The sequence below is a fragment of the Podarcis pityusensis genome, assembly GCF_964106645.2.
Source record: "Podarcis pityusensis genome assembly, chromosome: 2".
Lineage (NCBI taxonomy): Eukaryota > Metazoa > Chordata > Lepidosauria > Squamata > Lacertidae > Podarcis > Podarcis pityusensis.
In genome coordinates, this window is record NC_138029.1 from 63,204,175 (window position 1) to 63,276,263 (window position 72,089).

Consider the following 72,089-nt stretch of genomic DNA (forward strand, 5'->3'; position numbering starts at 1 on the left):
TAGCAAAGTCCTACTCCTGGTGCTACCCCAACGATGTAGTCTAGCTGCCAAGATGGCCTCTGTTTGAAGCATCCCTGACCTGCTTGAGGTCAGTCTGAAGGCTGAGTGGAGAAAATAACCAGTCTGTATTTCCTGCCTATTTCCCCCCACCCTCTGCATGACAAACATTCTAGAAATATATAAAAGGGGCAGATACTGACAGAACAGCAATCAAAAGTACCTGATGCGGAAAAAAGATTGACTGGACACAGGAACAATGTGTGTTAAATAATTGTGTGGATGGCAACTGTATCTGCATTGGTAGCATGCCCGGGCCTCGGCATCTGAAAGAAAGCTTTGCAAACAGCTCAGGAACTCCTGTAGAGGCCGGAATCGCGACTGATAGACTGATATGGCTTGTGATATTCTGCCACAGGAATCAATTTTTCCCTGATGCAAGAAATCGCAATATTAACTGACAGCTGATCTAATCTACTGCAGCTCAGGACCAGCCCATCTAGAGCTTCCAACTTTAACCTTTTAAAGTCTGATTCTCTGTTCTTTACTTGGTGCTTTGTGATTTGCAGTTATGGAAGAGACTCTTATCTTCCACACCTGATTCTTTCCCCTTTTCACAGCTGCAGGAAAAATCTTATTCTTTTATCTGCTCTGTATGCTGGTTTTGACTGTTGACACTTGAGTGCTGCCACACATTCTAGCAAAAGTATCTTCTATGTATAGATCCCTCTAGTTATGAAACTGTGCAGGAATAAGTTTAATAAGACACTGGCAAAGGGATTTATAAATTCTGGTCTTGAGTGGTTGTATGGGTGTTGTCATAGGACTGAGAGGGATGCTGGAACAGCTAATTTAATCTATTTTCTTATGGCAGGGCAATTTATAGTACCTTAGACATTCCCTGTTGATATCTGTCCAATTTTATTTTATCTTTTTAAAAAAAGATGTTATAACCTCACCAGGTAACACATTCTATTGCAGTATTTTCTCACAGTTATGAAATAGCAGTACAGAATGGTAGGCAGCCCACTCAATTATCTGAAGCACTGCTTCCTCTGTTACCTGCTATCTCATTAGTAGTGGCTTATATGCTGGCATGGGTGAAGATCCATTGCTCTCAGAGCTGTCTTAGCCATATGCGGCGCCGGGGTGCAAAGATCTGCCCGCCCATCCCAGGTTGCCCAGTCCCAGGCGCGCAGGAGGGTGGAGCCAGCCAGCCGCCTCAGTGTCTCGCTGGCTCGGTTGTCCCTGAACTTATGGCGCAGAGCCACCTGCAGCAGAAGAGCCCGTCGCAGCACTCCAACTGACAGGCGGGCTCTTCCCCAGTCTCAACTCTCAGGCCCCGGACTCTCAGCCTGGCATCCCTGAGAGCCCTGCACCTGGGTGCCACGCACCCCTAGCGCCTATGGGTAAGACGGCCCTGATTGCTCTCCCAGCTTCCTAAAAAGAGGCGCAGGGAAGTCAGCATGGTGTGGCATGCGGTGGCAGGAACATCCTATGCTTTTAGGATGTGAAAGAGACCTTGCTCATAGTTCTGTTGGCATCTGTAGCTCATGGTGCGACAATGTGGTACAGGGCCTTCTCTTTTGTGGCACCTCAGATGTGAAACTCCCTCCCCAAAGAGATCCAGCTGTTCACTATGCTAGTGGTTTTTAGGTGTCAGATTAAGACACATCTCCTTACATTGGAGTAAACTGGCAAAAATGTATAAATCAAAATCAAGTGTTGGAAATGTAAAAAGAAAGAAGGTTCTTTTTATCATATGTGGTGGTCTTGTAGTAAGGTTAAAGCTTACTGGGAAATGATATATAATGAATTGGAAAAGATGTTTACAATAACATTTGTAAAAAACAACAACACCACACCCAGAAGCGTTTCTTTTGGGAATTATAGGGACAGTACGACCCAAACTGTATAGAAATTTATTCATGTATGCAACTACAGCTGCAAGAATGTTATTTGCCCAAAAATGGAAATAAGAAGAAGTCCTGATGAAAGAAGAATGGATACAAAAACTTATGGAATACACAAAAATGGCAAAACTTACTGGAAAAATAAGAAATCAAGATAACAAACTTTTTATAAAAGAATGGAAAAAGGTTTATTGAATATTTACAAACAAACTCTAAACAGGTAAGAACATCGGCAGGATTACTGTAAAAACCTGCAGTTTTATAAGAGTATACATTTAAAGTAGATGAATAAATGCTTAAGTTAAGTTAATTTGGAATATGCAGAAAGTATAAAAAACTAATTTAAGGAATTGCAGAAATAGGGGGAAGGAAGTCAAGTTTTGAAATGTTAAAATGATTGCAAAATTATTGAAATGTATAAAATTGAAAATCATAAATAAAAATTAAAAAGAAAAAGACACACCTCTTACATTGACACCTGAGATGTATATTCTTAGGACACATGCTGTTTTGTGATTGTAAGCTGTTTTTAATGTTCTGTTTTAAATTGGGACTTTAGGGTGATGGGTAGGTAATACATTAAAATAATAATAATACTTATCCAGGTATATTGATTTGGCTGATGTATGGGACAGATTGCTGTGGGCTAATCTGAATTTCTGATGTCTTGATCTTTTGATACTTTGGATCTGATAACTCTTTTATGATTGCTGCCATTCTTATAATAGTTTTACTAAGATTTTGCATGTGAGCTTTTTTGTACGTCTTTTTTCTAGTTGTTAAATTGGAGGAAGGATGGAGCACCCACCCACCCCCAGAGGTGCACTCCATTGTCTCTCGAGACAGATGGATACCAGCAATATCACCAAGGTCAGAGAGCTGAGGGGTCCGCCATTGACAGCGATTGAAAGCAGAATGTTCGGAAATATCAGATCAGAGGGTTTGCAGGCAAGGAAGCTAACAAAGAAACAGACAAGCAATACAGATGATGAAGGACAGTTAAGGCAAGCAAGGTCAGAGTTACCTGTCTCCTAGAGACCTGATCAGGAAACATGTACATCCAGGCCAGGAAGATGCTGTTTGGGGTGGTTGCCACTGAGGTGGCAGCAGTCGTTGCGCTCACTCTGAATTAGGTCTGTTTGTTTTCAGTGACATTGTTATGAGACCGTATTTGTTCAGCTATGTGACAATGGCACTGTTACTAGGATGAACAATTCTGACTTTAGGAGAAAATAATACGTGAAATCAGCCCTGAGTGCTCAGTGGAAGCTGAGGCTCCAATACTTTGGCCACCTCATGAGAAGAGAAGACTCCAGGGAGTCTTCCCTGGAAAAGACCCTGATGTTGGGAAAGATGGAGGGCACAAGGAGAAGGGGACGACAGAGGATGAGATGGTTGGACAGTATTCTCGAAGCTACGAACATGAGTTTGACCAAGTTGCAGGAGGCAGTGGAAGACAGGAGTGCCTGGTGTGCTCTGGTCCATGGGGTCATGAAGAGTTGGACACGACTAAACGACTAAACAACAACAATACGTGAAAACTGCAAGCAATAGGGTTCTACCCTCTGAACATCTCTTGAAGAGAGGAGGGCCTTGTGAAGTTTAGCTCAGAGTGAAGGTCTGGCAGGCTTCCAACGCGCATCTCTGCTCCTTCGGACCACAGGCCTCAGGTGTTGATCATGTGGGATTTATGAGGGGAAAGACTGTCCTTAAGTTACTGGGGTCCTTAAGGTATTGGAATAATAAAAAAAAGGAGTTTGTATCTTGGTTCTCGCACAAATATAAGATAGCAGTATAGCTCAAACTGCAAACTTTATTAATGAACAACTCCATCAACTCCTTTCTTTTCCTTTCTCTTTCTCCATCATCCCTCATGGCTTCACCTCCTCTTCCTACTGGATCCTTTTGGGGACTAGGGTTGCCCGACCTCAAGAGTCTCCAGCTTTGCTTGGCTTCTTCCAGGTGGCAAGTGGGGGGGGGGGGGGGCTTGAATCTCCAGGGGGACAAGAGCCCCTTTTTAAAAAATAAGAAGACAGTGCATGTGATTTGCAAGTGTCATTAAAAGCAGTTCACAAGAGCAGTTCAGAGCAAGCACAGGAACAACTCCTTTAGTTGAGGTTTCTACCTTAATTTCCAACCTGTGACATATTTGCTCCTTTGTTAGACTGTGTGTGTTTTATTTGAATGACGTGCTCTCAGTGAATGAAAAGCACCCTTGTTTCACCTTCTTCCTATCATAACCATCCTAATTTCCTTTTTAAAGAAAGTTTTAGTTTTTTATAATATTTATCAGCAACCTCTCTGGCATAGGAAGTCATCAGTGCTGGTAGGCTCTAGCAAGACAATGTGGGCACAGTGCCTTATGATGCTGGCTGTTGATGCAGGGTCTGAAAGTGATGAATGTTAGAATATCATTGGAGGGGGATATCAATGTAGAACGTAATGATAGTCTGTGAATCCTAAGCCATATGTTAGAATTGAAAGCTCTTAAGACCAATTTATTCTTTTTTTTTTTAATGATATTTATTAAAGTTTCAAAGAATACAAGAATTACACAAAAACAAAAAGTAAAAATACAAGAAAATACAAAATACAGAAAAAAGAATAAAGTTTTTAAGATATAACAAAGAAATGAAAAATAAAAAGAAACATACAAAATAAAAACAGTTAAAAACACGTTGATATTCCATAACATATCTTCCTTACACTTATTTCCCCGGACCTCCTCGTACCTCCCTTTTTTGTATTCCAGTTCAGTTTGTTAGTTCAGCAAATCCTTACCATTTGTAAGGATTTTACCCATTTGTAAGCTTTTACCCATTTGTAAACCTTTTTTCGTATCTCTTAAAGCATTACAGCTGGAAACCACTTAGTTTCTATCCAAAATCCTTCTAAGATTCCTTAATTTTACAATATTTCTGTAAATAGTCTTTAAATTTCTTCCAGTCTTCTTTCACCGACTCTTCTCCCTGGTCTCGGATTCTGCCAGTCATTTCTGCCAATTCCATGTAGTCAATCACCTTCATCTGCCATTCTTCCAGAGTGGGTAGATCTTGTGTCTTCCAATACTTTGCAATGAGTATTCTTGCTGCTGTTGTAGCATACATAAAAAAAAGTTCTGTCCTTCTTTGGCACCAATTGGCCGACAATGCCCAGAAGAAAGGCCTCTGGTTTCTTCAGAAAGGTATATTTAAATACCTTTTTTATTTCATTATAAATCATCTCCCAGAAAGCCTTAATCCTTGGGCACGTCCACCAAAAGTGAAAGAATGTACCTTCAGTTTCTTTACATTTCCAACATTTATTATCGGGCAAATGATAGATTTTTGCAAGCTTGACTGGGGTCATGTACCACCTGTATATCATTTTCATAATATTTTCTCTTAAGGCATTACATGCCGTAAACTTCATACCTGTGGTCCATAACTGTTCCCAGTCAGCAAACATAATATTATGTCCAACATCTTGTGCCCATTTAATCATAGCAGATTTCACCGTTTCATCCTGAGTATTCCATTTCAACAGCAAGTTATACATTCTTGACAAATTCTTAGTTTTGGGTTCTAACAGTTCTGTTTCTAATTTTGATTTTTCCACCTGGAAGCCAATTTTCTTATCCAAATTATATGCCTCCATTATCTGATAATAATGAAGCCAATCTCTCACTTTGTTTTTTAGTTTCTCGAAACTCTGCAATTTCAATTTGTCTCCTTCTTGTTCCAAAATTTCCCAATATTTCGGCCATTTGGCCTCCATATTGAGCCTTTTCAGAGCTTTCGCTTCCATCGGTGACAACCACCTTGGGGTTTTATTTTCCAATAAATCCTTGTATCTTATCCAAACATTAAACAGTGCTTTCCTGAAAATATGATTTTTAAATGCTTTATGTGCTTTGACCTTATCATACCATAAATATGCATGCCATCCAAATACGTTGTTAAAACCTAAATCCAAAATGTCTGTGTTTTCAAGAAGTAGCCATTCTTTCAACCAGCAAAAAGCTGCTGATTCATAATAAAGTTTAAAGTCTGGCAGGGCAAATCCACCTCTTTCCTTTGCATCAGTTAATATCTTAAATTTTATTCTGGGCTTCTTGCCCTGCCAGACAAATCTAGAAATATCTCTCTGCCACTTCTTGAAACAGTCCATCTTGTCCACAATTTGCAATGTCTGAAACAAAAACAACATTCTAGGCAATACATTCATTTTTATCGCAGCAATACGGCCCAGCAGTGAAAGCTTCAAATTTGACCAGATTTCTAAATCTTTTTTCACTTCCGTCCAACATTTTTCATAATTATCTTTGAATAAGTTCCCATTTTTGGCTGTCATATTAATCCCCAAGTATTTCACTTTCTTTACCACAGTCAATCCTGTCTCATTCTGAAACCTATCTCTTTCAATCGGTGTTAATTTTTTCTCTAAAACCTTCGTTTTTAGCTTGTTCAATTTAAAACCTGCCACTTGACCAAATTCTTGAATTAATTCTAAAACTCTTTTAGTGCTAGATTCTGGCTCCTGTAACGTCAATACTAAGTCATCTGCAAATGCTCTCAGTTTGTACTGTTTGGCTCCGACCTGTATACCTTTAACCAACCGGTCCTTTCTAATCATGTTTAGCAAGACCTCCAGGACCGATAAGACCAATTTATTCTATGCTACATATAATCAGTTACTGTGTATTTTTTCCCTTTGCTTTCTAATCTCCATTTCATTCCCATTGTGCTCCTTTCTCTCTCACACACACTTTTCTTGATATTCCTTCGTGAATGGTGATACCTGGAACTGAACACAGGGTTCTCCATGGAGCTTTTCCAGGGGTGCTATTGTTATTTCTTTAAACTCTGATATAATTTTCATACTACCTCTTTTGCCACTGCATCACATCATTGGCTCATTTATCGTTTGATAGCACAATATTCTGCCACATTTCATTCTGTCAACATAGCCCCTTATTGCATCTGTGGGCAATTTTCTTAAGAGCGCTCAGAAACAGCTGAATTAATTGCATTTAGGCATTATTGTGTTCAAAAGGGAAAATTTCTTCAGTTATGTGACGCAATTTCTGCCTATCTGGAGTAAGTCTATGAAGAGCTTGAATGAATATGATAAACACTTGTTGTGATAACATGCACCCACAGAATTAAACAGATGGAGAGGATGCTTTAGAAATATTTGCCAGTCTTACATAACTGAAAACTAGCTTTGTGAAGAAGTACTGAACTCAAAAATCTTGCTTAGAAGAGCTGTGTGACGCTTTTCTCACAGAGTCAAAATACAGTCACAAGTTTCACCACACAGAATCAAGATTAGCCTCATACTTCTGCTGGCTCAACTTTCACCATATTGTGCTTGAGGCAGCTAGTCGTTCTATGGAAAATTGTATTAGAACCAAGGACCAGGTACAAAGGGGTGCACAACATGCGGTCCTCCAGATGTTGTTTGACTAAACCTCCCCTCATCCCTGATCACTGGCTATGCTGGCAGGGGCTGATAGAAGCTGTAGTGCAGAAACATTTGGAGGGCTGCAGGTTGTGCACCCCTGGTCTAATGTGTCCTTATTGCAGATCACATTGGCTTTAAGCCCCCCCTACCCAAGAATCCTTGGGCCTTTGGTTGTCTGGGTCAGTGTTCAAATGCTGGAAGTAAAGGTAGGGAGTCTACAGTAAAGCCAAAAATCTCCACACCCTGACTGTGTCCAATCTTAGCTGAATCATGCTCCTCCAAAACTTCCCCGAAAAAAGCAATGGAAGACAACACAAAAGATAAAGGGGAAGCTTCCTCCTCAGCCCTCCTCTTCTACTTTAAGTCCTGGTCTCAATAAATACCTCTCCACTTACATCCATCATGAAACATAGCAGAGATTCAGATCAAAAGAAAGGGCACATTATCCTGAAAAACTGACTTGTTTTTCAAACCCAATTAAAAAGACCTTACAAGCTCAAGCAAACGACACAACAAACAACTAGATAGACATACAGATGAAAATTTCTCCAAGTTCTTCAAGTTGAAGAAGAGTGGGAAGGATAGAGAGGAATCACAATGGGAAGGAGAAATAAGCAAGTTAGCTAATAATAACAAGATAGGATGATGGTGTCCCATTCACCTCACTTCTGGGGTGACCTCTGTGTTGAGGGCGTGGCATTTTGTGAGATGCAGTTGAAGGTGGTTCTTCTCAGTGACAAACCCTAGATGCCAGCTACTTTCCCCATCAGCACAGGTAACTGGGGAAGAGACAGAAATGACAGCCATTTCAGATAGTCATTTTTAAAAATACATCACACGATTTCTATACCGCTTGATTGTGATAACAGCTCAAAGCAGTTTACAAAAAGGAATAAAACAATAAGTAAGTAAGTAAGTAAATATTTTAAACCTTCAAAAAAGTTAAAAATGAACAATAAGCGGAAAAGGAGATTAGACTAGATGAGCCTTGTACTCCCTTCCAATTCTATGATTCTATGTCCTGATAAGCTTGCTTAAGCAAAAATATTTTTAGCATGCGTGAAAAAGATCACAGTGGAAGCACCTGCCTGATGTCAATAGGCAGGGATTTCCAAAGTGTGGGTGATGCCACACTAAAAGGTTGATTTCTTGCAAGTGCGGAATGAGTACTACGTGGTATCTGTAACAGTGCTAGTTCTGCAGATCGAAGTAGTTGAGTGGGCATATATAACTCTATAACAAGATAACATTAGTTCCTCTTCTCCCTATAAAGATAAACTAATCACCCATATAATAAAAAACCCAAATCAGAATGATTTAAAAAAGAAACTCCTCCAAGCACCAGACAGTCATAGCCTCCACTCTGCAAAATAATTATCCTTTCCTTGACCTAATTGTCTTATATATATTCCCAATTCCACATACACATCTAGGGCAAGAAATGTCAGCAGTGTATACAGTTCCTTCTTCTAATACCTGAGCCATGGTCACAAGTATTACAAAGCATGTCTCTGGTCTTGCCCATTCTGTCTACAGTCTCTCTATTTCAAAGCCTGTAAAAAGGTAAAGGTAAAGGACCCCTGACAGTGAAGTCCAGTCATGCATGACTCTGGGGTTGCGGCACTCATCTTGCTTTACTGGCCAAGGGAGCTGGCGTTTGTCCGCAGACAGCTTCCGGGTCATGTACCTAAGCCGCTTCGGGTGAACCAGAGCAGCGCACGGAAACGCCGCTTACCTTCCCACTGGAGCGGTACCTATTTATCTACTTGTACTTTGACATGCTTTCGAACTGCTAGGTGGGCAGGAGCTGGAACTGAACAATGCAAGCTCACTCCGTCGTGGGGATTCAAATCACTGACCTTCTGATCGGCAAGCCCTAGGCTCTATGGTTTAGACCACAGCAAAGCCTGTCTGACATATAAATAAACTGAATCCAGCTTTGTGGATTAAGGCTGCTTCCAGGCGATCTGTTCATTGACGCATCACCCTGATTTGTTTGCCCAGAATTGCTAACTTCAAAAATTAAATGAACAAAATGAAAATGAAAAGCACAAAACCTGAAACTGCTAAATTTATTCTAAATGGCAAGAATAAATAATACAACAATCCTTGATTATCAAGAAGCAAATCATTTTGAATAATCTTGTGAATTGTGATGTTAAAATTTAAGTCTCTTAATTTTTGTCATCAATTCCTTCAGGTCAAGTGCTGATGCTTGGCATGTTCAGTTGATACAGCTGTCAAGCCAACTAGTCTCTTTTGCAACAATGCTGAGTGTATGTAAATTTTTATAAGTTTGAACTTTGAGAAACTGTTCACCACTTACCGCTGACACTGGAAGTGTAAGAAGGATCCTTTAGAGCAACAGAAACATTAGGCACATTATCCAAGAGTTTTTGCTGTAGGATGAAGAGAAGTACTCCTTGTGGCAGATGGACTTTGGATGTCTTTGAGCTTTCATTATAAGTTCACAGCACAGATCTTCAGCATCAATATCTTGCTTTCCATTGTGCACCACAGAACTTCCAAATGCTTGCAGGCCTTAAGTACATCTTCAGTAGATTTTTTTGTTGATACTGTATGATATACTGTATACAGGAAGATAAATAGGGAATTATATTATTGTAGCTTTCAGAATCTCTCTTTGACTGTGCCCAGGGGGAGGAAAGGGAAGGGAAGTTCCATTGCACTTCCAGGCACACACTGATTTAGTTGGCTATAACCCTGTCTCTAAGTTAGAGCAAGACTCTATAGCATTTTGCATTAACTCCTAGTATTGACTGCATTTAGAGACAACAGGATACCAGGCTTGATTTATGACAAGAATGCTGATAAGAGCACATTCTGTGCTGAAGGGCTTATATCAGTGTCAGAATTCTGCAGAATTAAGAGAGTTGTGGTGAGGAGAGGTAAGAGAAGGAGTGGCAATAAGCTTTATGATGCAGCTAGGCCTTGAGCCCATCTGCACCAGCCCGTAAGTTGCTTTCCAGACCTGTTAGAAGTAAGGATATTTATTACAAATCATTCCCTAATTGATCATGGAGGAAAGCTATAGCTAGCTGGCTGGCTTTCTCACAGTACAGACTTTCCTGGGGTTCATATAACTAATTAAAAGCACAGGATGTGACTGGTGCTCTCAGCATGATGTTGAAGGAACAGAAATTCAATCATAATTACTTTACAGTACAAAGAAGATTAAAGATGCTTGTATGCATCCCGACCCCACAGTGAAGTAAGGAAGCAAAGATCTGTAGACAGCGTCATTGCAGAAACATTTGGTTAGTCTGAATGATTGATTGATTGTGCTTTTAGACTGCATTTTCATTCCAAAGAATCACATGGTGGTGGTGGGGAAGATATATATATTAACACACACACACACACAGAGAGAGAGAGAGAGAGAGAGAGAGAGAGAGAGAGACAGACACCATTGTGCCAGGTTTAGGGATGTGGGGTTGAAGAAAGGTATTATCCATCAGAATGACTTGCTACATGGCTTAGGAATCCTGGGCTCCCTCATCCCCTTCTAAAGCAAGACTTTGTGGGACACGATTTCTCCACAAGATGGAATGTTTGGTGGAAAAGTGATAATAACCAGGTGAAATATGAATTTAGATTTTATACTGAGTCAGACAACAGTTTTTCAGAGGCCTGCAGGCAGTTTTTTCGGTGCCCATATTTGCTTGCTTTCTGTTCTCTGGCCAAATTTGGGTTTTCAGTGCTGGCTGCACCCTTGGAAAGCTGAAACAAAGAAGAATGGTCACTATTTCTGCAGCAGTAGATGTGATTACATTTTGGAATGTCATCTAGTAGAGCTTTTCTGAGAGGTGAATGGTCTGGTCAATGCTTGAATTATGGGGGAAAGATTTCTTAATGGAAAACTTGCCTTTAATTCTCTTCCCAGTGTAATTATTGATGATGAAAGTTACTACCCAGGTCTTCAATCAAACAATTTCCAGGGTGGTTTTTGCTAGTTAAACACATAACAATAAGATTGGTCTAAAATTGATAACAGCGATAGTACCACAACAGCCTCAGCTTAAAACTATAAAAACCACCAGATTTAAGAACTCACTAGTTCACAGAGTGCTGGGCAAAAATAATAATAAAAGAATAAAAATCACCTGGTGCTGAAAAGACATCAAACTCGGTGCCAGGCAAGCTGGTATTGGGGTGCCACAACTGGGGATAGAAGAGAAATGCAATTCAATATGCATTTAAAGCCAAATCCATCTAATTCAGACCTTCTGAAACAATATGCAAACTGAAACACAGCTAACATACAGTGGTACCTCGGGTTACATATGCTTCATGTTACAGACTCCGCTAACCCAGAAATATTACCTCGGGTTAAGAACTTTGCTTCAGGATGAGAACAGAAATCATGCAGCGGCGGCACAGCGGCAGCAGGAGGTCCCATTAGCTAAAGTGGTGCTTCAGGTTAAGAACAGTTTCAGGTTAAGAATAGACCTCCAGAACAAATTAAGTTCTTAACCCAAGGTACCACTGTATATTACAGAGAGCTCCAGTATGTTTGGTGTTGCAGAATTAGGTGACATCCATGTAGATATGCCCATACAGAGTGCTTGGCACACAGTTAGAATGTCTTCAATTACACCTGCCCATTCATCCCTCCCCCCATCCTCCCATACCATCATTTGACTCAAGGCTGTACAGAGATTTCTAAAAGAAATCCAGGTCAGGATAATTATCTGTAACCTACAATCACAGCAGTGTTGAGCACCACAATGGCAAATCAATGCGTTGGCAAAGGTTTATGACCTGTGGCGCGGCTTGCAGCGGATTTCTATATTACGCAGATCAAGAGGAAATTAAGCTTGACCAGGTTTATTATCCTCCAGCAATAATGAGAAGTGCTCCTCGGTGATAAGGTTTTGTTTTTATTCTTCATCTATTTCATTTGCTGGTGTAATGGTCTATGGCCTTGTGCACATAAAACAACAAGGTCGTTGGTTCAACACTGTTGAGAAGCTTCTCACTGTCCCCTTCTTTGCAGCCTTTTTTGGATGGGCCAAAGCTGTGACCAGGAATGGCTTCTGTGTTCCATCAGTGCTCCATGGTGATTTCTCAATATCCCAGGCCCCTTGACCCTGTGTAGCTGTGGGAGAGGTGGAAACTCAGACTTCCCCTCTGATTAAGCAACTCGGAGTCTGCAACAAAATATGACTTGTTTATTGGCCAGAAAATTCAGGATTAGCCCCCCTCCCCCCAGTATCTAATCTTTGGTTGATAAACCCTCCACTGGGACCCGATTTAGCTGTGGGAGAAGAGAAGGGATTGATTTAAAGGACATATGTAGTCTGGCAGAAGTTTCTGCATTAATATTGCTGGCATCCAAGCTGTCAAGATTCTGTATTGCACCACCGCCGCCACATTCCCCAAATTAATAAGAGTCCTTCTTGCTTAATTCTCCCTACCCCAGACTGCTCTTGTGACTGAATGAAGAAATGTCATTCCAATTAAGGGGGAATAAGTCCAACAAATGGCTTTGGGTATGGATAATTTTTTTGTCACTGAAATGAGCAGAAGGCAAACCTATTATTCAATTTTAGGACTCTGCGCCTAAATAAATATGTGAAGTGATGCAAGTTGCAATCAGCATGTCAAATTTGGAAAAGAAACTTGCAGGTTCCTTCTCCTTTCGGTTACTTACAAGTACTTTGCATTTGGAGCAGATTTTGAGGGGGTGAGAGAGGAAAATGAGGATGGGTAAACCCAGTCACACAAGGGTAAATCTGTTACTTGAGTTGAACAGCTACTTTGCATAAAACCCTTCACTTCTCATGAAGAACCCCAAAACTGTGCTCATTGATCAAAATAAAATAATACAGAAATTAAGCAATATTCACTGTACTTTACTTACTATGTATAATTTATTCTGCTCCTAATGATTTTAATTTCCAAGGACACTGAATGCACTGAGGCAATAGGAAAAGGGAAAGATGAGGAAATGAAGGATAAGTGTAGGTAGGGAAAGCTATTTACTGGAATCCTATGCTGGAATTTCTGCTCTCCTTTTGAGTTTTGGCTGGACATGGCCCAACATTCTCAGCCTTTTCCTGTGGCCACAAAGACTGGGAACTCGTTTCTTCAAAACCAGAATTTGGATTCTGAGGAGGCTGAATACCATGCCAGGCCAGAATCTGATCCTATTGATGTAGTCAACCTCAGGATCCACAAATTACACACACTTCATCAGATTCTCAGGCATATGTACAAAATTCCAGTAGGGTTCAATTGTTTGTTTGTTTGTTTGTTTGTTTGTTTGTTTGTTAAAAAAACACTTTACAGCATAGTATGGTGCAGTGGTTAGAGTACCAGACTTGGACCTGGGAGCCCAGAGTTCAAATCCTGTATCCCATGAAGCTCACTGGGTGACTCTGGGCCAGTCACTGCCTCTCAACCTAACCTACCTCACAAGGTTGTTGTGGGGTTGAATGCATGCCACCTTGAGCATATTGGACAAAAAGGTGGGATTTAATGCAGTAAATTAAATAAATAGAATAGAATAGAACAGAATAGAAAATAGAATAGAATAAAGGCATGTAATTATATACATTCCTCCTCAGAAGGAAGTCCTATTGAGCTCAGTGGGGCTTACTCCCTCGCAAGTGAGAATAACAGATTGCAGCCTCAGTGTTTCACTTCTTCTCTGCACCATTTATTACTGTAGAGAGCAATTTACAAAATCTTCCGAAATCAAAATCTTGCCGTCAAACTAAAGTATCCAAATTAAGTAATGTATGCAAATTTGCTTTAAAATGCCTGAATTATTTTTAGTTCCTCCCAACATCAGGATGGAATGCTATGTGTGCTTTTTCCTGGTACAGAGTTGTTGCCTTCCCCCCTCCAAATGTATCTGGCAAAGTTCGGAGCCTTCAGAGAGGCTGCCCGCTTCCTACGCCTCTCCTATGTAGCATATCTACTATCTGCAATACGGTGGGGGACGCACGACCAGCTTTCTAGAGGCGAGTTCTTCAGGCACACATTTGAATGGCTGCTAAATGGTATGTGGCAGACCTGATGGTGAAAAGACCTGTGTATATTTGTTTTCTCACACAACCTTGTCGGACCATTAAACTTTGGATCATTAAACTTCATTGTCTTTAGATTACCTCAACTGAGCACTCATGCTCAAATGCCTTCTCTCAAGGGGCCAAAGACTGACATTCAGTTATCTTCTGCACAATGCTTACAATATCCAAGCAGCCTGCCAGGTGGATGGAGACAGAACGCCGATTCTGTACTGCATAGTCTAGCTGTTGCCAGATGGAAGGTACGGCTGCTTGGGTCTGACAGAGCATATGGTTAGGGTGCTTGGAAGTCTGCTGTGACATATTCACTCCTTGCTCCTGGCTATTCCTACAGAGCATCACAGACTTGGGCAATCTCTAGGCGATCTTTATTAGGGGTACATATGGTCCCATTTGTTGTTAAAGCACTCATCAGAGACTTCTGAGTAATGCTTGCCTTGTAAATTAACAAGTATGGTTACGCTTATATTTGCTGCATATGCTCATTTACTGAATGGCTGGAGGCCGCAGGTGACTTGAAAAGAGATGCTAATGTGCTAAAGGGAAGGATAATTGCATTTTGAACATGTTTGCTGCTTTCCTTTGTCTGTTGCACCATCTGGCTCCTCTCCCGACAAAGAACCCCTTGCCAGGTTTCCAACAACGATCTTCTTGGAGCCAGACGCTTGTTATGCCTAGCTTTGCCTCTTTGGCAAGGGCTTGCAGCTTGAGATGCACCTGAGTGCATCTTGAAGCTATATTGGCTCATGTTTCTTGAAAGCAGATGAAAGCTCTTCATTCTTGGGTTCTACGTTGCATATTTATCAGGGCTTTTTTCAGCTGGAACTCACCAGAACTCAGTTCTTGGTGGGCGCCCTTGCCATGATAAGAGAACAACAGCATTATAAGAGAACAAGGCGTTCATGGTGAGTTCTGGCACCTCTTTTTCTAGAAAAATAGCACTGATATTTATCCTCTCAATACTAGGCTGGGGAAGGGCTGTATCTTCACTATGTCTCCAGGCAGGGCCAGCAAAGATTCCTGTCCAAAGTCCTAAAGAGCTGCTGTCAGTCAGTCAGCAGTAGTTGGTGGGACAGTGCAGGCAGGACAGCACTGCACACCTCACTTCCCAATCACTGCCACATACTGGGGGAGAGACAGGGCAAGACCAGGGCCGGATTTAGGTTTAATGAGGCCCTAAGCTACTGAGGCCCTTTATTTGTCCAGCTGTCCTTTGTCAACAACAAATTGTCACTGTTATAGACTTCCGGAATGGATTAATTTTGAAAACCAAGGTACCACTGTATATAGAAATGAGCTGGCCTCAACCAGGGCCAAGGCCTGGTGGAACGCTCTGCCACAAGAGATCAGGGCCCTGCAGGATTTGACATCTTTCCACAGGGCCTGCAAGACGGTGTTGTTCCGCCAGGTCTTTGGTCAGGGCTCAGCCCTTTTTGTATAAGAACTAGTACGAAAGGGGCCTCGCCTCGCAGCATTCTCACAGGCCCATATAAGATCAGTGTACACAGTTGGGCCTGATGAGTATTTACTGTTCCCAACCCAAATCCTGCGGAAAGCCATCTAATTCAGATTTTAATTCTATCCTGGTTTGTTTTTAAGAGGTGGTTTAATTATTGTTTGATTTTATATCAATGCTTATATTTGATGTTAGCTGCCCTGAGCCTGAACAATAAAAGTTGTTGTTGTTGTTGTTGTTGTTAGAGCCTACACAACACAAAACACTGTTGCTGTATGTAGGTTTTATTTTATTTGTTTTTTATCTTATATTTTGGAAATGTACATCCAGGGTTTTTTTCCTTTAAATTTTTTTGGGTCCCCCAAGAGAGTGGGGCCCTAAGCTATAGCTTGTTTAGCTTATACGTAACTGCAGCACTGGGCAAGATGTGAAGGGCTCAGTGCTGCTGTGCTCACACTGCTGAGCTCCTTGCTTTTCCCTGCTCTCAGTAAGCAGCAGTAACACTCGGCATTGGGAAGCCAGGTGTGCAGTGCCGCCCTGGCTGCGCTGCCCTGCTGAATGTTGCTGCTACTGCAATCAGTTTAGACAATACTGAGCTAGATGGCTCATTGGTCTGACTATAAGGCAGCCTCTTTTGTTCCTAGATTTCAAGCTGAAGAGACTGGGCACTTGTATCTCTGCAGGCCCTGCCGGCAGGAAGCTCAGCTGCATAGCTGTTATCCGAAAGACTACTCTTTCTAAAGATCTGTGGTTGGTTGCTATGCTGGCTTTCAATCTTGGGTGAACTTCTGCTTTTTTCTTTATTTATATTGCTTTCTACCTAATAACAGAACAATTGAGAATCAATGCGGTTGCCATGAAATATATATTTACATGTAAATCATGCACCAGGGTTAGGAGTGCACACAACCCCCTTGAGAAATTTTGATATCCTTATCAAAACATCTTCTTTTCTCTCTCTCTCTCCCCCCCCCCCCTTTTGCTTCAGAATTCCTTGAATCATTTGCTCTGGCAGGAGCTTCTGGTTAGTTTTGAAATTTCACATGTGGTGAAACTTGGTATCCATTTTAGGATACTTATTTATATTATCCAATTCATCAGCACATCATTCCTTTTGTTATCAAGTGTGCTGCCACAATTCCTCCAAACGTTTACCAATTTTCCAATAATGGGGCTGCCTCATACACAATGTTGTCCTCACCAAAATGCCACCCCATATTATTTTTCCATTTAATCTGGATTTACCTTTTCTGCAGAAAGTCTAATAAGTAAAACACAAAACAAAACATGGAAACAGTAAATCAGGATTAAATTGGGGTAGGGGAGATATGGGATGGCATTTTGATGAGGATGGCAATGCGTAGATGCTGTGAAAAACATGCATGTGTGAACCCACAATAAACTGTGGAAGTACCCTAACTCTGAAAATGGTAAGGACAGGGTATGTGTGTATACCAGTACAGTTCTTAAAGGTGAGATTCATGTTCTTAGATGTACTAAGGACCTATGGAACTCGGCCTGGTCCACATTGCTTTTCTTAAAAATAAATAAATAAAAGGTTTGCATGATACTCTGCATTCCATGCACTTATTTCTGGTATTGTGATTGCTGCCCAATCCTATGCATGTGTACCTGAAAGTAAACTGTATGAGTTCAATGGGAGTTCCTCTGAGTAAGTATATATTGGTTTATTATAGCAATCAAAAGGTCATCCCCTCCAAATGAAATCACGAGGCTTTGCCATTAGAAATGCAATAATCAAATAAATAAACAAGTTATTTGAATAATGCTGCCAGATGCAAGCACATCACATACTGTAGGAAACCTTGTACATAACCAAAATGGCATGTTTTGCTATGATATGCTAATATGCAAGCAGACCTAAGTGAGTTACTGCAGATATACAACAGCTAGGAAAGGATAATACCTCATCTGTATTTCAAAATATTTATCACGTAATGAGAAGGCATGGATAATGGCACAAAGAAAAGGAGGTCTTGCCGAGGGCTATCAAGCTGCTCAGTAGCAGGGGCAAACCTAGCACTGATTTCTGAATGCCATATGGATGGTGCTCTACAGAAATATCTGTAACCTATATTTCATTGCCAGAGAATCCAGTTTGGTCACTGTCATAGGATGTTTTAGCTCAGTAAGAAGCCCAGTGGGGGCTGAGCAATCCCTGAGCAGCAGCAGCAGCAACCGCTGGCTCTCTCTCTCTCCCTCCCTCTCTCCCTGTGCTTTGCCGTTGGTTAAGCACACTCCCCCTCTCTTTCAGCATCACGGAGCATCCAGCTTTAAGGGATAGGGATTGCCAGTCATGTTCAGAAGTCAAAGCCTCCCTCATCACCTCTCCCTTTGTCAAGAATGAAGCAGGTTCTTGGGGAAAGGGCTCCTTTGTAATTGGGCAGGGGGAGGAAGGCTGCTTTCTGAAAGTAATTACTTTGAGAAAGTGTTTTTGTCTCGGCCACCACGAGATTTCACAAAGTGGAAAGAAGAGTGCAAAGACAGAAGCAAGGAGCTTGGTTCGTCGCAGCAATGAAACAGTAACTTCAGGTAAGTGGCTTTCCTTTTATTCATCGTCCAGGAAGGACAATTAGAACTGGGGTAGGCATGCTTTTTCATTTTCTGTGCGTCTTATTTTGTTGGTGGGAGAGAAGTGTTTGTCTCTTACTGTACAGCTGAGAATTAGCATGTTTTATCAGCCCCTGCCATTACTTATAAAACAGCATTCTTGGAAAGCTAATTTTAGTTTGAAGACAGACAATAGTTTTTAAGAGAGTTGAAGGTGGGAACATGGAAGCATAGCTTCACTGTGGAGCCATATACCCTTAATTCTTTCGTCTCTAGTTGAACATGTTTTGCAGGGGGTTTTTTAACCACCGCTACACAAATTTGCAAAACCCACGAACTGAGACAATGGGGAGTGATCGTTCATGCAGTGTCACCTTGTCACCTTTGTTTCTCTGAAAGGAATATTGTCTGTTGCTAAGCTTCAGGTGGTGGTACAGAGGCACGTGCTGCAAGTTTCCAAATGTTTGTTGGATGAGATGGAGAAAGATGTGCAAAAGGTGGGTCACTTACTGGTCAGCATATAGGACTTATTCCTATCTCCAGAGCACAGCACAGCGATGTTGGAGGGTTCTGGTCTCATTCACCTTCCCAGGAAGCTTTTGAAGTCTGATTCTTCTGGTCACTGACTAGTTATAAGCACTCTCCTTTATCTGCAGATGCTGGATTTACAGACTGAGGGACAAGGTTCTTGCTGGTGCACCTTGACATTCTCTTTTGCCAGCTACATTCAGCCTGCTTCTGGGCTGCATCCTACACATAGAATTAAAAGAACGGGCCAGTTCTTGAGCATTCTGTAGCCTGTAACAACTTCTGTGTAGCAGTTAAATGCAACAGAGAGGGAGTGACTTTTCAAGAGACTCCAGGTGCTTCCAGATATCGCAAATAGGCCATTGAGATATCACAAGAAAGTCATTGGCAACAGGTAGTTTTAAAAAACACAACTTACTGGATTTCCTTCAGAAAGGGAAAATTCAGGTTCAATGGTAGAAAAACTTGGGTTGGCATTTTGATGCCAACGATGTCATGTGAACACAGCAAAAAACAAACTTGCATGCATGAGGAGCATTGATCCCACAAAACCACCCATCTCCCTGTTGGGATATACAGTACAGACTTCCAGCTGTGCTTTCTTGCTCTCTGTTTCCTTCCTCCACACCATACTTGTCCTCCCTTTGCAAAGTGCATGGCAGATCACATCCGTAGGCATAACTGTTGACTTATTCCTGGCAAAGAAAGTATTTCACTAGTCCAACTGCACGGGAAACTCATGCTTGAGGAGCAGTGCGGGCATAGGTTTTTAAAAAAGCGAACCCCTACAAGTGTTCCTTACAATGGGAATACCAGATGCATAACCTAACCTAAGCACAATTCATTTGCTGCCCATCCTGTCCCCCCCCCGACAGCTTTGCAATTTACTCTAAGTGCCACCAGAAAACAGCTGTTTTTCTTGCACTTGTCCTAAGGAGTGAATCCTGTTGAGCTGAATTTCCATGAAATGAAATGTTTAAGAATATCTGGTGTCATCTTCAAATGCATTTCACAAGCATTTGATGCCCATGAGAAGAAAAAGCTTGCTCAGATGGAAATATCTGGGTTGGGTTGGTTCAACAGAACGAGGCTATGACAGACGTCATGAATATGGTGTCGGACATAGCTCTTTGTTTTGCTGGATTTGTAGTCCAGAAGTGTGAAGATTTGTTTGGGTTTTTAGCACGGGGCCTTTGGCTTACTGAGCATGGAGGGGGTCCTTGAGGAGTGGGCTGAAGATTGTGCTCTGTGGTGCTTTGGGGCGTTCCATTTTAACTTGCAGTTTTGTGAATCCTCCGTACTTTCCCTTTGCCCCTCACTTTCCGCTGTCTGAAAGAAGCATCACACCGAACAAGGAACAGCTGTTTCTGTTGATCCCCTGAGCCAGATGCTTGACATGACGAAACAGCACCGATTTGGAAAAAGCAGAGTGCTGTCTCACGCTAAATGTAAAACATTGTTGTTGCAATCATCAAGAAAACAACACAGCTGAACGGAGAGTGTTGGTGGCTGCCCCCTCCTGGCTGTGTTGTCTGGATCTTTTCACAGAGTCTTCAGAGCACCCCCATCTCTCACCTTTCCTTTGGGAATGTGGCTTTAGCTGCCTGCCCGATTAAAAAAAAAATGACAAAGAACTGACTAAAAGTTGTCAGGCAGCGATCAGATGATACCTTTGCAGTGAGTGATTTAGTACAAAGCAATGTACACAAAGCCGTACCATGCAGACATGAGGTTCAAAGTTGTGCAAGTTGTTATAGGGCTGCTATCTAAATCCCTCATTTGAACTGTGCTGCCTGATCTCACAAATCCCTTGATCTGCTGTTTGGACAAGTAGGGATCATTCAGTGCTGGTACTGGCGTAGTTCCAGATTCCCATGTGGCTCGCAGGTGTCAGATACATCAAAACAAAACAAAACAAAACAAAACAAGGCAGCTCCCTTAAAAGCTGTATTCTGCCACTGGATTTCTGAGCCACCTGGGACAAATCACTTAATTAGGCTTCATCATTTCACCTCCCTGGCTGTTTTCTCTTGAGGTCCTGGCAGACACAGACATTCCGCTAAGTTCCTAAGTGCTTTTGAGGAATTCCAGATGCTGTAAGACTGTACAGAGAGAGCAGCTGTGCTCTGAATATCGCTGAAGAGTGACCCAGTGATACTATGTGAGAGGTACTTTCATAATGCACCCTCAGCTTCTGTGGTCAGAAGTAAGTCTCAGTCAGTCCCTAGTAATTTTGCAGAAAGGTGAATGATTCACAACATACATACATACATACATACATACATACATACATACATGTTGTTGTTTAGTCGTTTAGTCGTGTCCGACTCTTCATGACCCCATGGACCAGAGCACACCAGGCACTCCTGTCTTCCACTGCCTCCAGTAGTTTGGTCAGACTCATGCTGGTAGTTTCGAGAACACTATCCAACCATCTCGTCCTCTGTCGTCCCCTTCTCCTTGTGCCCTCCATCTTTCCCAACATCAGGGTCTTTTCCAGGGAGTCTTCTCTTCTCATGAGGTGGCCAAAGTATTGGAGCCTCAGCTTCAGGATCTGTCCTTCCAGTGAGCACTCAGGGCTGATTTCCTTAAGAATGGATAGGTTTGTTCTTCTTGCAGTCCATGGGACTCTCAAGAGTCCCCTCCAGCACCATAATTCAAAAGCATCAATTCTTCGGCGATCAGCCTTCTTTATGGTCCAGCTCTCACTTCCATACATCACGACTGGGAAAACCATAGCTTTTACTATACGGACCTTTGTTGGCAAGGTGATGTCTCTACTTTTTAAGATGCTGTCTAGGTTTGTCATTGCGTTTCTCCCAAGAAGCAGGCATCTTTTAATTTCGAGGCTGCTGTCACCATCTGCAGTGATCATGGAGCCCAAGAAAGTAAAATCTCTCACTGCCTCCATTTCTTCCCCATACATACATATGAATAAAAATGCAGTATTACAGCCTTACAGTGCAATCCTATCCAGAAGCAAATGCTCTTGAATCCAATGAGATTTTCTGCCAAGTAAGTATACATAGGAGTGCAGCCATGTGTTATCAGAGTACGTGCTATGCAGCCCCTCCAACCGCCTGGAAAGTCTGAGGGACAAAGGAAGTGAAGACTAGGAACAAAGGCATTCTTAACTGACTCCTAAGCCCTTGCTCAGCATTTCTGGAGGGAGTGAGGTGGCTGCATCTCTCCTCCAGTGGATGGGGGTCAACTGTAGTGGAGAGCCTCCCTACTGAAAGCAAGGGCAGCTGGGAAGATACCACCAGCAGTGTTCTTGACTGTATTAGCTGGGGGTGAGAGCAGAGCAGAACAGGGCTGGTGATGGATCTGTAGGATCCAAAGCCAGTTCATTTCTGCTTTACCAGCATCCCAAGCTTCCACCCTGGTGAGCAGGAGCTGGAGGGCTGTGGATGTGGCAATGAATTCACTGTTCTATGCCTCCCAGCCCCTTGCTAGAATTGGTCTGCTTGGAAACAATCCTATGAAATGTTACCTGCGAGTAAGCTTGCTGGGGCTTACTGCTGATCTGAGTAGACTTGCATAGGATTGCAATGCTAATCACATTTTCTTCTTCTTGCTGGGACCTAATGGTCATTGGTATGCTTCCATTTCTGCCTGCCCCATCCACCAGTATACAGTATTTCTACTGCTTCCAGGATGTGAGGTAAATAGCACTGCACTCCTCCCAGGTGCAAAAAGTTAGCTAGTTGTCCTTTAGAAATACCGTATATATTATTCTCAGCATTCCCCCATCCTCTACAAGGCATGTTTGCTATTTTAAAGGTACCCCTTACCAGCAACCTGAGGGAAGGGTGAAACAACTGGTGTATAATAACTGCAGGAGTAATAATGAAAGTTGTGATAAGAAAAGGAAATTAATTGCCAGAGGAAAAGGAGCCAAAGTGATAACTGGGAGAGCATGGAGGTAAAGGGAAGTTGTGAATGTTTAATTTGACACACAAAGATGGGGATTTAGCAGCAATTTAAGGCTCCTCTTTTATTACTATAAAAAGGCAAAGGTAGATAAACACTATTACACGGAGAGCAGGACAACAATTGGAGAAATTACCCTGAGTTGGAAGGAAATGTAATGTCTCTTTGTACGTTTTCATGCCCAAAGCTGGTGATGGAAATGGCTTCCATCTCTTGATAATTAGATATGAAACAGCGAAAGACGGCTGGGGCGGTTCATACACCCTTATTTCCAGCTTTTCACTAATGATAACTTGTGATTGTAAAGGGTCCTCTCCTCTTGATGTTGTTTTCTTCTAGTCTATATGCTTCTCCCATTCCATTCGCTGGAGGCAATCAAAACTCACTGCTCTTGGGAGGAATTTTTTAATTAAAGTGCTCTGTTTCTACAGAGTGTGTTTTTGGTTATCTCTTCCCCTTTGCCTTGTTTATACATGCCTTCTGTCACTAAGCTACTGCTAACTTCCAAGTATTATTCCAGGTAACACATTCGGGTAAAGCCCACAATTTGTCATCTACAGAGTAGGGCAACTATAACAAATTGCAGTTCTTTTAGGGGGGAATGTGCTTTAAATATATGGTGTGTACATAGGGCAGGGGTCCAGAAAGCTCTGAGATGTAGAATTAATGTCCAAATTAACAAATTTGGTATATTGGATCAAAAGAGAATGACAAAAGCCTGAAAAGGTTGCCAAAAATGCCCCCTTTAATACTACTTACCAAACATTGATCACACAGAAAGAACGATATTTACCTTCTCTTGATAATTTTTAAACCTAGAATAATTAATATTCAGCTGTATCACTTGTTATGCCCATTTAACAATATCAAAGGTGGAGAGTATACCAACCATGTTTTCATACAAATATGAATCTGGTGACAAAACACTAACTTCTTAATTGCTTACACACACACACACACACACACACACACACACACACACACAGACCCCAATTCTGGTTAAAGGATGGTTCCAGTGCTAGAAATAAATTCAGAGTCAAAGCAAGCAGAAATGGAGAAATACAAGCACAACCCAGAAATCCTGTGGTAAGCAATTAAAGCTACAGTGTGTTGTGGCAACCCCCCCCCCCCCACAAAACTCAGCAGAGCCCTGTGGCACCACTAACACCGAAAATTGTATTGTGACATAGATTCCATATCTTCAGTAGGGCAGGATAATTAAGGCAGTGACAGATCAAATCTGGAGCATTAGCAGGAGGCTTTCAGTTATTGCACAGCATGCCATGTCATGAGGTTAGAGGCTCAGGAAATTATAAGGAGAAAGCCTTGCTAAGAAGGGACTGCAATCCTCTCCTGCAAGTTATCAGTGCCCTAACCTGTTGCCTTCAGAACAACAGCTCTCATTTTAAAAAAATCTGCTCTGAAGGCCTGAATCAAGAGTCAACCTAAGATCTGGACAAATATTTACTTACAGTAAATATTTACTTACTTATACTTATTCACGAGAAAATTACCAGAAAGTCTGCTACCTCTGATGGCAGAGGAAGGGTTGATCCAGCACTAGAGTAATTTCTGATCCCATGCAGATACCAGTAGATCATTATTCCACCAATCACACCCCAAAGGGAGATCGAGAACTTTTAGGATCATATTACTAGGGCAGATCAATTCTACATCAGGGTGCTGTTAGTGTTTAATAAACCTTGTAGTTTTGCAACTGTTCAGATAATCCAAGCTCCACCTTTCATAGATGGCATCTACCCTAGAAGTGCATGTCCACTAATGTTATCACATTTCAGTTGTATAGTAGTCACAATATCAGCAATTCAAGTCCTTTGACTTTGTTGTCTGAACTTAGATATTAGCATAATGGCTTCTAAGCTGTTTCCCTCTAACCTTACGGAGTACCTTAGCCTGATTCTCCAGCCTATATCATCAAAACATATTATGAGATCTTACTCAACTTTAGTTGACCTCTAAAGTACTTTCCTGGTTTTAATTAAATCCATTGCTTCCTAAAAGTCTATCATGTTGGAATCTTATTCCGTCCCATTAAAAGGTCTACTTATTTATGTAACAATCAACTTATTTCTAGTATAACGTTTCTGAATCATGGGGGCTCACGTTCCTCTATTTCTTTTTAAATCCCTCTAGAGATGCTGGCTAGACATTCTAATATTCTTTGCTGCATGGAGGAACATTATCATGCATGCCCACAACTTGCAGTCTGAACTAATCCAGTCCAAATACAGGCTGTGTACACATAACCAGATTAAAACTGAGCTTGGGACTGAATCTGCCTAGATGGATGACCTCTACTGGGAGAGGAACAGGGGGACTTCAACCCTATTGCTCTTACTAGGTTTTTCATGGGCTTTTGATACTATTGAGCATGGTATCCTATTGGATACTCTACAGGAGATGGGTTTAAGGGACACTGTTCTGCAGTGGCTCTGGTCTTACCGCCGGGACAGGTTCCAGAAGGTAGCATTGGATGAGTGCTCCTTGGCCCCCTGGTTATGTGGTGCCACAGGGCACTATCTTGTCTCTGAAGCTATTTAACATCTACATGAAGCAATTGGGAGCAGCCATTAGGAGTTTTGGAGCAAGGTGTTTGCTCATGATACCCAACTTTAATTCTCTGTATTTTCTAAATCAGGAATGGCTGAAAAGGCCCTGGACTGGTGTCTGCATACAGCATTGGGCTGGATGAGGGGTAATAAACTGAATCAGACAACTTGCAGGATGGAAGCTCTGTGGGCAGAGGCAGATGTAAAGGTAAAGGTAAAGGTACCCCTGTCCGTACGGGCCAGTCGTGTCCGACTCTAGGGTTGCGCGCTCATCTCGCTCAAGAGGCCGGGAGCCAGCGCTGTCTGGAGACACTTCTGGGTCACGTGGCCAGCGTGACGAAGCGGCAGCTGGCGAGCCAGCACCAGCGCTGCACACGGAAACGCCGTTTACCTTCCCGCTATAAAGCGGTACCTATTTATCTACTTGCACTTAGGGGTGCTTTCGAACTGCTAGGTGGGCAGGAGCTGGGACCGGAAGACGGGAGCTCACCCCGCCGCGGGGATTCGAACCGCCGACCATGCGATCGGCAAGCCCTAGGCACTGAGGTTTTACCCACAGCGCCACCCGCATCCCCCAGAGGCAGATGTAGGGCAGCGCAATTGTTTTTCCCGTGCTGGCTGTTGAACCAAGGGGGAGAGCTGCAGGGCATCGCAACTGTGACATAGTGCACACACAGAACAGAAGGCAAGAAGTGGCGGGGCAACAAATTTTTGCCTCACACAGGGCACCACTACAATTTGAAAGACCAAAGTGGGTGGGGGAGGGGTTTCTGGGTCCAGGAAATCAGTAAATTGCCTGCCAAGGCAAATGTATAGTTTGAGAGATCTCCTGGTTCCAGTTCTGTCACAAAATGATGGCAGAAGTGTGTAGCAATTGCTGACATAGCTTTTAATTGATATCTAATTCCCAGTGCTTTTTTGGGGGGGGGGCGCAGGGGTATGCATAACCCTAAACATTTTGTGAATCTAAGTTTGGCCTCATTGAGGGGCAGTATTTCAATATGAGTAGGAAAATGCGAGTACCCCTAAACATTTTTTAAAGAAAAAAAGCACTGCTAATTCCTCTTCAAAATGTGCCACAGCGATTTCTTTGTGACAGGGAGTTCCATAGTTTACCTTTCCTCCAGTTGGTTCTGGAGGTATCATGACTCAGCAGAATTTGTTGACCCAGAGGCTCCCATGTGGAGAAAGCTTGTTATTTTATATTTTTCCTCCCATACTCATGCCTTTCAAAGTATTTTATTCATCTCTGTCATTTACCCTTCTCTTCCCCCTCAGTTTGTGGGGAGAAGAAGGAATAAGGTCTACATTCTCTGATCCCTCTTCTCTGCTCCTGTTATGCACTCTTATTCCTCCCATAACAGCTTCTCTCTGTTATCTCTTCCTGAGGGCCCTTTCACCTCAGAGAAGGGAGACTCTCTCTTCCCACCCAACTCAAACCTCTCCCTCTCCTGGTCTTATTCATTCAGTCTCACCTTCTTTTCCTCTGCCCTAGCACATGACACATGCAAGCACATGCGCACACACCAGTTGCCCACTTCCCAGCACCACTGCCTAATGGCTGGTTGTTTTTCTGAGAACCATTTTGAAGGCAGTGAGGGGAGGCTTCCTAGCTAAGAAGCTGGGCTGTGGGAAAGCGAGTAAGCGAGCAAGTGTACATGTGTGTGCGTGAGACGGAAGGGGGCAGAAGATGCAGCAGCAGCACACCACTAAACACTTGCTGCTTCTTTCCCTCTTCCTCTGCCTGAGCATCCCTTCTGCCTCCTTCCTGTTTTTCTCCTCCTTCCCTCCCACTTGGCCAGCAACTCTGCCCATTCCGAATCTCTTTCCTTCTCTTTCTTTCCTCCCTCCAACTTCATGCGCTTCAGTCTCACTCTCTAGTCAGCTCCCACTCCCATGAGTGCCTCTGTACTGCACATGTGGGAAGCTGCTGATGCTGGAATCATGGGTGGGATGAAGAAGCAAGGAAGCACTGGGCAGGCTGCAACACTGAGGCCAACCTGAAAGAGGGTTGAGGCTCACTGGTGATCCCTTGCTCACAGTTTATGAAACCCTGCTTTGTATATTCACTGCATTAGCTTAACTTGTCCTAGTATCACCTTAACTGTGTGGCCATGACCCTTGCTAGTTATTGCTTCTATGGGAAAGAAGACACATGAAAGTACCCAAAATGTTTGCCACCAAATAGTTTAATAGTCTCTTAGAGCTTTTACAACTATATCATGTCACAAATAAATTATTCTCCCTGTGTCAGTCAGCAAGACTGCTTAGCTGTTGCTTGATTCTTACGAAACACCAGCAGTTTCTCCATATACTCGAGGAGCCTGCCTGGCTACAGCTTAAAATTTCAGCATGTTTTCAGCAAACGTGATTTCTGTTTGGGTGAAATCCACCGCATGATATTAACTAGTCTAGAAGCATTGCAAATTATTTTTTATCACACTTATTACTTTGCTTCATTTCTGAAATGCATTAATTAATTCTGAAATGTTAGCCTATTTTTTAAAAAACCCATTAAGACACTTAAAACAAATAATCCAAAATGGTCCGAACAATAATTGTACCTCTGACTGTTCTCTAATTGTTAACTTTTAGAAACTGCAATAATGGTTACTCTGCAGCTAATTGTTTGAAGTGGGAAAAATATGAAGAAGACAACTGAGCAAGCATAATTTGCTGTGCAGCCTTTGTCCATTTCAGCCTACTTGCAAAGGAGATGAGGAAATCAAGTGTAATTATCAGATTCACAGTATCATAGAATTGTAGAGTTGAAAAGGATCCTGCAGATCATCTAGCACAACCCCCTGCAATGCAGGAATATGCAGCTGTCCCATATGGGGATCAAACCTGCAACCTTGGCATTATCAGCACTACGCTCTAACCAAGTGAGCTATCCATGGCTATCAGCATGTGGAAGTCAATGGGACAGTCAAGCCAAATACAGCAGTAAAGGGAATGGTATCATGGACACACATGGGAAAAACCCGCACAATTTATTAATTTATTTTTGCATGGTCTCAATATATTTTACTGGATAAAAGGGTCTTATAGACAAACTATCGCATGCTCACGCATGTTAGGACATCCTGTGTTGCTTCAGCTTGTGTGTATACTTCAGTGTTTATCCTTGGAACCATCAAGAGAGATCTGTGAGCCAATAATATATAAGGCGGGGAAGAAGCTCAGACCAATCTAAATCAGGGTGGCTGATGTGGATGAATATCTGCAGCTACATTGCTCATCTGAATCCAACTGAACTAGTCAGAAAGAGAAGGATAATTTTAGTCATTTAATTTGTCGTTGTTGAATTTTTATTGCCATGGTGGGGAAAATGTGCTTGTTGGGTTTGTTGTTGTTTTTTTGCCTCAGGTGTCAAAATGACTTGGCTGGCTTTGGACATTATGCACATTGACCTTGGGGGTGGGGGTGGAGAATGGGGTGCCATTTGCCACTTCATATCAAGCAACAAATTGTCTTGGGTCAGCCCTCAGTCAGATGCTCCTTTTGATGTGGAGCAGTGATGTGCTACCCCAAGCACAAGCCACTAATGAATGCATGACTAGAGCTGGATTGGGCTGGATTACGGAGTTTATATACCACCCTTCATCCGAAGATCACTTTATCAATAAAATATAAATGTGCTTAACTTGGGCTAGAACTGCAGCCACAGTACTGAACATAGCTTGGTGTCTGTAGGCAATACTTTTAACGGTCAGTGTGGTGGTGAGTCTATTTCATGATAACTTTTAGATGTTATCCTAGACAGCTCTGGCTAAATATGACCACTAGGCTTTTCTGCAATGCCTATAGGCAGTTGCTACAAGAGTAATCTGCTAAAATCAGAAGTGAACTCAGCCATCATCTTATATATCTCATCATGCAATTAATACCCATTTCCCTCAAGCTTGCAAATGTCCAGTATGTGGGGGTGCAGGGTGGGAAATGGCAAGAAAAACAAGCCATACCAACAGTGAAACTTAGCACATGTTAACACACAAATCTGTGGCCATGAGGGTTAAATACACAGGACAGTGTGGGAGCCTTTGAAACACAATGCCCAACCTTAATCCCATATGTCACCAGCTTTTGAGTTGTGTCGTGAGTTATTGTTCATTCTTGCTGAAAAGTTTGGGTCAATATGACCCCTACAGCACAAGGGAGGCTTGAGCCATAAGAGTGTTTCTGGGCAGCAGTGAAGTTGAACTGACAGTCTTTATCCTTACAACTGTACAGAGGGATATTAATTTGTGTTTCATAGAGAATCTACTACAAAAGTCACCATCCCAGATCAACCCATTGGTGTTCGTCTCTGTGAGCCAATAATATTTAAGTGAGGAAGGAGCTCAGACCAATCTAAACCAGGCCCCTTCCTCTCTTCCTCTCTTCCCATACAGCAGAGTTTAGCAGCCAAGCAACATGAATTCCTGCAGCTGCTCCCAAGAGGGATTATGAACTTTGTTCTACCAAGTGATAAATGGACAAAGGGACATTTATTATGAATTGTGACATAACTTCAGCCTTTATCACCATCTGGTCAGCCATTCTCTCTCCCCACCCGTTTGTTTAAGGAACCACTGCATGCATTTCACGGAAAAACGCAACAGCCACATGGTGAAAATAGATGCTCCAGCAACAACCAGGTCAATGATATTTGTGGTCCAAATTACTCAGTTCCACTAGCTTTAAACTAGTTGTTTGCAAGTTGCCTCACTGATTTCACTAAGTCTTCATGATCCAATTGTTGAGGAGTGTAGGATGTGAAATGTATAAACGTTTCTTTTGAGAGAATGAATGCAGGTTGCTTAGGAACAAATGCAAAAACACAATAATCACATTTTCAGGTTCACATAACCTTTCTTCAGGCTAAAATGGAATGGTCAGAGCAAATGTTTGAAATGTTCCAAAGGGGAGTGATAAGCAGCTAGGTGTGCTGGATGATGAGATAATTAGCATCTGGAAACTCAAGGCGCATTGGGGAGATATTCATTTGAGATGAAGCTTAATGGAAGTTGTAAATTAGAAGCTGTGTCTAGCTCTAGGAAAGAAACATTATCTTGTTCAAATCTGCATCTTGGAGCTTGCTCACTCGTGCATGTAACTCACTTGATTTCTTATCACAACCTACCGTCAAGTTATGCTAGCTTCATGAGTCCAATTGTATCCCAGAGTGCAGCAGTCTTTCTTCCTATCCATGGCTACTTTGGCAGAATGATAGGATGATTTAAATCAGGGAAATTGGGTACACTGTCCCTCTTCATTTTTTCTTTAAAAAAACAAATAAACAAAAAATCAAATGCTGGGAGATCCACACATATCTTGTTTGGCAATGACTGATAAAGTTACTACCAGTAATTCACAGATTCAGATGATGAAAATAAAAACACAAAAAAATGTATACTACAATGGGAAAAATTTACGGTTCCAGAAAGTCCTCCAGGCTTTCCATTTGACAGCCCAATCCTAAATACTGTGGTACCTCTAGATACGAATGGGATCCGTTCCAGAGCCCCGTTCGCATCTAGAAGCAAACGTAACTAGCGACGGCATGTCTGCGCATGCGCGCTTTGCTTTTCGCTGCTTCTGTGCATGTGTGTGACATCATTTTGAGCGTCTGCACATGCGCAAGCTGTGAAACCCGGAAGTAACGCGCTCCATTACTTCCGGGTTGCCGCGGAGCGGAACTCGAACGTGCTCAACCCAAAGCGTATTCAACCCGAGGGATGACTGTATGTGTATTCAAAACACAGCCAGCTCCACCTTTGAGGGGGCCCTCAACTACATGACCTGGTGGCTGCAGCACTCTGATGAAACAACTTTGTAATCCCCCAGCCCAGTTCCCCCAACAAAGCATCTCTACAAGGTGGTGTGGTAAATTTAAATGGCAGCTCCCAGATCCCTACTGGGAGCAGCCATTTAAATTTCCCACAGTGTCCCAAAGCAATGCTACTTCAGGGGCACTGTGGGAAATTGAACACACAGCTCCAGCATGCAGCTGATGAGCAACCAGTGGATTGGACTGCCAGTCAAAGGGCCAGGCTAAGTGGTGGTGCTCAGCCCAGCCAGGGTTCTGGACCCAGTGGGTGCCTAAGGATGCTACATGACCCCATGTGACTCAGACTTTGCTTCCCACTGTGTTATTTCACCCAGGTAAGTGTGTGTGGAACTGCAACTTTATGTCACCATCATGGGCAAACTACCACAGATTCTATTACCTTCCCAGTACTTTATTGATTTATATATTTATTTGTATTCCTTCCCCATCCTTCTCTCAGATTTAATTATTCTGACAAGCAGAGCCCATGTCACCAGAGACCACGGAGGCAGATTGCAGGCCAAGGGCTGCCTGTTGTTAGCAGCAGCTAAATAGAAGATTTGGTTTATCTGATTACATCAGCATGACATTTGAAAGGGTCTTTTCAGCCCATTCAATTTCAGACAAATAATTTTTTTGAAGTAAATACATTTTTAATGCAAATAATTCAATTGAGACCAGCCTCTTAGATCTTTGGTCAGCATTAATTTTATCATGTGGATAAAAATGGGAGATGGGGCATCCAACTGAGTCAAAGAACAGCCATGAAAACGTTGTATGGAAACTATGGGCAATGAATTTTAATTGAAAGAGTGTTGGTAGGACTTTAGGGATGGAGCCTAATTTGAAATGCTCTATTGGAAATGCTGTTGAAACCTGAAATATCTAGGGTTTCCCCTCCCTCCTATCTAAAATATCCTTTTTGTGTGTTCTTGTTTCCATGTTCACAGGTGGAGTTGCAAACTTTACATAAATCATTAGCCCAGAAGCGAAAATAAGCCAATAAATAGGAATGGGGCTGCTTGATCAAGCCAACAGCACTATCATCCTGGAAGAGCATAACTTGGATAAACAACTGCCGTTCAGCTGGCATGCAAAGGGCTTTGCCACCCCTAGCCAGGGGCTTGAAGGATCCAGTAATGTTATGATGGACAGTACCAAGATCCTGGGAGTCCAGATCATATTGATAGCTGCCTACTCCCTAATCATTCTTCTGGGATTCATTGGCAACTCCTTAGTAGTCTACATGATTGTGAGATACAGAACCATGAGGACTGTAACCAACTTCTTCATAGCTAACCTGGCTCTGGCAGACTTGATGGTGGACACGCTCTGCTTGCCCTTCACCTTGGCCTACACTCTGTTGGATGAGTGGAAGTTCGGGGCTGTGCTTTGTCACCTGGTCTCCTACGCTCAAGCTTTAAGTGTCCATGTGTCTACTCTCACCTTAACCGTGATTGCTCTGGACAGGTACAGATGCATTGTTTTCCATTTGGATAGCAGGATATCCAGGAAGGTCAGCTTCACCATCATTGCTTTCACGTGGCTGGTTGCCGCCGTCCTAGCCAGTCCACTGGCCATCTTCCGAGAGTACAGGTACGAAGAAATCCCATCCATCAATCTCAGAATTGCCGTCTGCTCTGAGAAATGGCCTTCTGAAAGCAGGGACGCCACCATATACAGCTTATCCATGCTCCTCTTGCAATATGTCCTCCCTCTTTCCATCATCTGCTATGCCTACATCAGAATATGGTTCAAGCTGAAAAGCCACATCAGTCCCACTGCTAGGAGTGACAGCCACTGCCGGAGGAGAAAGACCACAAAGATGCTGGTCATGGTAGTAGTGGTGTTTGCAGTCTCTTGGCTCCCCTTCCATGTTTTCCAACTTGCCGTTGACCTTGACCTGGTGCTCATCTTCCATGACTATAAACTTCTTTACAGCGTGTTCCACGTGGTGGCCATGTGCTCCACTTTTGCTAATCCTCTGCTCTATGGCTGGATGAACAAGAACTACCGCAATGGATTCCTCATGTTCTTCCGTTGCCAGAACAAGCCGGAGAGGCTCTATACGGAGGGCTCGGTCAGAGGGCGGTCTTACACTTTCCGAGCCACCACCTTGAATGACAGCATCAAGCACTCGACACTCAATGGGCAGCTGCCCACACCAGTTTAGGACCACAAGTAGCTGTGCCTCCACAAAGGGGCAGGAACCTTGATGGCATCTACCTAGGACTGATGCCTTTTCTAAAACTCATAATGTGTCATATTGCCAAAATAGTGTTACTTGTCATAGCCCACATGGGAGCACATTGTCTATCTGTCCAAACAAAGAACCTCATGCACTGTCTATTTTGTCTCATGAAGCAAGTTAACTTAACCTTGCTTTGAGTTCTGAGTTGCTTCTTGCATAAGCAGCACAAATATGTTGTTCACAGAATGCTTTCAGTTCAGTTCTACCAAAATCTGAGAGAGGAGAGAAACGGCGAATAGGACTGGTTGTTTTAGGCAGCCTTCCCCAACCTAATGCCCTCCTGGCATTTTGTACTGCAACTCCCATAGAGTTGGCTCTAGTTACAGGTAGGTAGCCGTGTTGGTCTGCCATCGCCGAAGCAAAATAAAATAAAAATTCCTTCCAGTAGCACCTTGGAGACCAACTAAGTTTGTTATTGGTATGAGCTTTCGTGTGCATGCACACTTCTTCAGATACCAGCATGGCCAATTGACATGCTGTCTGGGTCAGATGGGAGCTGTGGTCTCAAACATCTGGAGAGCACCAGGTTGGGAAAGGCTGGCTTTACGCATCCAGTGGGAATGAAAGTATCTGCCTCCAGTACTGCAAACTACAGGACAGTATGCTATTATATATTAAATGCACTGTATATTCTTTTAAATGACATGTCCTCCTGTTCTTTTGAATTTCTCATGCCAAAGTCATATTATTATTTCCAGTTTTAAAGACTAAACAATTCATGACCCATTGTGTGCAATTTTTAAAATAGGTATTATAAAACAATTGAGAAGCAAAGGCTGGGTGTTCAGCACATGGATTTGGCTGAAATACCAGATTCTTCTAGGTTTCCAGACTATCACAAATGATGACTGCTCAAGGTTTGCATTGGTATCTGAAACTGGAATGGTTGCTGTCCAGAATAGCAGCTTTTCATGAAACCACTGTGTTTGTGCATGGAGTCACCTACACACATTCATAATTTTGCCTTTTAACAGACAACTATATGGTCGCTTCTGAAAGTCACTTCCCTTTTTGCCAAATGTTTTTGAGTGGTCCAAAACATTTTTTAAAAACTGTGCTCTCTGGGTGGAGAAGGTATGTATGCACAGGAAATATGCAAAACATTGTTCCAAGACAGTGAAGGCCAAAACTGAAGTGACATGTGCCAGGTAGGCATGTTTGGAAGTGAAATATGGGGCACAATCTACTGGAATTTCTGCTTTCAAGTGAATGAAACTTTCCTGTCCTTAAAAGGTCACTAATAGGACCAAACTGCACTTTACATTAAACACATAGCTTGGTGATGTGTGCTTGTTTTTAAAACTTTAAATAGCAGCAGCCACAGAATGTGCGCGTGATAAGCATTGGAAATACAAGTGTGTGGGGTTAATCCATTCCCCCCACACTCCTGAACGTTCCCCAGCACTTTTAAAATTGAAGAAGAAAAAAAACAAGCACCCTTTGCCATAGTACAGTGGTACCTTGGGTTACATATGCTTCAGGTTACATACGCTTCAGGTTACAGACTCCGCTAACCCAGAAATAGTGCTTCAGGTTAAGAACTTTGCTTCAGGATGAGAACAGAAATTGTGTTCCGGCGGTGCAGCAGCAGCGGGAGGAGTTAAAGTGGTGCTTCAGGTTAAGAACAGTTTCAGGTTAAGTACAGACCTCCAGAACGAATTAAGTACTTAACCCGAGGTACCACTGTACAGACCATTTTATTCTATTTTTGACGTCATTTGCTCACTCATTCATTCCTGAGAATCTAGATGATGGGCACTTCTGCACTGTTGCTATTTTGATAGTTGGTTTGATGCTTTTGCATGACAAATCCATCCCCCCCCCCCCAAAATGGAACTTTCTGCTATAAGGAGCATTATGAGAAAAATGCTCTGGAAAGTGTAGGATAACACTTAATGCAACACCATGTAACAAATCAGAATGGATGTTCAGGAAATAACTGACATTGTCCAACCTTCCTGCAAACTTTGGGCAGACAGGTCTTTAGGTAGTGACCCAAACTTCTCCCAAATCATTACATTCCTGTGCTATGCCTATTATCACCCTAGATTTTCCAGTTTCTGTTCTTGAAGCAATTCTTTTATCTCCCAACACGGTTTTAACACATTTCCTTTAGCCTGGTGTCAACTGACTGCTGTGCTACTGTCTCACATTTTAAACAGTTTGTGGGTCTGGGAGGCACAAATTTTCCTTCCCTTGATTTCTCCCTTTTATGTTTTTGTCAGAAAGGTAGTCAAATTAACTTGAAAGGAATAGGGAAGGAAAGAGTTGGTACCTGAGTAGTCCACCAGGGGCATATTTCCCATGACTGACAAATACAGTTGGGGCATTGCCTATGGGTGCACTTTAGCTGCCCTATTACCCACTCTTGAAAAAATGGAGGCCCCAGGACAAGAAGCAAAGTGGGAGGACAAACAACAGGCCAACAGAGACATCCATTGCCTCAGGAGAAAGATCTGGGGAATCTCCTTTTGTCATTGGGAGGGCAGTTGGCAGGAGAACCAGAGAGGGTAGCTGCAGTAATAAAAATGTTCCAATGCTGACACACCAAAATGTTCTTTTGAAGGGGAGGAAGGATATCGAAGTTGGGGAATATCTCCTCAGAGTATCTAGAATGGTAGTGGCAGGGAGAAGGGACTGGCAGCACATTTCCAAAACATAGCTATTTCTTTGCATGAGGACTATGCCACATGCAGCACAATACTGCCATTCCTGCTCCACACACACAGAATATCCCATGCACTTGCCTGTATTGAATGTCTGTTTAGCGATTCTGTTGCATCATCATGCACCACACATCAGGTTACTGCTGCTGCAAGGTGACATATGGCGTCACACATATTCGGCATGCACATTTCCATGACAACAAGGACACGCCAAGAGGAAAATCACATGGGTTTGGTGAAGCAGGCAGCATAAGACTACTAGAAGTGACCTGTTACCAGAGATTGCTTCTAAGGGTTTCTTCTTTCTTCACAAGGGTAGAAGTATTTGTAAAGGTAAGTGGAACGACAACCTAATGACAAGGTCAGAATTTAACACCTCAGTGCTATTTTGTCTTAGTCTTCCTCAAAGAGAATCTCCCACCCACCCTAGACTGGTGCTCCTTGCCTTATGAACCTTCAGTGGCACTGCTGGTGACATTTGTAGTCATCCAAAATTTCAGAAATGCCAAGACAAAGACGAACTTTTCATTTAGATAAAATTAGAGTAATGATATTGGAGGACTCTTGACCACTGTCTGATTATTTTTTTAAATGCAATTAGGGTGCTATGCTTTAAATACCATTATATACTAATGCTTTATCTCAGGAGAGAGAAATAACCTATATGCCCCGTATCATCTCATGACACAATATTTCCACAGGAAATGCATAAAATGCATAAAAAAACCAGCCTATACCACTTCTTTCTTTAAAATAAAAATCTTTGAGACTATGACAGGCAGAGAAGCATATTTTTAACTTTGCCATCAAGAGAGGTTTGATTGCCACCGCACTCTTAACAGCTTGTCACTTGCGTCATTTGAAGCGTGTGCTCAACCAGGTAGAAAATGAATTTCTCCCAAATGAAGAAATAAGACTTCTCATACCTTCTTAACATAGAGGAAGAAAGAGAAATATATTTGCAACTCCTGACTATATAAAACAATAAGACAGGACTTACTTTGCGCCAGAACCTATTTCTGGTGCCAAGGCTCAATTCTTGAACCTATCAAGCAAAATTATATGGAAGTTTCCTTCAGGAGGCTCAGAGTGCATTTTCTCTCAGACCTAAGTAACTGCAAGGCAGATTTCATTCATCAGTTATTGAAGGAAGGACTTTCCAATCTGAGGGATTAGGGGAAAGGTGCCATCTTTCCCCCCAAGCACTGAGTATAGAATTTGCCATACTGTGTCAGACTATTGGTTCTGCAAGGCTAAAGTTCTGGAAAGCAAAAGGAAGGAAACTTATTAAGAGAGAGTTGCTCCAGTGAGGCTTATTGCAAAACTCTGATCTCGAGCAGTCCTGGCTCCTGCTGTGCTAGCTCCCCAACTCTGTTGTAAGCTGCCAGGCCAGATTACGGTAATTTCTCCAGTCTCTTCATTCTTTCTGCTGTTTGCATTCATTTGTTCCCATCTTTGTAAAGGCCACAAAACAAAACACAGCTTTCCCATGCACAAATCAATGGGAGGCAGGCCATTCTTTAGAAAGGCTATCATATTAATGGTGGCTGCCAATTGCCAGGAAACCTTGGCAGTACTTGGCACAAGAAGATACTGTAAGACAGGCATGTCCAACAGGTAGATCGTGATCTACCGGTAGATCACTGGACGTCTGCGGTAGATCACTGGCTCCCCCCAAAGAAGCTGAACAACTGTGGCTCCCCTAAAAATAGCTCAACGTTTTACCTCCTCCCTGAAAAAAACTCAACAACTTTGACCTGAACCCCCCAAAAGGGTGTAGATCACTGCCAGTTTCTGTGAGTAGATCACAGTCTCTTGGGAGTTGGCCACCCCTGCTGTAAGAGAAACCCATACATACTCTGCTTAAGGCCCTACAGATGTGGCAGAATTCCCTATTAGCCACAGCCAGCATCGCCACAGTCAGAGATGGTAGAAAATGAAATCCAGCAACATCGAAGGCCACAAGCTCCTTTTCCCTGGGCTAGGGAATACCTGGTGATATAAATTGCATATTTACATCAATATAGGTATTCTCATAGGCATTTCTAGAATTCTCATTGTTTCATTTCTCACACAGTTAGATCTTCCAGGGAAGCAAATCTCTGCCTTATACATTTTAATCTCCCCCTTCCCTCTCCCCAACTTCCCTCATTTTCCTACTAGTTTGGGTGCCTGGTGCATGACCTGTGGATTCAGCTATGTTTCTCAGAGAAGAATCACAGAATCATAGACTTGTAGAGCTGGAAATGACCTCAAGGACCATCTAGTCCAAACCTCTGCAATGCAGGAATCTCAGCTAAAGAATCCTTGACAGATAGCCATCCAACATCTGCTTAAAAACCTTCAAGGAAGGAGAGTCCATCATCTTCTGGGGTATTCCATTCCACTCTCAAACAGCTCTTACTGTCAGAAAGTTCTTCCTTACTTTTAGTCGGGATCTCCTTTATTATAATTTGAATCCATTGATTCAGGTTCTACCCCTCTTGAGCAGCAAAAAAGATATTTGCTCCATAAAAATATCAGCCTGCGCAATTTCTTTAAATTTCTATATGCAGTTAGGTGGCTTCCTTCATGATAAGACCTTGAAGGACGCAGTATACTGACAAGTTTCATATTTGATGTTCTTTTATTTGTCTCTTGAAAATCAATGAAAACACATTAAAAGAAAAAAAGGATGTTCTTTTATCAAGTACAAGATGAGGGTCATACTTTTGTCCGCCCATATTATACCCTAGCATTTGGCTCAGCTGCTAGCTGTGGCTGCTGTCATTGAACCACCATCTCAATAACCTTCATGCACCTGCCTCCCATTATGCCTCCGCTGAATCATTTCCACAGTGTGGGGTGTCACAGGAACGTCTTGACCCTGTGTATACAGGTTTGTCGCACGTACAGTTTGTACATGCACAGGCTCTATGCATGTGATTTGGAGTCCTGTAGAAAGCAGGGTTCCCCATCATGCAGGCAAGGCGAGGCGCATGCATATAGGCCTAATGACAGAGCCTACTGAAGCCTACTGTGCAGGTCAGGAGTGAGTCTGCTGTCAAGATCCTGTTCTCTCTTCTTGTTCAGTATCTACACATTGCCCATGTGAACAGGGCTCCTGTGAACCATTTAATCGGAGGGGCCAACATTTCATGCTCCTTAAAGGCTGGGTAGGTTTAATGGTTCCTGAAATATTCATGTTTTGTGGGATAACAGCAAGGTAGGTAAATCTCAAGTTAAGTGATTAATCTGGGTTAAGATTGTAGATAGTAAACTTGGCAGTTTCTTGGCAGTAAACACATAAATAACTAACACACACAAATATACATAAAAAACCACCACCCCTTTTATAATAATTCCTGTACCTCTTGGCCAAGGACTATGTTTCACTTCCACCAAAATGACTGGGGATGTTCTATTTGTTTCTGAGGGGATCAGGTTAATGTCAGAAGCAATGAACACAAGGGCTCTGTACTCCACATTCCATTTGCATAGCAGTGCATCTTCCTCAGACTCTCAGAGTACTATTGTTTTTTTTTATAAAGAGGCTTAAAGGAGTGGAAACTATTTTGTTTCATGCATAAACATTTCACAGAGCTATTTCATACTCGCTAGTGCTTGTCAAAGTAGTGTGTTCAGCCACATCTATAATGGATCAGAGCTTTCTCTCAGCTGTGACAGACAGGGAAGCAAACGAGTTTCCTATGAGCTAGCCAAAGGTTTTGTTATTTGACATTATATACAAAGCAGCTGGATGTACAGCAATAAGGAAATGGTGCTATGAATGAATATTGTTGCTGGAGTAATTCCTCCCACCTTCCTCTGATACTGTATCTCCCTTGTGTCTGGGCTCCTTAAGGCAAGATCTGTTCTCTTTTTAAAGCATTTTACACACACACACACACAGGTTTTCATATTATTATTATTATTATTATTATTATTATTATTATTAAAAAGCATCATTACTGTATCCAAAATTGTAAGGGTGTGTACTTTTATGCCACAACACTCTTAGAAATGGGAAATATTCTACTGTTATAGCAATGAATGGGAGCTTTTAAAATTATACCTGCTCCCTCAACTTCTTTCAAAAAGCTAGGTTAGGCTAACAGATAATGAGTAAGCTCCATAGCCAAGCAGGGTTTTGAATCTGCACCCAACACCAGCACTCTTGCCATTACACCAAAATTCATGCCTCCCATGACATCATCTTTGCTCACATCCCACTATAAATAAGCAAAAGATTTGCTCTGTTCGTCCCTACCTTCTAAGTAGGTTGTGCTGTCCCTCTATTATTCACTGGCTTCCAAATCTTTTACCGAAGACCTTCCAATGACATTTTAAAAAATGTATATCATTTTATTAGATTGAAATGAAGAACTATATGTCCATAATCAATGTACAGCTGCTTGAAGATTGCAGGCTTTCCGACTACAGGAATGCTAACAGAAATGTGTTGTAGGGGATTTTGCTAATTCATTGGACGTCACAATATTCCAAGACGAGAACGAATTCTATATACATTTAATAATGCTAACAATGGACTTTTCTCTTTGTTGAGTACACCTGCCCACAACAACCTCAGATCTGGAAATGGAATCCTTTTTAAGTTTTTCATTTTGGATTTTTTATTCTCCAAACCTGCTACTAACCAAATGGTAGTCTCCCTCAAGTCCTGAACTGCAGTAGCTATTCTTGATCTGCAATTCGTGAATTGTGCAAGGAAAAGATACATATAAAATATGCAAATAAGAGCTAAATTATATTATTTATTATGAATATAATTATTATTTTGTTAAATGTATGTGGTCCATCATACTTTAAGTCTTGAGCTGAATGTTTGCACTGCAAATTGGATAATTCTTCCATTTCCTTCCAAGTAAACAATGTAAGAGAGCATACGTCTCACAGCCCATCACAGGCTGGATAGAGCTAGAACAAAAATAAATAAATAAGTCTTGTGCTTTTGATAAAGGACCTGCAGTAATACGAATACCATATCAGGAGACAAGATCAGTTCTTTTAATATATGTTAATGAAAGAAATAATTCTGCCAAACAGGGGTCACAGATGGCCAGCAACTTCCACTGAGATTAGGCATGTATCTTTTGATTATTATTACTAATTTAAGCCAAGGCAAATACATTTTTGCCTGGGCATGATTTGTAATTATTTCAGTGCTTTATCTACAAGGGATTATCTTGTCTGTGATTCAGTGATGAACAATGTAGACTTTGGGGCTAGCTGATGCCCTGCTTTGTAAAAAATAAACCCAAGGAAAAAACCCTCTTGCCAAATTTGGTATCGTATACAAACTTCTGTAATCTGGCTTTCAACGGAGGAAAAGGATCATTAGGTTTGAACCAGCATCGCTTGTATTATCTCCTTCCACTGTATCTTGCATCTATTTTGAGGTTCTTTAAGTGCCAGAAACAATATTACATACACTTGTCAGAGTATTAATCTTTCCCTTGGGCCTAATATTGATGAAAATAGATTTGGTGAAGGGCAGGAGAAAGAGTTCAGCTATTTCTAGTCCTAATTTTGTGTTTAAGTTATATGATAAATGAGAGATAGAGCTTGCTAACTATGAGATGCTTCAGAGTATTCCCGAAACATGCCTATATGTCACAATCCAGCACACACAGTTGGGTGAACCGAAGCCCATTGAAATCTACAGGACAGAGGATGCTTACTTTATGCTTGATTGCGGCCACTAACATTCACTGAGTCGTTTCCAAACTACCTGAGAGATACAGGAAATCTGTGATTGAACTTCAGTTCCTGAAAAGTTTATTTTTAGAAAGGGGTCCCATTTTTGCAAAGCGCTCCCATTTTGATTGGAGCAGTTGTGCTGGGGGAGGGTTTTGGTTTTTTTAAGCCCTCTCCATTCATATAGCTTTCCTGATCTAAATCATCTTCCCAAAGCTGCTCTTTGACCCACTGGGTTAAATGTACAGCTACGTATGAATTTACAGCTACTGACATTTGCGTCATGCATTCAGCAGCGCAAAAGGAAGCACCAATTTTACTTCAGGAATATACACATTGAAATTCGTTTACTTTTTTTTAATCTTAAAAGCACTATTGACCTATTGGAATAAAGGTGGCTGTAGCATTTTGTGGGAGAGTAGCATTTTCCTCTCATAAGCTGTCTCACCTTTGTGGTTCTTATCATCCCAACATGCTTTTCTTCACCTGTTCTCAGCAGAACTTCATTCATATGTTATGGGCAGAAAAGTAATTGCACAGCTGTCACGTTCTGTTCAGAGGGGCAGGAAGTCTTACTGGTGGAATCTACACACATATAAACAATGCTGTGAAAATGCTTCTTTTTTTAAAAAAAAAAACCGTTTAGAAAAATACATTAAATTTGGCATAGCTCACTATTGCCATCCAGTGTCACATTTGTATATTTCACTTTAGAACAAATTCAAAATGTTTTATTTGCAGCTGTATAGCTGAATCCACTAGCTCCTGTGTTCTCTTGTTTTCTATTTTTCCCAGTAATGCTTGAGGACATTGCGTTTGAGGAAAAGGAACTGTGTTCCTAAAGAATTTAATCAAATGAAATGGACCTGAATTCCAAGCAAACTTCCCTCTTCAGAGTACAAGAAGATCCTCAGCACCACCAGAGAACACAGATTTAAAGCTGTATGCACATCTGTAGTAGCTTCAGAAATCTCCTGACTGCTCCCCTACTGCCATGTCTCAGCTGGGAGATTCCTTGTCTGAAGACAATCTGGAGGCCTTGGCATTACGTTAGACCTTGGATCAGGCTCAATCTGGGGTTGAAGAGTCACGATCCTTATCTGAGGCTTTGGAGTTAGGCCTCTAACACTGAGGCAGAACAAGTCCCAATCCTGAGGAGAGATGACACCTCAACTGCCAGAAAGAAACCTACCCCATCTGGAGAAGTGCTCAACTGCAGAAAAGGAAACCTCAGGAGCAAAAGTCTCCTAGGGAGTAAAAACGTCTGGATGACGACAGCTGAGGTCAGCGTATGGTTTCCAGCAGCTCCAGCTCAAAAAACCCAGTGCAAGGCTGGAAGTGCTGTCTTACTACTAGTGCTATGCTTTGCCTGCTATCCTGATCCCCTCCCTATTCTGAGCCTGACCACAGGTTGCCTTTGACTTGTTGCCTGCCTTTACCTTTATTTGCCCATGGACCAATTGTAACATGACCCTGGGTTGCCCTCACCTTGCCTGGCCCATTGTTTCAGGCTCTGCATTGGAGCCCAACCTTGGACCAGTCCTGGGTATTGCTTCTGCATTTGTCCACATTGTCCACCTTGGTATTGCCACTGACCTTGAACTAGCCTAGTGAACTTACCCTATTCCAAGCAAAAAATGCTCCAATAAAAAGAAAATGCAGGATACGGAAAACCGGACTTCAGTAATGTTATGGGGATGGCGGTGTTCTTTTGCTTAGAGTGGTTAATCAGTATTGATATGCTATAATATTGGCCTCTTTGAGCTGTCTGGTCTTGCTGAAAAGCTCCGAGGCTGAGAGCCTATTCAGGAGAGGGCTGATCTCCTGAATCTCTCATCAGTGAAATTAATGTTTGATTGAGAAGGGCAAGGACGTCCCGCTGGGTTTTCAGCTCAAGGCATCTTTGAGTGCAAATTGAATGCAGCGTCTTCTCACCTTAATGCAGTCACCAGAACAGCTTTGATTTGGCTATGCTTATTTAACAGTTTAAAAACAAGGACTTGTTCTGCATATGAAATCACATGCAAAGCGTTACCCTTTCCACAGTAGCTTGGGTGGTAAATGCCGATAGCAGAAAACAGATGGTAGTCTCTGTGGAAGTTCAGAGAGTTGACAGTAGTCTGTTGAGTCATGAAGTCTGGAAGCTGCTGGTAATCTGTCTAGTGTTAGAAGTTGTTCCAAAGGACAGGCACAAGTACTTCAGTAGCACAATATCTGAGCAGTGAGAGGTTTCAAGTGTTCCAGCTCATACCTTGAGTTTGGTTTCCTTGGAAGTTTGTGGCAATTCTATGACAAGAGATTTATTTACACATATAGCTAGGCTGAACATAAAATGGAAGATTCAATGTATTAACACTCCAACATTTCCTGCTCCCCACATTAGGTTTCTAGGGGCACCACCAAAGCCATAAACTTGGATTCACTCATGGGAAGTGTGTCAGGCCTCTGTCTCTTTCCCTTCCAGTTTACAGACTGTTTCTTTTGTTCTTTTTCATGCAGAGACCTGAAAGACATTTCTTCCAGCCGGGGGACGTGAGAGAGCAGGGAGAAAGACATGTCTCTAGAAGTGTCTACAGCTGTTTAGTTTTTATGGTAAAACTGTGCCCCAAGATTACATAACAAACCAGATACTTAAATTAACAAAGAAACTGGTTTGTCCATTTATTTTGCAATTTATTTATATTTATTTATTTATTTTGCAATTCCTATCTTTGGAAAACTCTGTACAAATAATTTAAGTATATAAATATTCTGTTTCCTGCCCGAAGGCCTAAGCCCTGGCATTTTAAAACAGGCTAGCTGAGTCCTGGCTCACATTATTCCAAACACTAGGGATTTGATACCCAGCATTCGGCACTTACAGTCATTTAGATCTATGGTGGCTTCATTTACAGAGGATGGTATTATGAAGGTGTCCTCTACTTGAGGTTTGACCAGTCCAAGTTTGGCTAAAAGATAAGGAAGCATCAAATGGGAGATGAGGAGCCTTGAAGGTGACCATCAGCATTTAGCAACACATGGTCAGCAGTCTGAGCCTGACGTCTTCCCTACTATGGTGAAATATATTTTATTTCAATTTAAATTATAGCAATGATTTTAAATTTGAATCTGTAGATGTAAATCACCACATGCAAATTTTATACAAATCGGTGTTCACTTGTGTGATGCAAACTCTCTTTTTCTTTTTTGGGCAATGCATATCTGACCACGCAATATAGATCTGCTAGACCCCTTTCAGAGAGGAAGTCTTCCTTTCAGTGCTAGTTACTCCCTGCCCCTTCCACTGTAGGCAGACTCAGGGCTCATGCACACTTCGTCCCATGATTTCTTCCATTTGGCACCTGACTGACATTTGTTTCAATTCAGCAGTGAACAGAGGGTTTTCCTGGGGACAGCAGCAGGACAAGAAGTCATGGACCAAACAGACGTGTGGATGATCCCTTAGATAGCTATGATTATTTCAGATTGAGGGAGACAGCACATCTCCCATGACTCACATACTCAGAAATACATGTGCCGGTCTGAATAACTCTCATTTTATTTTTTCTGTCATGGCTGACAGGCTAGGCCTCAACACTATCTGCCTCATAAAATAATCCCTACTGTCTCACCATCATCGTTTCATCCGGCAGAGGCATTTCATTGCAATGTCTCCCGTTGCGTTCCCCTCCGCTCGTCAGCAGCAATCAGCAGTCACTGAAGCAGAAGGGGAGCATTTCTAAAAGCCAAACTCTGAGCTTCAGAAATAAAATGTGGCATGGTTGGGAAAGTGTTCACATTTTGACTTCCTTCCAGAGCCAGTGAGTTCTCGTTGGCTGCTGTTGGAGACAGACTGACTAGTGGTCTACTCAGATGAATGTTGACCTGATAGAACATGGTTTTTTTTTTATCTTTTTATCTCCTACAATCATAGAGTTGGAAAGGCCCATGAGGATCATCTGGTCCAATCCCTGCAATACAAGAATATGTAGTTGTTCTTTACAGGGATCGAACCTACAATCTTGGCTTTGTCAGGTCCACACTCTAACCAACTAAGCCATCCAGCTATCCATCTAAAGGACAGAACAAAGTGTCGGTGGGGTTGGGGACCCATACGTGAAAGTGTTACATATCACTTGGGAACACAGGCAGACTAATACCCGTGTACTGGAAGAAGCAAAGATCACCAGTGTCGAAGCAATGATTCTTCAACATCAACTTCATTGGAGTGGTCGTGTTGTGTGGATGCCTGATGATCGTCTTCCAAAGCAACTACCGGTACTCTATTCCGAACTTGAAAATGGAAAGCGTAAAGCTGGTGGTCAACAAAAGAGGTTTAAAGACTCTCTTAAGGCAAGTCTAAAAAAATGTAGTATAAACACTGACAACTGGGAAACACTAGTTTCTAAATGGAGAACAGCCTTTATCAAAGGTGTCATGGATTCTTAAGACGCTCAAACTCAGGATGCAAGTGAGAAATGTGCTAAGAGGAAGGCACGTTTGGCAAACCCTCACCATGATCAACTCCCACCTGGAAACCTATGTCCCCACTGTGGAAGGACGTGTGGATCCAGAATTGGCCTCCACGGTCACTTATGGGCTCACTGTTAAGACTGTGTTCATGGAAGACAATGTTACTCAGCTATGAGTGATCGCCAAAGATGTGAAAGAGCTGCATGTCAAATGGCCTGCAAAGGATATTGCTGCTACAAAGAGGAAGATTAAAGCCAGTGAGCAGATGAATGGGGTGCTAGGGCCGTAGCTCACTGGTGGAGCATCTTCATAGCATGCAGAATATCCCAGGTTCAATTCCTGACATTTCCAGGTAGGGCTGTCTGAAATCCTGTCTGAAATCTTAGAGAGCTGCGTCCAGTCTACAGTACTGAGCTGGATGGACTCAGAATAAGCCAGCTTTCTATGTTCACGTAGGTAGAATTTACACACATTCTGAAAATGTTCTGAAAATGTTTTTTAAGTGTTTTAAAAAGTGCATTGAATTTTCCATAAGGCTCACCATCGCCACCTTTGTGTCACATTGTATATTGAACTTTAAACACACTTAAAACGTTTTATTTGCAGGTGCATAGCTGAGTCCATACATATATCTGACAAAAAGACTCAAAATAAAATTATTTTGGGTTCATCCCCTTCTTTAAAAGTGTGATAACTGCTATTTAAAATAAGATTTGCATGTGTGCAGGCAACAGTTGACAGGTAAGCCAGCAGAAGCATAAATTCCCATAGCAATGTCCCATGTCTGAACATTTTTCTTTGTTTGGCTTGTTGATTGTTGTGTTTTTGTTTTGCCTTACTTTTTCTTCTTTGGAAACCAAGCAGCTTCCTTTCCTCTCCCACACACAAAAGTAAAATGTAGACAGATTTTTTTGTTAAGGAAAACAGTGGCCTTCCTTTAAATTCAAAGTGTGTGGGGAGAGTGCTGCAGTTTCTCAGTGCCGAAGGGAAGCACTGTATATTCCCACTCATTTATTGCTTTGCTTATTTCTGCTTTGAAATTCTCTGCTATAAATTCACTAGCCGAACTTGGGGCTAGACAGTTATTGCTGTGCCTCATTGTTTTCTCATCTGTAAAATGGGAGCAATGTCCTCTAGATGGTATTGTGTCTGTATTTCATTTGCTGTGTCGTCTGTTACTTGCTGTGCTGCTTTTGCCATTTGGTGCTATTTACTTCCAAATGAGAGCTCCCACTTTCTCAACTTTTGGTACATTTGAACACAGATTGTATTGGTTTCTCCATTCTTTATCAAGCCATGCTGTTGGCTTTCCATGCTGTATCTTAGCCTCACCCATCCATGTACCGGAATGTGCTTATTCTCATCTGTGAGTGTGGCTGCCTACACACATTTCTTTAATGAAGACTGAGAGTGGTATTCAACTACATTATTGTGCTAACCAAGAATTACCCTAGCAATATGGGATTTCACACCTCTCCTCTTCTCTCCTTGCCAGCTGCGTAGACCACGGGTCAGCAAACTTTTTCAGCAGGGGGCTGGTCCACTGTCCATCAGACCTTGTGGGGGGCCGGACTATATTTTTTTTGGTGGGAATGAATGAATTCCTATCCCCCACAGATAACCCAGAGATGCATTTTAAATAAAAGGACACATTCTACTCATGTAAAAACATGCTGATTTCTGTACTGTCTGCAGGCCGGATTTAGAAGGTGATTGGGCCGGTAACCCCCAGGCCTTAGTTTGCCTACCCATGGCGTAGACGCTAACCCATTTATTGTGCATAAAAAGTAGCTTTTCTCAATATGGCATCATTCATGCTCACCCTTATGATTTCAATCTAGATTGATTCTAGATCCTGCCCTCCACAAGGGTGAGTGTGGTTACTTGTTATGCATTTGTAACCCCCTGATTAGGTTACCCACACTTTTTCTTTCCTGCACATGCCCCTGGGAAGGAAGCGGTGATTGTGATATTGGTGTACACTCCCCCATAACATCATTGGGCAGGTGTGGATACAGCCCCCATAGCTGGAGTGGCCCACTTCTTGTGCTTACAGCTGACATGAGATGGAATCAAGGAATTCCTGGGTCAGAGGTCATACCCCTAGCCAATGCACCTTACCAGCTTTTAAAAGTATGCTGCTGGCATTGAAGGGGGATTACAGGAGTATTACACAATAGGTATAATCCTATAATGAAGTTGCAGGACACTTTGGCTAACTGAACAAAACCCCAGTGCTGCATGTGTACAGTTGCCAGTTGCTGGATCTACTTATTACAAGAAGTAGTATATTCAGAGCATTAAAGGCTTAGATCAGGATAAGGTAGGAGTAACATCATCCCCCTCTGCTAATGTTCCATTTCTATTTACTTTCTTTTTGAAAGTTTTTTTAAAAAGAGTATTTTCTTATGCCAATAGAAATGGGTTCAGTCATTTTACCTGTTTTATATCATCAGAAAGGGGAGAGAAAATGCATAACCAAAAGAGAGGACACAACTTTGCATAAAATCTGCATATATCAATGTAAATGTAATAAATTGCTATTATTTAAATAGAAATACAATGCAATCTCTTGCGCACCTGCTTAGTCTGCTGTGCTAATGGGCAACTTCAAGGCCCCTGCTCACTCTCTGTTCTCTGAGCCCTCAGTTCTTAAAACCAGACCTGGACTGGACAGTCCTTCATACAAAGGACTCTTTCAAATAAAGCACTAGCTTTTGTAAAGTGGGACAATGGCTATGCTGGTTTTGTATGTAATTCATAACTAATCATATGTACCAACAGATCTATGATTCTGTAATAATGGAATTTTCTGATTTATTATTTTAATTGTAGAGTGAACAGTTGAAAGCTGCTTTTCTGAAGGGTGACAACTAATCTCTGCAGTGCATTAAGAGACTAGGGTCTTTGTTAGGCTGTCAGCTAAGCTATTTCTATGCTCTGACTCACAAAAGGGTAAAAGAAGCAGCACTTCACTAACAATCCCTACAAATTAGGGAGGAAACGTAACCAATCATATTCCCAGAAATGTGGTAAAATTGGGAAACTTTGTTTTTAGGGTTGCTTCCAGCTGATCTGTTCATTGAGTGCTAATCCTGATTTGTTTGCAAAAGTGTTTGGGGAGGTTAGATAATGTTGGCGATTTATTGAGTATTTATTCTGATTTGTTTGCTGGGATTTCTGTTCTGTGCTGTGAACCCCTCCATTGTAGGCTCAGGTTGTATATGTGTGTAAATAAACCATATATCATAAAGACACCACAGTCTCTGCTGTGCCCCATTTCCAAAAGGAAACATGAACCCTGGGCAAGTGCCTGGAACCCCTGAACTCTCATACTGCTCAAAGATTGGGGTGGCATGCAACAATATTTTACACCTGTATTATGACACATTTACTTGCCTTCTTTCTAAGCTAAAAAGCCCAAAATGTTGTTACTTTTCCCCCATGGTAGTTTTGCTCCAATTCCTTCATGGTTTTAATTGCCCTTTTCTGAATGTTTTCCAGCTCTACGATATTCTTTTTTAAGTGAGGTGACCAGAAACGTACATAGCATGTACATACTGCTCAAATATAATACAGAGGTAGATGACTCTGAATAACACTGATTTATAATTTCAAAAGAAACAGTGTAATTAAGGTAAAGGTAAAGGGACCCCTTGACCATTAGGTCCAGTCGTGACCAACTCTGGGGTTGTGGCGCTCATCTCGCTTTATTGGCCAAGGGAGCCAGCGTACAGCTTCCGGGTCATGTGGCCAGCATGACTAAGCAGCTTCTGGCAAACCAGAGCAACACACGGAAATGCCGTTTACCTTCCCGCCGGAGCGGTACCTATTTATCTACTTGCACTTTGACATGCTTTCGAACTGCCAGGTTGGCAGGAGCAGGGACCGAGCAACGGGAGCTCACCCTGTCGAGGGGATTCGAACTGCCGACCTTCTGATCGGCAAGTCCTAGGCTCTGTGGTTTAACCCACAGCACCACCCGCGTCCCTTTAACAGTGTAATTAGACCCATCTAAACTCCTTTGTGATGCTAATTTACCCTCTTGATTTACACTATTGCTGTTGTTTTTCTAAGTGATCAATATGGCTATCTACAATTTTGCCTAAAAAGATTAACACGTCTCATTTTGTTACCAAGTGCCAACTTTTAGCTTTCCATAATGTGGAAAAAAGTAATTGCGGTATTTGTGTTGCTTTCTTAAATAAGTTAGATGGCTTTAGTTAACTCTAAAATACTGTTTCCATTAATTCCTTAATTGTAATGTCCTGCCCCATCGATATGATTTAGCCAAATGCCATTCTCTTTTTCATTTATTTCACTGCTGATTCTACAGAGTAAGTGCCTGAAATCAAGGCTTTTCACAGAAAAATGATTGTGAGAATGCAAAACAAGTACTAAATCATGGCCTTCTCAAGTGAGGGGTTAGAGAAGAAAAATGGTTCAGGCTTGCTATAAAGGCAGCTTATAATGTCACACACATATCTTGGCAATCAGCAATGACAGAAAATGTAATTTAGAGATAGCAGATAGGTGACCTTATGACAAATAACATTTATCACATCCAGATTAGGTTGCTGGAAGGCAGACATCTGTGCTTCTGCTTTCATGGGGAAGGTGATTGGTTCATGCCCTCTTGATCTGTCTCCATAATCAGTGCCTGCTGAAATGGGATGGAGCAGGGAATTCTGACTAGAGTGTAGAAGATGATGTTGGGGAAAGGCAGGTGGAATGGGGGTTGATGGTTGGTTAGGGGGCAGAGATGAATGCACCGGAGGAGACAGTGTGGGAAGAGAAAAGAAGGGTGTCCAGGCTTATTTTAGTTCTCAGATTTGCAGAGAAAGAGATGATGTGGAGCAGTGGTTGGCCGAGGACCTGGGAGACCAGGGTTCAAATCCCTACTCCGCCATGAAGCTCACTGGGTGACTTTGCACCAGTTATCAACTCTCAGCCTAACCTTCCCGCAGGGTTGTTGTGAGGTTACCCCGAGCTCCTTGGATGAAAGGTGTGGTGTAAATGCAGCAATACGTAAATAAAATAAAACGGAAGCACATGCATTCTTTTTAAAAAAAACAACAACCAGAAGGTGAAAGGGAAATTCAAATGCACATTTTAAAACAATGACTTTGTCCTTATGTAGTTTGTAGCTGTTTCTCCAGCATACTGTCTCAGACAGTATGCAGCACTGATTGGGTGTTCCATTCCCTGTCAAACAACTGATCCAGAAGAAATGACCAGCATGGGCTATTCCTGCCACTTCCACCTGAGCACAGTTATTGTCCCAAATATGGGTGAAGAAAGGGAGGGGTTAATGATATGGAAGTAGCTGCTAAGCATTCACAGGCATAACACAGATCTCCCTCCTTTTTGAGATTTGTCAAAAATGTTTGGAGGAAGTAACATTATTTATAGGTGGAAAGTCAGAATAGAATATTTGCTAATAAAACTTCCCTTAAGTTGTCTTACAAAGATGTGCCTTCCAATAAGCTTGGCATTAATGTTTTTCTGTCAGTTAATGTAGAGTAATGGTTACACAAGGTTAGTGTCATATAAACAAATGACAACTTGCCTTTACTGGTGTCCTATAAAAAGCTGAACATACACATCATCTCAACAGGTTGAGATGGGATGCTTGTAATTAAAGTTTCAGATTTACAATTGGTCCTGAGTGACTCCAGATTGCATGAACCATAAATTCTCTACAAAATAATGCACGGTTGGAGCCTACCTTTAAAAAGAAGTTGGCTCTTCACATACATGCTATACAGTGAGAATTCAGAGGAAAGGGGAAAGCGTTAAAAGATCCCCCAACATTTTTCGCAGAATGGCTTCTTTCTGTAAAAACAGTTTAGAAACGGTGATGAATGGATGTTCAAGCATACAAATGTAAATTTTGTTGTTGTTGTTTAGTCATGTCCGACTCTTCGTGACCTCATGGATCAGAGCATGCCATGCACTCCTGTCTTCCACTGCCTCCCGCAGTTTGGTCAAACTCATAAGTTTTTTTTAAAATGGAGTAGGCGAGATGAGATATGGGAGGAAGGGCACAAGATGCATGACACAGCCCACACACAAAATACTGCTTTAAATGCTGTGGCCCTGCCCCCAAACCCACAAGCAGTGCCTGTTACTTGTAAGAAAGAAAAAGAGCTTACCGTATTTTTCGCTCTATAACACGCACCCGACCATAACATGCACGTAGTTTTTAGAGGAGGAAAATCCGTAGGCATGCTACCCGTAGGCATTCCCTCCATAACATGCACAGACATTTCCCCTTACTTTTTAGGAGGAAAAAAGTGAGTGTTATGGTGCAAAAAATACGGTAATTCAGGCAGGTAACAGAGCAGGCTCAGCCTCAGACACAAGGCTTGGGAGTCATTAGGGCAAGAAGCTCAGAACTTAACAGAAGTGACGAAGATGTCCCAGCAAGTGTTTCTGTATACCTGAAGGAGCGTCTCCACCCCCATCGTTCAGCCTGGACACTGAGATCCAGCGCCGAGGGCCTTCTGGCGGTTCCCTCATTGCAAGAAGTGAGGTTACAGGGAACCAGACAGAGGGCTTTCTCGGTAGTGGCGCCCACCCTGTGGAATGCCCTCCCTTCAGATGTGAAGGAAATAAGCAGCTATCTTATCTTTAAGAGACATCTGAAGGCAGCCCTGTTTAGGGAAGTTTTTAATATTTAATGCTGTATTGTTTTTAACACTTGATTGGAAGCTGCCCAGAGTGGCTGGGGAAACTCAGCCAGATGGGCGGGGTATAAATAATATATTATTATTATTATTATTATTATTATTATTATTCAGTTTGAAAGTTGAGATGTGGTGCACTCACTCACGAGAGTCGCTTGTCTTCTAGGAATTCCATGCATTTGCTCCATCAGGGGGGATGAGTCCCCACCATCTGTGAAAATGGCACATGGTTCTAGGCAACAAGACTGCCCCTTCCTGTTCATTTGCTGATGCCTCCTGTCCTGCCTCCTTCTTGGCTGCTCAAAGCCCACCCCAGCCTGCATCAAGGCTTTCTGCTCTGCAATAACAACGGCGTAGAGTTGGAATCCTTGCCCTGTCTTCCGAAATGGCTGAAGTCAGGGTGCAAAGGTCCAGGGTCTCTGCTGCTCTGACACAGGTTCTCACTGTTCAACTCCCCCTCTTTGTTTCTTCTCCTGCAATCCAAACCCAATCTTGACAGTGCTGCTAGGCTCATGACAAGGCCAGATGGAAGAGATTTTCACACTATAGCTGAGCGATGCACCCCCATTGTGAATTCTCTTTTTATATTCTATTTGTCTCCACATGTAGGACGATTCTAGAGGATGTGTTTTGGTAATCACAGATACACTTGCTCATTTAAGTTGCATGGCATCTGTGGACAACTAGCTCTGATTCCCTCTCTATTCAAACATGAATTAGAACAGGGGCAGTCAATGTGGTGTCTTTCAGATTTTGTTGGACTCCAACTCCCATCAGCTCCAGCAAGCACAGCCAGTTTCACCATCCATTCCTTTAATAAGGTGGCAAGATGCAAAAGTGTTCCTGTGCTCTTAATAGTTGTGTAGAAGAGAGAATTTCATCAGGTGTATTTGTCACCGTCTCATTCCATCCCATCTAAAGGGATGTTAAATTGCTATTAAGCCTATACACTCTGGTCCTAACAATCGGTTTTGCTCAATGAACTCTGCTATGCTTGGAAGCCTTTTGCTGTACAAGCAAAGCAGAGGGGGCCTGAATGCACTTTAATGATTATTTTAATCAATTCCCAGCTGCAGAAGGTGATAAGGTAACTCAGCTTTGATGTTGGCAGCACTGTAAGGAGTGAATGAAAAGAGAGGGCAGGTAGAGGCAAATGATGTGAAATGGCCAGGCCATTTGGGCCTGTCACTTCCTTTTCCAAAATGAAAAAGAGAAGATGAACACTTCAGCATTAGCTGGCTCTGAATAAGACCCCAATGAAAGGAATTAACTTTTCAGAATGGAACTGATAAAAAATGAAAGGCCAATGATTTCTGCCTATTGGATCCTGCCTTCGTTTACTGCAGCTGAGAGGCGGTGGCATGTGACACACTGCACAGGAGAGAGATTTTAAGGTCAGACATCACTCTTTCATTTGCCAAGAGAGGCAGCACCAAAAAGAATATTGTGTGCGCAAAACAAAGCCTCCTCTCCTGGAGACCTGTATAGTGATTCGCTGGAAGTCAGACAAACAATCAAAGGGGATGGAGGGGTGGAATTTATGCTCTGTACTGGGAAACTAGTTTTTGTATAATATTATAAATTAATTTCATAAGTAGCCAGGAGAGGTAAAATAATAGAACTGTAGAGTTGGAAGGGACCATGAGGGTCATCTAGCCCAACCCACTGTAATGCAATAATATTTTGCCCAACATGGGGTTCAAACTCACAACCCTGAGATTAAGACTCTCATGCTCTACTGACTGAGCTAGAACACTCCATAGATGTGTTTAAATGTTCAGCCCATCCTAAACAAAATAGTGTATTATAATTTAAGGATATCAGCCAGTAAAACCAGACTAAAATGCAATCCTATATGATGGATATTATACATGGTTATTCAACTGAGTTCAGTAGGACTTTATCTAAGGCTTGCATGAGACCCACACAACCCTGCCCTAGGACTGAAGCTCCGTACACCAACTGCTTGAACTGCCTGGGTTCCTGGCCACCACCTCCTCTCTCTCGCTCTCTCTTGTGTGCGCGCACACACACACACACCTGTCCCAGGGCCACAGGAGTGGAGGAGATAGTGAACAGGCAGTAACTTCAGAGTCATTGCCAAGGTGTGCAGCTAGCTGCATGTGAGGCTCCTCAGGACAGCCTGTGTGGTGCAGTGGTTAGATTGTTAGCCTAGGGGCTGGGAATTCAAGGTTCAAATCCCCATTCAGCCATGAAGCTCACTTTGGGCCAATCAATGCCTTTCAGCCTCACCTACATCACATGGTTGTTGTGGGGGTTAAACGAGGAGGGCATGAGGAGAACCACATATGCCACCTTGATGGGTGGGGGGTGGGAAGGTGGGATATAAAGGCAATTAATAAATCAGAGCATCTGTTTAGATCATGACCCGGCCGAAATCCAGGTGAAGCAGCAGGTTTAACCCCAGCTCTAACCTGGGGAAATGTACAATCCCTGACTTATTTTCTAGGACGCTGAAGCGTGGATGCTAAACCATGCATTTCCTCATTTCCTCACTCTGTTGCTTGATTGCTCTTTGTAAGCACCATTAAGCCCCTTCATTTCCCCAAAAGCACGTAATTGCTTTCTCCTCAGAATGGATTAAACCTCAAGCCTGTTTATTTTCTTTAATCAGGCCATTCAAAATAAGACATAAATTTCAGCTCTGCAGTATTTCGTTAAGATTAGCATTTGTACTCTAATAGCCAAGGCTAGGAGAGCCCAAGGCATGTCTTAGTCTTCCCTTTGTGCCCTGGAAAACTCGAAATGTGTTCTATGTGGCAGGGCAACCAGTGTCATTCCTCAAGTGCAGGAGGCTAATATCTAGAGTCAAAGTTGAACACACATACCCAAAGTGGTTGTTAGGTAGCTGCTGGAGAGAGAGAGAGAGAGGAGAGAGAGAGAGAGAGATGATCACCCCTCGTTTATTCAACACAGAAGTCTAAAAATTAAAAGAAAAGCAAATAGCAGTCAGGAACTGCAGGATCTGTATGCAGCTGCCCCTTGTGGCGAATCACTGAACTTCAAGAGGCATCCATTTCAGTGTGTCTGCACTGTGTTGACTTCACCCATCTGTTTTATTCACTGAGCCTTACTTGAGCTCTTACATCTTTGGCTGTGGTTTGGTCCTGCCTCCCTGTCTGTCATTTGGTTCTGACTTGCTCTTTACTTCTGGCTTGCTTCTTGATGCTCTCTTTACAAAAGCTATGAGCTATGGCTCGGATTCCTACAATTAAATAGATACCTGTGAGCACTCCAAAACGGAATGGAGCAGGGGATACCCAATGTGAAACATCCCCAAATATTGCCCCTCACATGAGGCTTGTTTTAGTTTCAACATTTATGATAACCTGGGTAGGCATGAAGCTATAGCTTCAACTTGACATGTTTATAATCCCCAAATGTTATGGGGAAAATCAGTGCAAGCTTTAAGGATGGACGCACCTGAGAATTTCAGATTCTCTCAGTTTCTCATTTTTCCTCATTAATTTGCATTTAAAAAGTCAGCATTTTAAAGTGAATTTTTCCTAAATGTTTTGATCTGGATTTTTTCCACACACCCACTCACACCCACACATATATGCAAAGCAATTTGCCCTAATATAATTTATTTTTTTTGTATGCTGTTGTCAAAAATAAATGCCTTTTTATGCACACAATAGATTCCGTCATTTCTATACAGGGAAAACTAAGCTGACAACGATACTTTGAAAGGCATTGCAGTGAATGGGACTAACACACTGATCCAAAACCTGTTTACTTGGAAGTAAGATCATGGAAATGAGTAGGATTTCTACATAAATAACTGGAATGCTACACTGCTGCTCACAGAATGTGAATGTATAAAAATCTGAATGAATAATATAAATAACTAGATGGGATGCTCATAGTTTCACTGCTTATTTTGAATGGAACAGGCTTCTTAATCCTGCTGATTTAGGACTAAAAACATTTCGTTTTCTTGATCCTTTGTTACTGTTTAAAGGAGACAAGTAGGCTTCTGGAAAAACACAAGGAAAGTTATACAAAGTAACATGCTTTCCATGTTAATGCTTTTTACGAAACTTTGTACTACAATAACACAAACACTTGTAGCTACTTTGCTTCCCCCCAAATTTATAGTATGCATTTAGCTAAAATATTAGCATTCTTGGGGATTATGTTTGTCCTCGCTAATGCTTTCTAAAGACAACAGAATGTGACAGGTGAAAAACAAGCACCTCATTTTTACCTGTCAAGCTGATTCCATTTTAGAAATAGTAAAGCCTGTTATCAGTGCTATTTCATTTATCAGACGTTTATCTTCTGCATCATTTCCGTGAAACTTTGATTATACTTTCATGGTGCTACAAAGAAAAGACCAAGATATATTCCTTTTAAAAAACAACAACCAACCCTTTATTATAAGTAAGAATGAGACAATTTCTGAAGACATTAGAAAAGTAAATTGCTAAAGTTTATTCAAGGAAATTAGGATTTTGGAACTAATTATATTGTTGCATGCCACCCTGATCTTCAAGTGGTGTGAAATCCCAGTGGTTCTAGGTGGTTAACCAGGGTTTGTGTTTCCCTTTGGGAATGAGGCATGAGGGACAGTGGTGCCCTTATGATATATGGTTTATTTACACAAATATACATCTTGAGCCTATGATGGAGAGGTTCACAGCATCAACACCCCAAGAGAGCCTTGCTTTTGCCATAGCCACAGCTTTGGATTCAAACAGAAATCAGCCATGGCTTTCTCTCTGCCTTTTCAGCCTGCAGCTTTCCCCTCTAGGCCATATAGCAGCAAACTCTTGCTCTTAAACTCCTGCTTTGTCTATCTAACAGAGGGAGGAGGGCCCCCACGCATTTTCTACCTCACACAGAGCCCCCTTTCCTCTGTTCTTTTAATGGCCCATCACCTCTTCTTTTAATGGCTCATCACCCAGGCGATTACCTCAGGACAGCTAGCCTGTGTCTTGATTAGCTTTTAACACTTACTAGGGTTATAGGGTTTGGCCTCCCACAAACTCATAATGATATTGCATAACAACAGTGAGCTTCATAATTCTTTGATTTACCACAAATACAAGGTGGGAGTCTTGCACATGGGAGAGAAGACACCCTGCTTTCTTTGGTTTGGATTAGAATCCAAAGGGGAGGGGGAGGACACAGAAATGGGGGGGGGGAGGCAGAGAGGCTGGGGAAATGGTTGATCTATGCTGCACTTGAAACTGGGATGTGAAATAATCCAATTTCACTTTAAACAGCTCAGAATAAGCCAAGTTATTTCCAAAGTTTTATGGAGTGAGTGGGAGTACCATTGAGCTGAATTGTTAAATTCTAAAATATCTCAGTCACTTTGATAGATCATTGAATTGAAGACTAGTGAACAATGCTCATATTAACCTTCCCAACTGGGATTATAACACCATTGCTGTTCCACTATATGCCTATATACAGACAAACCCCCACATGAGTTCATCTGGATCAACATGTGCAAATATGTGTGGACAGAAGGAATGCAATAAGTACCCTCCCTCATTGAAAAGGAATTACTTAATATAGTGCTGTCCCTAGACTGCTCACTGCTCAGTAAAGTTAAGCATGTGTAGCAACATGTTAATCTGCTGGAACTATATTATTTCACATTGAAAATTTCTCAAAGACAAGTCAACATACTGGTTCACCATCTGTTCCTTGACATAGATTGCTATTACTTGATCTGATAGTGAACTGAGATAGTGAGAGATTGCGCCAAAAAGGTGTCATTGAGAAATGAGAGGGAGGGTTCAGCTTGGGTAGGGAAAGTTCAAGGTTTGTTTTGTTGTTTTTTAAAATAATATTTATTAAAGTTTCAAAAAAAGAAAAATCACATTAATAAAAAAATTAACAATAAAAAAGAAAAATACAAAGTAGAAAAAAGAAAAGAACAGTTAAAAACAATTCCATCTTTTCATCACTTCTTTTACATTTACTTGTTTCCCGGACCTCCTCATACCTCCCTCTTTTGTATTCCAATTCAATTTGTTAATCCAACAATTCCTTTCCCTCCTTTTTAATCCTAATCTTTAATCTTGATATATTATAATTTTAAATTTTTACATATTAAGAACCAATTTTTCCATATTCTTTTGTACCTATACAGCTAGAAACCACTTAGCTTCAATCCAACATCATTCTAACATTCATTAATTTTGCAATATTTCTGTAAATAGTCTTTAAATTTCTTCCAATCTTCTTCCACCGACTCTTCTCCCTGGTCACGGATTCTGCCAGTCATTTCCGCCAATTCCATATAGTCCATCGATTTCATCTGCCATTCCTCCAGTGTGGGTAAATCTTGTGTCTTCCAGGAAAGTTCAAGGTTTGTACCAGCACAGTAACATCATTTGAAAAAAGGAAAACTAAGAGGTCACCCCACCATATATAGCAATTAGGACATGACATTTCCATAATCACAAAATGCCAAGTGCCAGTTAAAAGAGAGAAACAGAAAAGTAAGGAAAGGGAATGAAATGGGGGTAATGTGGAGAAGGGGAGGGCTGGCAAGTCAGCACTCTGAACAGGTCTAAAGTCTACCCCACCAAACACTGGGAATTCTCATTCAGGTAGAAAATACAACCCCAAGATCATTTGTGCAATTTCTCCCTTCCCTCAGAGATTGGATGAAAGTTAAATGATGGTTTAGCAAATCTATTATTTCAATAAAGGTGCTGCTATATTTGCTTTTACCTGTGAGGCAGTAAATGAGGATCTTTAAATAATAGCACACACTTTTTTCTTTTTAAACCCATTACGGTAGTACAAAAAGGTATGTACCACTTTGGTTGTTATTCCATTAATACTGTTGTATGCCTGCAGGAGATACAGAAATGACATACAATTTAGCCAAAACACCATGGCATATTCCACTGACACGTTGTGCTTTCAAGCAGATTATCAAAGTGACATTTTTGTCCCAGGTTTCTTTCCACATGCACAGGTCAACTTGATGAATGCAATTAGTTTGGTCTGCGAGTCAAAGGAACACCGACTACTCTCGATTAGAAAACAGAACGCCCCCAGATGCCATTAGGAATTGCATGGCTGAAAAGTTCCCTGTATCATGCTTGACACAGAACAGACAGATTGTCACCATTTACTGTACATACAGACCACCTGCTATGGGATTTGGGCAAGCTAAATATCTGACTTTATATCCCACACTGCCATTTAACTTCATATTATACCTCCTGTTGTTTAATTCTGGCTGTTTTTATTCATAGACTTCTATTAGAGGAAATTATTTTTCCTACTATAGTTCTTTTAGATTTCAAGGTCAAAATGTGTCATGGGGTAGGCAGTTCAGATAAGCAACACAGCAAGAAAATTCTTCCATCAATTGGGATTTGCTATTGATTTCAACAGCAGGTTATTACACTCACCCCAACTTCCCTGAGTGATGAAGCAGGGTTTTGTGCGACACTCTCCTGGGTTCAGGCAGTGCCTTTTGGGAGGAGGCTGCTGGACACTTATTATATTGTGTGATGTTTTATTTACAAATATACAGGTTAAGCAAAGGTGGAGGCACAGCCCAAGTGACAGCCAAATCCATTACCACATTTTAGACTTCCAGCGAGAAGCAGACCCACAAAAGGCAAGCTTCCTCTGCTTCTCACTGTCTCCTGGTTTACACATAATGCTAAACCATATTTTTATTAAAACTATGGTTTAGTGTTATTTGTGAACCCTGTCCAGAAACCTAACTATATACTGTCGGGTCCCAGGGGGTAATCCTGAAGTAGAACCTGGGTCAGGCAGGAAACAACAAGGGAAGCTGAAGAAATAGAGTAACAGACCTTCCAAAGGAATGTCTGAAGCAGCTGCAGCAAAGACAGGAAGCAGGGAGCCAGGAGACTGGAGGCAGAAGAGGAAAAGCAAGGAGAGATAACTGAATCAGTCTCTGTCAGGTTCTGCTTTAGAGAGGGGGCAGGGGGAGTTACTAATTTCAGTGAGTGATTTAAGGCAGCAAGTAGAACCATGGCAGATGGGAACAATCTTTGCTTCAAAAACCTGGAGTTTATATACTCTCAAAAACAGAAAGCTACAAAGTAAATTCCAAAAATGATTAGACATAGTCTTGCTTCTCTGCCACCTCCCGCCCCAATATGTACTTTAGTATGGTTCTGCAATTCAAGATGGGACACATCCCCACCCTGACAGGATTTTATTTTGTGGAGACCAATGGTGATACTATTTAGCAAGTCTCATTATATGTTAAGTCTCTTGATTTGTGGTTGCATCTCCTGAGTGGCACCCTATTGCAAGGTGGCCAATTACCCAAGATACATCCCACGCATGGGACTTGCAACATTTTTGTTGAGATGATTCATGCAAGTATGATGCTACTCGTCTCCCTGCATTGAAAAGGAAAGCACAGTGAAGCCATGATTTAAAACCATAAAGGTAATACAGTGGTACCTCGGGTTACAAACACCTCGGGTTACAAACACTTTGGGTTACAGACTCCGCTAACCTGGAAGTAGTACCTTGGGTTAAGAACTTTGCCGCAGGATGAGAACAGAAATTGCATGGCAGCAGCGGGAGGCCCCATTAGCTAAAGTGGTACCTCAGGTTAAGAACGGTTTCAGGTTAAGAACGGACCTCTGGAACGAATTAAGTTTGTAACCAGAGGTTCCATTGTATCGGGGTGGCATGTCTCTCAGGCTCTTGCAGCTAACAGCCTGTCCACATCTCAGAAACCACTTTTATTGTTATCTCCTCACAGCTAGCTGGCTCTTTATCTCTGGCTGGAGAGGGGAACAATGAGTCATCTTTTTCAACCTTCTAGATTGTGTGGGCCATTTACCTATATTTTCCCTAGAAACATCCCCAACAGCACTATGAACTGGCTCAAGAAATAGCACAGCTGTCTCCAGTTTGTATCCAATTCTCTTCTCAAGCAAAATATTCCCATATGTGTGAAGAGGTGGACAGCTGGTGTGGAGTGGACTGACTCCCTATTTTAGGAAATGCCTCCCTAACATATTATATCCACATCAATAGCACAATAACTGAGTGAACTTTGGACCACACTATCAGTTGTACTCATTGATTGGGTGGGTGGGTGGTGGAGGAACAGTGAGGCAAGGTCTTCGCATCACTATAATCCCTACTTTAAAAAAACACCATTAGAATCTGGAACTTCTTTCCTAACTCACCTAAATATTTTGGTTTAAGTGTCTGGACCAGGTCCATACCACCTGTGGCCAGTGTATATTGTTTCGGAAAGGATATAACTTAATTAGAAGCACTTCATCAATATCATTTCCTCTTAATGCATTATTTTCTAAGAACCGGTTGTAGAGTTGGCTTTCCTCACAGTTCTCATTTTGTATGTTTGCATGTTCTGCTTGATTCCACTACAGGTGCAACATAACGATAGTTGGCTGGGGGACACCAAAGGAAAGAAGAGTAATATAAAAGTCCTTAAAAGGCAAGTAAACTAAGGCAGGAAGCCCCAAGTTTTCAAAAGCCTTGTTTATAAGTAGCACTTCGGGTAATGATAAATCAGTCGGAAGATGTGTGGGGCCAATTTCCGCAATGCTTTCTGTTCCAAGAACTGGTTGCAAAGCAGGTTTTGTCCACCATTCCTGCTTTTAACAGGCACTACTTGATATGTGCAGTGTTATGCTACTTGGCGGGAAGACAGCAAAAAAAACAACAACAGAGTAGCCCCATGCACTAATGTCATTTGAAGAGAAGTAAAGCATGTGGGAAAATGCCCACATTTTGAGATTCATGTTCACATACAATGCTTTGGACCAATGACGTGGACTTTGCTGAGGAACAATTTGAAACTGTAGGAAATGTTCAGTAGGGTTGCAAAAGCAAATGAGATGTGACTTGACAATGTGCAGTGAGTATACAACACTTCACCCACAGGCTGTTCCTTCCTTAGCAATACCATTAGGCTTCCATACCCCACTACAGCAATACCTACATGGGCGGCAACACAAGAATGGGCTTTCTCTGTAGTGCCTCCCTGTCTATGAAATGTTCTCACCAGGGGCATTCACCTGGCGCCTTCATTATGCACTTTTAGGTGCCAGGCAAAAATGTTCCCTTTTAACCAGGCCTTTGGTTGATCTGATTTGCATCCTATGCCCTTTAAAAAAACATTTTTTGGGGGGAGGCTATTGGGTCGTTTTTATTCTTATTATGTATTTTGTAGTTTTATATCTTGATTTTATTCTGTGAACCACCCTGAGACCCCTGGGTAAAAGGTAAAGGGACTCCTGACCATTCGGTCCAGTCGTGGCTGACTCTGGGGTTGCGGTGCTCATCTCGCTTTATTGGCCGAGGGAGCTGGCCTACAGCTTCCGGGTCATGTGGCCAGCATGACTAAGCCGCTTCTGGCAAACCAGAGCAGCACACGGAAACGCCGTTTACCTTCCCGCCAGAGCGGTACCTATTTATCTACTTGACGTGCTTTTGAACTGCTAGGTTGGCTGGAGCAGGGACCGAGCAACGGGAACTCACCCCGTTGCGGGGATTCGAACCGCGACCTTCTGATCGGCAAGTCCTAGGCTCTGTGGTTTAACCCACAGCGCCACCCGTGTCCCGAGGCCCCTGGGTATAAGACTGTATATAAATTAAATAAATAAATGAATGGCTGTAGTCAGGATTTTTGTGGAGGGGCAGATATTTTCTGGGGGGGGGGCAGAACCTCACTTTGCTATGTATTTTTATTGAATTTTATTGAATGGGAGGGGGGCAGCTGCCCCTCCCTAGCCCCCTTGGTTACGCCCATGAGTATCTAGATGACATTTGAGCTCCCTTCTAACTCTATGATTCTAGTGTTTTGAACCACTTATATAGTGTAAGGATGAAAAAAAGAGAGGTTACCATTTTCTGTTTTATTTCTGCTGCTTGACTCTAGCTGTGCCACAAGCATTAAACACTAAGAATAGCTAATAGTGGGTTTATTCCTTTTGTGAGCTTGTTGCGTCACATGGAAGATGGAGCAAGCTTGTTTTCTCCTGCTCCGGAGGCTAGGACCCAAACCAATGGATTCAAGCTACAAGAAAGGAGATTCGAACTAAACATCCGGAAGAACTTTCTGGCAGTAAGAGCTGTTCGACCGTGGAACAGACTCCCACAAGAGACGGTGAACTCCTTGGAGGTTCTTTGAAGTTGGATGACCATCTGTCGTGTATGATCTATTTGAGATTCCTGCATCGCCGGGGGTTGGACTGGATCACCTTCGGGGTCCCTTCCAACTCCACAACTCTAACACCCGGCGAGCAACCACCTCGCCCTCGAGTACCACGACTTCTGCCCCTTTACAGCCGCACCAAGATTCTTGTTCTATAGACGCCCTGAGCGTCCAACAAACCTCCCTCCCGCAAGGGGCGCGATTCAACTCCATAACCTTCTCTCCTCTCCTAGATAGTCCCTCGGTTCCCTCCTCCCTCCCGCTGTTACCGTAACTCTATGGTTTTCGCCCGCGGCAATCGGCCTGCCTGCCTATTCGCCCGAACGTTCGCCGGCCCGGTGACCTATAGACCCAGGAAGAACTCTCGGGAGCAGAACTTCCGGCACGGCGCTGGTGCTTAAAGCTGTGCTCTGGAGCTGCTCTTAGCAAGGCGTTGAATAGCAATGGAGGCGCCGGGCTCCGCTGAGAGGCTTCCTCGCGAGGCGTGAGCGAAGCGGCCTGGCCGTGGCTGCCCGGTATGCGCGGACGGCGGGGCTCTTCTCCGCTGGGGTATGAGCGGCTCGTCCCGCGCCACCAAGTGAGTCCCGGCCAGGGCAAGTCCGGCCTCGCTCTCGCCTTTAATAGCAGAAGCGCCGGCAGAGCGGGGCGTGGAGTGTGGAGTCCCCACCCGCAAGGCTGTGGGCAGCAGCGCTGGGGGCTGACAGGAGGGTATCGGGTGGGGCTGGGGGAGCGGGAGGCTGACTTTGGGGGCCCTGCCGCTCGCATCCCCAAATGCCCACCCAGCCCCTTATTCTGTTTTCGCACGGCCAGCCAGATGACTTGGCAGGAAGCCCACAAGCAGCAGCTGAGCGCAGCGGCACCTGCCCGCTGTTTGCATCTTCTTGCAGTTTGCTGCCGTTTGCGGTTATACAACTAAGTGCAGAACGGATTCTGTTAAATAAACAAGTGTTGCCTCTGATACTGGAGAGCGTTGTATACCCCTCGACAGCCTTATCTTCCATGGATTTGATTTGGTCTGATCACATGTTTGGTCTGATCACATCTTGTGGTAGTGAATTCTATAGTTCATACTGCACTCTGAAATGGAAGTTTTTGCCCATTGCTGTTTTTCTAGAAAAGGAGGTGCTGGTTCTCACCACGAATGCTTCCTCTGTTCTCTTATAATTGCAATGGCACCCACCTGAGAGGTGCCGGAACTGAGTTCCCGTGAGTTCTAGCTGAAAAAAAGCTCTGGTTTTGCCTGTTTTGAATCTCCCACTATTTGACAGCTCTGGGTTCTAATATTTTGAGACAGGCTCTGGTGTTTGTTTCAACTAAAAGAGGGGTGGAGGCAACTAAACATTCCTGAGTAGATAGGCTTCTATATAACAAAGTGGGGACACAATTCTGATTGAGGCAAGTACTTTTGCATATGGCTACTACAGAGAAAGGTCCTCTTGACTTTAGTGTAAATATCCTTCCTTTATGTAACTCTTATCTATATACTGAGACTAACATTTTTTATTTTGAATATAATTACATATATATAGGATTGGCATTGTCCAGTGCTTTTTCTCTGGGTGCACTCAAGGGTACACAGTACTGGAAACTCCCCCCCCCCCCATGTTAAAGGTGTACTGTAACAACTTCATGGTGAATACCGGCACCTTTTTTTCCTTTTAAAAAAAAAAAGCACTACCATTATCATGTAGGTTTTTTCCCCCCAAGGGAGCCACTGTAAACATATGCTTTAAACCTGTTACTGGGCAGAAAAACCCATAAACTATTGGGGCAGATTTCAAAGTTTTAGTGCACTACAATTCACCATGCTTAGTCCTCATGTTAAGTCTCTTTTGTTTTGCTGCTGTATTCATGAATGAACAGCTGCACTTTTTAAAATGAAACATTCAACCATAATAAACCAGTTCAGATTCTAAGGGCTGCTTCAAACAGAGCAATTTTATTTTCTACACCAGCATTACTTCTATGTAGGGTAATTGGATGTATGTTGTCGTCTGATTTATGCCTATAAGGCAATTGCAACTGTGCACGTGTTGTACATCTGCTGTTTGATGTACCTTTGCTACATGTGCATGCAACGGAATAATGTGTAATAAGTAATATCCATGTATGAAGCAATTGTGTGTGAAATAGCTTTAGGCTTATTTTACAAATGCTCTCAATACATTGAGTGGCAGCTGCTTAGGGCTCAATTTGAGTGTCCAGTTTCAAGAGACATTTATATCCTACAATGCCTGGAGGATGTCAGAAGTACATTCAATTTCTATACTATGTTTTGAAAGCGATAGTTCAAACTCAGCATGGATCTTTCAGCTTTGGTGATTATTGTTAGGATTTTATGACCAGTAATGATTTGAAGAGTGTATAACTTCTTAGAATTTTTCCATAGCAATGGAAGCTCCATATGATGGCAGTGAAGTTACTGTAGTAATGGAGGAAATAGAAAGCACATACACCTTTGCTTCTCCGGTGCCATCTAAAAAGAAGAAGAAATATAGAAGTCCTGGAGATCAAGGGGAAAAGACTAAGAAGCCCAGGTGGGTGATATCTCCCTCCTAAATGGATGTATATTGTATGAAGAGCTTTCCATCTAAGATAACTTTTTTTGTGTGTGTGCATTCCTTTTCCAAAAATGTCAGCTTTGTAGAAGTCCACAAAAGTAACTAGCCTGCAAAATTTTTTGCTAGTTTGCAGGGCGAGATGGGCAGCAGAGGTGGGCCAGAAAGCTCCATCTCTCCTCTAGCAGTTTTCTGCCTTGGGAAGAGGGGGATTTCCTCCTTTTGCAGTGATTTGGTTTCTTTGCTGGGCACAGACTACTCCACCCCTTTTCTGCTAGTCCACTCACTAGTCTGTCTTGAATTCTGTGCACTTGTCTGCGCTCATCCTCTGTCCGCTAGTTAAATATTTCAGCAAAGTAGGTCTTCTTTGTAAAGAGGTAAGAAAAATCAACAGGGCCTTAGGACTGAGAATAGAAATCACTCTGCCATGGATCTTAATTAAAATAAAAAAAAAATCCTTCCAGTAGCACCTTTAAGACCAACTAAGTTAGTTCTTGGTATGAGCTTTCGTGTGCAAGCACACTTCTTCAGATACACTGTGTATCTGAAGAAGTGTGCTTGCACACGAAAGCTCATACCAAGAACTAACTTAGTTGGTCTTAAAGGTGCTACTGGAAGGATTTTTTTTTATTTTGACTATGGCAGACCAACACGGCTACCTATCTGTAAATGGATCTTAATTGAAAAACATAACATCATCACTGGTGCCAGTGTATCTGCTAGTGTATCTGAAAATTTGGATATCTTTTGCTATAAGATCAGTAGGAAAGGTTAAAGTGTTGGATTTGTTCCAGAACTTAAAGTAACACCCAATAATGTCCACCTGCTTGTGCAAAGCAAATCTGCTTGCACAATGAGACAAAAAAAAAAAAAATCTACCTCCTCTAGCACCTTGTTCCAACCCTTCAGAGTAGATTTTGTGGGAGCTTGAGACCTACCAGTGGGGTGAAAGAAAGGAAGGAGAATCCTCCTTGCCTGAGCAGATGCCCTTTTGCTCTCTCCCTGAACGTACAAGGGCAGCAGGAATGTAGTGTGCCTTGTAAATTTGTAGTGGGAAAACTAAGTTTGTTTCAGAAATAATTCAAACTCTTTGAGTGCTTGAGAGAACTCTTGTCTTGTTTACAGTAAAATAACAGTTTACAGCAGGGTAGAGAGAGTATTAGCTGGTCTGTAAATAAATGCTTGGATGCCCCTTGTACTCTTCTTAGGCGTGAAAAGAAAAGTGAGTTTAGGTCAGACAGTCCCTTGCCAACACTCATTCTGTCCCTCTCACAGTCATTTCCTCTGTTTTTCTCGGGTTCAGTTCCTTCAGTACTCATCTGAGTGCCAGAACAGATAATATTGTAAATGAAGGGCTTTGGGACTGAAATAGTAGGTTGAATGGGACCGGGTGTGAAAGTTAAGGCTTTATGTTACATGGAATAAGCCCCTCATTGTGACTGGGTCCATGGCAACTCTAGCTCTGTGAATGATCATGACAGGCATGAAATAAAGGCCTCATGTGCAGAAGCTTCTTGCTTTTCTTCTTTGCTAATCCAGGACTCGGGCTGGGAGGGGGGAAAGCATTGCATGATACAGGATTCACCAGTGATGTAAATCTGCAGATATCCAGCAGGAAAAATAATGCATAGGAACATGGAGGTTCCATTTAGCCTGCAATAGAGCTGATTTCCATGCATGTGACCAATCCTTTTAAAAGCCATCTTACTAGCCATCCTCACATACCATAGTGATTAATTCTAAAAATTAGTCATCAGTTGTGTGGAAGAAGTACTTTTTTTAGCCTGTGTCTTGAACCTATTGTCAGTTTTCTGACTGGGTGACCAAAGTTGAGAGGGAGACAACTTCTCTCTAGACATAGCGAGAGAGGAATGGACACATGAACTAAAGAGGGAAAGAACAATAGTTTTCTTTAAACAAGCCTGCTTCCTAACCCACAGTTTGAAGTTGGCTTGTTTCAGGAAAAATCAGGATTAATATTAAAACACAAGTTTGTTGCTCTAGATCTCAAAACAAACCATGATTAAGCAAAAGCTTCTTCTGGACAGTGAAGAGGGGAGGGCGGAGGATGCAAACTCAAAGCTCACTGTGGCTCATCTTTGTCATGCTCATCTATGGCTTAGTGTGACATCCGAATTCCCCCATTGAAGTTGCTTCCAAGTAATCATGTATAGGGTTGGACTGTTGTTTACCAAATACCTCTTTGAATCTTAATGTGTTTCTCTTTACAAAATACCTTTTTATTTTCTGAATGTTTATTTTAGAGCAAACCTGTAATTGCTGGCCCGGGTTAAGTGGATTTGTTTGCTGTCACTGTAATTTGTGACCGGCTGTAAAAGTCTGGTATTTGCTTGCTTTCCAGATCCGCATACCTTCTATATTATTATGACATATACCTGAAAGTTCAGCAGGAGCTCCCACATCTTCCCCAGTCTGAAATTAACAAGAAGATCAGTGAGAGTTGGAAGCTGCTCAGTGTGGCTGAGAAGAGTTATTATTTGGAGAAGGCCAAATTAGAAAAAGAAGGTCTAGACCCGGTAATTCATCCTAAGTAGCTTCCTTTCATGGCACCTACTGGCATGCAAATATTATGTTTTGCTATATATCGAAACCAGCAAGAAATAAAATACTTAAACATCATGGCCTTTTACTTGCTTTTTCTAAACTCTGCTGCTTACACAGTACTGTGTTTAGAGGTAGCCGGGAATAACTTTTTTTAGTATGGAGGAGCATCTAAGTTTCATTGAGTTTCTGAAATGACTGCACACACGTTTGAGGTATGTGTGCATACCTTATCCGTATGCTTTGCTACAGATAAGGAAGTCTTGGTAGAATTTTGCTTTTGTGGCTTATTTGATATGCCAGGAATGCGTTAAAATAGCCAAACTGATGTATCCTCATGCCCCTTGTTTGCCCTTTTCCATAGAACTCAAAGTTGTCTTCCCTGACTGCTGTGGTTCCAGACATTCCAGGTTTCCGTAAAATCCTCCCGCGTTCAGATTACATAATTATCCCCAAAGGCTCTCTCCAGGAGGAGAGAAGCAAGCAGCACTTGGAACTCTGCGTCACCCAGGGCCAAACAGCATCAGAAGGACTGACAGCTTCTACCAATGTCACAGGTGTTTCCCACAGCACTGTGCAGAACATCCTCTCTGTAGATTCCAGCCACATTGGCATTGCTGAGCAGTGCATTGCCATTGAAGGGGTTTCAGAAGACCCAGCCTCATTTGTTCAGTCAGACACAATAGAAGAAGTTGTTGCATCGGAGATCTTGTCTCATTATGTCAGACCTGATGCACACAAAGGGGCTGGAGATGTTCTCCTGGATGAAGCCTCTTTGGAAGTAAGCGATGGCTATCCCTATCAAGCAGCTAGCGTGGTTATTGAAGAGACCCTGGTAAACAGTTCGGATGCCTCCAATGGGGGCATTGCTGTGACCCAACCACAGCCTTCAGAGGGTCTCTCTGTTGTAGCTGTGGTGACCAGAAGAGTAAGTAAAGCTTTTGAAAGTTTTTTCCTCTTGGCTTTCCTTACTGGGTGATCCAGTGCATTTTTACTGGGAAATAAATTCCACTGGTTCAATGGGACAGATACCTAATGTAATCTGCCTAGATTGCAGCCTTATTCTTGTTGCTGGCCACACTCTTGAATAATTGCAAAACAAAATTTATCCAGTCCTGTAGAGCTTATTCAACAGATCAAGATGGCTGCAATCTTGATCTGTTGAATAGAGATCTGTTGAATAGAGAAGGCTGTAGGTCTTAACTACCACTGCCCTGTTGTTTTGGCATGCTGTGTTTTGTGAATTTTATATTAATGGGGCGGGGAGGACATGCAGTAAAATTGCTAGAACATAGAAAACACACGCAACCCGCTTCTCTCTTCTCTTGTAGGACAGAGAAGAAAGTAATTCGTCAGCGCCTACTGCACAGTTCATTATGCTACCTCTGTCAGCCCATTCTGCTTTGGAAAATCCAACATCAATCAAACTGGTCAGTAAAGGAAGCGCTGATGCCATCTCTCTTGGAAAGGCTCTTCATTTTTCATGCATTGTTTTTAGTTAGGTCTAGAACACACTAAGCCAGTGTCTTATACTGAATCAGACAATCAGTCTTTTAGAATATTACTGTTTCTCTGGATTTTCAGTTCTTTGGGTTTTCCAGTCCTTTTACAGGAGACACTAGGGTCTAAACCCAGAACCTTTGCATATATGTAACATACAGTACATGAGGTGATGAGGGTTAATCCTGCCCTCCTCACTTGTGACTCCTCCGAAAATGCAACTCATGCCATAATTTGGCTTGGAAAAGGCCTCCAATAGCAGGCTACAATTCTTTTAAAACAACAACAATAACAACCTTCATTGCTGGTGAAGTTAGAACAGTTGTGGGTGTATGTCTGCCTGTGAGTATGCATCTGTGTTGTGCTTTTTGTCTGTGTGGCCATGCTCACTTTTGACAACTGTTTTGTGTGAATTACAGAATGTGAGCTGAGGGGTTGTTTTTAAAGTTACTGTTCTTAGCATTTTAGTATCATCAAAAGTTAAAATGGCAGTATTGCTGGCTTATCAACCCGATAACTCTGGGTAAAATGATCTGCCCTAGTTGCCATGCGGAACAGGGATCCAAGTGAAGTAATGAGAGTGATTCTATGCTACTGTCGTGATGCAGTCTTTTAATGATGTTTGACTATACTTAATGATAGGAAGGAAACTTCCAGTTGTGATGTAGTTCTAGCAAAATAATCCATACCCTCTCACTTCAGACAACTACCTACACCCGCAGAGGGCATGGGAATTGCACCAACCCTGGTTGTACATTCACATACGTGACCAGACACAAGCCACCCAAATGTCCAATGTGTGGGAACTTTCTGGGAGGCAAATGGATCCCAAAGGTATGTTTTCAGATGTTAGGAAATGTGACCTTGCACCTCGCTTTTTGTGTTTATTCTTGGCTTTTAATGCATAGAGTAAGTAAGGCTATGGAATGGTTTATTTGTTGAAATGATGACTCTTCAGAGCCTTTGTTCTTGGCAAGAAGTATGTGGATAGGGTTGACTCCATACTGTCAAAAATACTCAAAGCAATTTCCTTCTTTTCATAATTCTACAAGTGGAAAACTTATCTGGGGTGTCCTTTTTCTATCTCAGGCTGAGTTGGGTCTAATAAACTGAAATCAGCCGTTGCTTTCTGCTCTAACTCCTTTTAAAAACATAAAGTTCATTTTTGAACTGCTGTGATAAAAACCTGAGCTCCTCCCCTCCTGCTCCGGCTTGGCACAGTTGATAGTTAAATGAAAGTGAAGAATGATAC

At 42.2% G+C, this 72,089-nt stretch overlaps 1 protein-coding gene, 1 long non-coding RNA gene and 1 pseudogene across 5 annotated transcripts in view; 2 read left to right on the forward strand and 1 right to left on the reverse strand.

Moving 5' to 3' along the window:
- Positions 1-10,803: 10,803 nt before the first annotated feature.
- LOC308469258 lies at positions 10,804-19,074 on the reverse strand. Its single transcript, XR_013982061.1, has 3 exons — positions 18,948-19,074; positions 11,480-11,537; positions 10,804-11,096 (listed from the first exon to the last, which is right to left on the reverse strand). It is a non-coding gene; the product is annotated as an uncharacterized lncRNA (long non-coding RNA).
- LOC308469218 (neuropeptide Y receptor type 2 pseudogene) lies at positions 18,111-34,255 on the forward strand (annotated as a pseudogene). 3 transcript variants are annotated; one of them, XR_013991587.1, is made up of 2 exons: positions 18,111-18,419; positions 32,231-34,255. The product of XR_013991587.1 is annotated as a neuropeptide Y receptor type 2 pseudogene (transcript). The 3 variants fall into 3 exon arrangements; XR_013991588.1 differs by lacking the exon at positions 18,111-18,419 and adding an exon at positions 25,489-25,676; XR_013991589.1 differs by lacking the exon at positions 18,111-18,419 and adding an exon at positions 29,423-30,108.
- Positions 34,256-64,577: 30,322 nt separating this feature from the next.
- HMGXB3 (HMG-box containing 3) overlaps positions 64,578-72,089 on the forward strand; it is a 24,081-nt gene continuing 16,569 nt past the window's right edge. The window contains exons 1-6 of the mRNA XM_080991335.1: positions 64,578-64,794; positions 66,607-66,754; positions 69,138-69,312; positions 69,702-70,265; positions 70,669-70,767; positions 71,540-71,671. Coding sequence (XP_080847461.1) covers positions 66,609-66,754; positions 69,138-69,312; positions 69,702-70,265; positions 70,669-70,767; positions 71,540-71,671 — 1,116 coding nt within the window. The 5' untranslated portion in view covers positions 64,578-64,794; positions 66,607-66,608. The remainder of the gene's footprint in view (positions 64,795-66,606; positions 66,755-69,137; positions 69,313-69,701; positions 70,266-70,668; positions 70,768-71,539; positions 71,672-72,089) is intronic.